The 63,189-nt window shown below is 50.1% G+C and overlaps 1 protein-coding gene and 1 non-coding gene across 4 annotated transcripts; one reads left to right on the forward strand and one right to left on the reverse strand.

The window, feature by feature from the left end:
- Positions 1-4,268: 4,268 nt before the first annotated feature.
- RAD54L2 (RAD54 like 2) lies at positions 4,269-59,972 on the reverse strand. Of its 3 annotated transcripts, none has more exons than XM_059664622.1 (22): positions 59,753-59,972; positions 37,959-38,151; positions 29,462-29,663; positions 28,397-28,536; positions 27,855-27,971; positions 27,377-27,603; positions 26,429-26,611; positions 26,162-26,295; positions 24,120-24,316; positions 22,774-23,116; positions 21,960-22,137; positions 20,532-20,783; positions 20,212-20,330; positions 18,728-18,846; positions 17,017-17,116; positions 16,156-16,361; positions 15,561-15,733; positions 14,872-15,068; positions 13,267-13,466; positions 12,755-12,844; positions 11,205-11,297; positions 4,269-9,878 (listed from the first exon to the last, which is right to left on the reverse strand). In XM_059664622.1, exons 2-22 carry the CDS (start codon positions 38,095-38,097, stop codon positions 8,884-8,886), a joined length of 4,404 nt encoding a protein of 1,467 aa, XP_059520605.1. In that variant the 5' UTR covers positions 38,098-38,151; positions 59,753-59,972; the 3' UTR covers positions 4,269-8,883. The 3 variants fall into 3 exon arrangements, with proteins under 3 accessions (XP_059520605.1, XP_059520606.1, XP_059520607.1); XM_059664623.1 differs by lacking the exon at positions 59,753-59,972 and adding an exon at positions 57,056-57,122; XM_059664624.1 differs by lacking the exon at positions 59,753-59,972 and adding an exon at positions 41,578-41,777.
- Positions 46,560-46,666, forward strand: LOC132215970 (U6 spliceosomal RNA). Its single transcript, XR_009448659.1, has one exon. It is a non-coding gene; the product is annotated as a U6 spliceosomal RNA (small nuclear RNA).
- Positions 59,973-63,189: the final 3,217 nt, after the last annotated feature.

The following is a 63,189-nucleotide window of genomic DNA, read 5'->3' on the forward strand; positions in this document are numbered from 1 at the left end:
CCTCTTTTTTCCTTTTTGTGTGTATGTCACTTATCTGACAATTCTCCCTCCTCCCCACTGGCCTTCCCCCATTCCTCCTATTCCTATAATACAAACAATAAAGACATTCATTTCACGGGGGTGGGGGGGGGTGGGAACACACAGGAAAAGCAAACTATCCAGGAACAGGCCCATGGGCACCACAGAAGCTGGTGTGTGAGCCCTTCAAGGCAGACGGCCCAGCCCGCCAGCCCTGGTGGGGGGGGGGGGGAGCATGTGACCCCAAATATTTAAAATTTAAAAGTTTTGGGCGTGCTGAACATCAACACTTGAACCCAATGGGAAACCTAGCTCTATGGAATAACTGGTTCCCTGTGGGTTCTGTCTGTCAAAACCTTTTGCTGAAATACTGTCTTTGGAGTCAACGTGCACACAGAACGTTGAAGCCCCTGGTGTCTTGACGCAGAGGTGTCTCCCACTGGGGTTCACACCCATGGGGTCCTGCCCCCACAGCCGCACCATCCTTTGGACGCAATTTCCTGTCCTGCTCAACTGGCCCCGGTCAGTTTTGCTCCTCCGTTTTCTTTGATGGTGCTGGTGATGATGATGGTGATGGATCGCCCACGAAGTACTTAACTAGATGCCAGGCATTGTCTACGTGTTAAAACGCGGCTGCTTCCTTAATCCTCGGAACAAGGCAGGGACGGCTTAGGACGTCAGTGGTTAGAGAGGAAGACACTTGCCCGAGGCCACACAGGTGCCAAACAGACCAGGACCACAATGCAGGCGGAGGGCGGGCGCCAGCAGCCTCATGCCTCCTTTCCCACTTTCCCTGTCCTCCCTGGTGACAGGCTTTCCAGAAAGGCCCACGCGTTTCACCCACACTGGGCATCTCGGAGGCCCAGGCTCTGGGCTGGGCGCTGTGTCCCCTCGCCCAGCTGCCTTGGGAGTGACCAGCCCCCTGTCCGACCTCCCCTCTGGGCTGCACACTCCCTGTCCCCTCCAGGAACGTAGTTCGCACCTTTCTCTTCCTCTCACGTCCTGAAGGCTCAGAAAAGGGGGGACATGAGCCTGAGGGCCCAGAGCTGCCATCAGCCCAGGAAGGGCAGGCGGGGGAGCAAGTGACCGAGGAGGGGGGGCGGGGGCGCGGCGGGGGGCTCACCGGGAAAGCCAGGCTCCCTTTCAGCGGCTCATGGCATTCAGCGCGGCTGGGACCCGGCGCTCCGTGCTGGGGGCAGAGAGGGGAGGCGCTGAGCCGGAAAGCCAAGCCCACGGGCGCCCCCAGCAGAACCGCGCCCCTCGTCACAGGGCTGCGGCCTCGCCACCACGTCCCCTTCGGGAAATCGGAAGCCAGGCTCGGCCTCACCAAGTCCACGGCCCCAGGGCCCAGCTCCGGCCCCGGAACAGCTCCTGCCTCGGGGTGCCAGGCGGCGGTGCCGCGCGGGCTTCCTGGAGCCGCTCCGTGCGGCGCGCTGGCCCGTGAAGGGCCCCGTCGTGGGCGCGGCGGGCCGGGCTGCGAGGGCCTCGGGCTCCTGGCGCCCCCTCTGCCCCGCCCCTTTCTCCTCGGCCTCGACCGCAGGGGACCCCAGGTACCCCTGCAACTTCAGGGGCGCCGAAGTTGGCAGCCCAGGCGGCGGGCTCGGGGGACGGGGCGGAGTTAAAGTGCGGCTCCTGCCTCCGTCCCCCACCCACCCCTCCGCTCCGCTGCCTCGGGACGGGCCCGCACCGGAGCCGAGACCGGGGCGTCCGGGGGCGCAGGGCTGGCCCAAGGTCGCGTCCGGGCCTTCGGACCCGACCGGGACCAGTGGTCAGGGAGTCGAGGTGCAAAGAGCGGCCTGGGCCGCGGGGGTCACGGAAGGGGCCGCGCCCGGGCAGACGGAGGTCCCAGGCCCCCGGCGCGCGGGAGGCGGCCCGGCGGGAACGCGCTCCCCCGGCCCGGCCTCACCTCAGCGGCCACCCGCCGCGGACGCCGACGCGCAGGCGGCTCCGGGTTCGGTCGCGGAGCCTGCGCGCGCCCGCCTCGCACGCTCGCTCCGCCCCTCTCGCGGCGGGACGTGGCCGTGGTCGTGGGCGCGTGCGCGCGGGGCCCGGAGGGCGGCGGCCTGCCCCTCCGCGTCTCCACGGCAACGAGCGTGCGTCTGTCCTCGAGAGCTGTCAGGGGGCGGGGCGCCCGGCACCTTCCGGCCTCCCGCACCCGGCGGGGCTGGCGAGGGCACCAAGACGGCGCGGCCCCAGGCGCGAAGGGAAGGCTGCCGGGTGGGCCGAGATGGGGAGCCAGGCTGGGGTCCGGGAAGCCGAGGTTTCCGGCATTTTTGCCACTTTCTCTCACTGAGGTTTCCCGACAGACCTGGGACCAGAGCAAGGCAGGGCCACTTGCTCCCGTCTTAGAGCGGAGTAAACTGAGGCCCGATCTGAGCTCAAGGAAGAAGCTGGAGCCACCCTCCGACAGCACACATATCAGCTTCCTGCCTCCAACTCCAGCGCACTCCACCCGCCACCCAAAGCACAGGGGGACCTGTTCCCCAGCCAACATGCCAGGACAGTCCTAGGGGTGAGGATACCGAGTAACAAAAAACCAAGGCTCCATCCCCCCGGGGAGCTCGCCGGGGCCACGCCCCCTCGCAGGCTCCCTCCTCCTGGCCCTGGATGCAGCTGGGGGAGGCTGGTCTGCCCTCAGCGGAGCGTGTACCAGGTAACTCCCGGGCCAAGTGTGAGCTCTTTGAAGACAAGTTCCATCTTCAGCTCCTATTTCTGAGGACCTACAAGCCTTTTAGGGCCCCAAAGGTAAAACCGTAAAAACCCTGCCCTCCTGAGAGGCCCAGTCTTGCAGTGGAAGCAAGTCTTGCTGGGCCACGAGTCACCTTGGTGCACCTGACACGGAAGTTTGATGCTTGGGAAGGCACTCGTCTTTTTGCAGAGCCCACTGCCCACTACTGCAGACTGAGCACACGGAGACTCTCATAATCCCGGCTTCCTTTCCCCCAGCTTCACACCGTTCCCTCCTCACCCACAGGGCCAGGCCTCTGGGCAGCCGGCCCCTTACAGGCACTCGGGGCTGGGCCCGCAGGGTCTTGGCAGTTATTTTGCTTGTGAACATCAGACACGTGATCAAACCTTTGGGTGCCCAAACGGCCTGTGCACTGGCCATGATAGCACTGGGTTCTGCTTCTCAGAAGCTTGGGGACTTCTCCCTCGAAACCCTTGTCTGGAGCTGCCCTTTCCTCATCTGGTCCTTTCTGCTCACTTCTTTTTTTTTAAAAAAATGTATTTTTATTTATTTCAGAGAGGAAGGGAGAGGGAGATAGAAACATCAATGAAAGAGAATCATTGACCGGCTGCCTCCTGCACACCCCTCACTGGGGATTGAGCCCCCAACCTGATATCGAACCTGGGACCCGTCAGTCCGCAGGCCAACACTCTGTCCACTGAACCACACCAGCTAGGGCACTGCTCACTTCCTTTAGCCTGGTCGGGGAACTCCAGGGCCCCACGTCAGAATTCAGGGTGTGCCTTAGTTGCTTCAGCGCCACTGTCGGAAAGGAGTCGGCCTGTGACTGGGACTGCAAGCCATCAGCCTTCAACACTTCCTCTCAGAGCAAGCCCCGCCCTTGGTTAGGATTCCTGCAAGGCCTCCGCTGGCCACCAGGAGGCTGAAGCCAGGGCACTTTCCTGGGGGACAGGCCGCAGCGTCTGAGCAGAGAGGCTCACCTAGCTATGCCTCCACCCATGCTCCACTCCAGTCCTAGTCCCCATAGCACATATTCTCCCTCATGAGCCCCGATTTGCCCTGTCTCCTGCTTTCCTCTGTCCAAGGAATCCCCACAGAGGATCTTTAATGCTCCCTCAGTAAATTTCCAGTGTTCCCAGGGCTCCTCCCCTTACACAGGGAAGAGTGGACACTCCCCTCCGTCCCCCAGCTCCTCAGGTTCCAAAGCCCTGGCTAGTTCTCTGGGAGGCAGTGGTTCAATCCTCTCACTCATGACAAATGGAGAAGGCTCATGTGGTGCTGCCAGGCCTCAGCCACTCAGCCTCTGCAGGCAGCCCCTGCAGGACTGAGGCCCAGTAGCCTCACGTCCCCTGAGGCAGCTTCACTGTCCTCTGGAGCCTGGAAAGGCAGTCCTGTCAGATGAGCAAAGGCAGGAGGCAGCTAGCGAGCTCACTGCCCCGATCACTGCAGGGTCTGTCTGCCCCGCCTCCCCCCCCCCCCCCCCATGCTATCCCTCTGTGCTGTTACATCCCTTTCACCACTTGCCAAACAGCTGTGCAGACAATTCCTTGATCAAACAAGATTGCCTTCTTGAGTTTAAATTTTATTTTACAAAAAGAGAAATAAAGAAAACTGATAGGCAGTTACACTGACTTACAATTGTTCTGTTTGCTTTTTTAAAAAAGTGACATGAAACACAAGTAAAAATAAATACGTCATAGAAACAGCCAGTTGCCCAGTCTCTGGGGCAGGAGCACCTGCCCTGCGAGAGGAGGGAAGCCCATGACTACACCGGCAGAGCACCAGCCACAGGTGCTCCTCAAAGCCAGGTGCAATCCCAGGCCTCAGGGGGCGTCCTGAGGAAAGAAGACGGGAAAACCAAAGCCAGGTGCCAGGTCCCTGGGGCCCCAACCCCCCCCCTTCCTGGCAGCAATGTGGCCTTAGTGGTTATCCACTGCGACCCCCTCAACCCACCTGGACCTCCTTCCCGACCCCTCTGGAGAGGGTACAGGAAAAAACCAGTCTTGAGCGGGCTAAGGGGATTCTTCTGCTGAGTCCCCAGCCCACCCTGAGTAACACAACCAGACAAGTCAGTTTACACTCATGTGCACATGAGCAGGTGTGTGCATATGCACACACACTCACAGGCACACACACACACACATACACACACCTGGGCTGAGCTCTCTTCCAGAGGAGGGTCCTGGATCAGGTCACAGTATGAGGTCCCCCCTCTTCTGAATATCACCCCAGTAGTGGTAACAGAAAGTACCCAAATCTCTCCCAGCCTCTGCCCCAGACTCTGCAGCCTGCCTGGCTACCTCTCCCGGACTCAGATGCACCTTTTCCTCAGTCACATAGGCCCGAGGGGGGAGGAGAGGCAGACACAGTCCCTGAGAGCAAAGAAGTTGGACATTGCCTGCTCAGGAAGTTCATTGTAAGACTTGGGTATTCATAAAAGGCCCAGGGCCAAGCTAGTGGCAGACAGACAGACATTTAGGGTAACAGTGGAATACACAGGGCAGAAGAGAAGCGCCAGTAGGAGGGGAATGGATGGGGAGGGCGACGGATGGAGAGTGAAGCACTCAGGCCTGGAGGGGCAGGTTCCTGGAACAGTGAGCAGAGGGCCAGAAAGTCTCCTGGGTCCACCAGGGAAAGGAGCTCCTCAGGAGTTCTGGTGGCAAAAGAGCCACTTAGCTGGGTGTACAGGAGGCCGGGGTTCGGAAGGGAGACTGGTCTTCTGAGGAATCACAGGGAACTGGGAAACAGGAGGAAGGGTCATGGCCAGGAACGCTAGGAACAAGGAATGTGAAGCCCCCAGACCTTCCACATGGGAGCATTCGGTTCCGGAGCAAGGCCAGGCTTGCACAGACTGAAGCGGACGACTTGCTCTGCTGACTTTGGGAGTGACGGTCCCCCCCAGACGCCTAAGGTTTGGTTGTCTGTTTCCACCTATCAGCAGAACTCCCCTAGCTTTGCTTCAGACCCTGGAGTGGGAAATATACTTAGTTGTGAATCACAAGCATATAAACTTCAGACACTAATTCCTCGGGAAGAGAGTGCCAAGGACCAGCATTATCCTGAAGTCGGGAGATGACAAAATAGATGCTGAGCACAACTCGAGAAGGTGAGGACTTTGCAGAATCCAATCTGATCCAACAGGGTTCACTTACTTTCTTAAGTGGCTACTCTGTCTCTGTTCAATTTTTATCCACAGATACTAAGAAAAGGAAATCACACATCACTACACATGGAATCCTGAAGCAAGTTGTACCATATTCCCTTGGTGAGAACTTAGGCTGAACCAGCCAGACGGGGCTTCTGTAGAAGATGAGGGAAAGTGCCCGGGCCGGTCTCCCACCTCCCTCTTCTCCCCATTCCTCCCTCACGCAGGCCTAGACGGCAGGTAGAAGCCACCAGCAAGTGTCTCTATCAAAGCAGCTGTAGAACATGGCCCATGGCCTCTGAGACAGTCCCTGCTTCCCTCACACACATGCTCACTGCCTACCAGCACACAGGAAGAGGCAGCAGGGAAGTCAGAAGGGTTTTCACGGTCATTAAAAAAACAAACATGGAACTGGTAGCACCCCAATTTCCCGTGACCCCACCCCCACCTGCTTACACAGTATAAGCTGCACATATCGAACAAAGCCTTCTCCAGCCAGGTCTGCCTCCTGAAGCTATGGCCTCTCCCCAGTTATAGCAAGACCCAGCCCCTGGAAGCACTGGGTCAACAGCAGGCACACACTGTCTCTCATAATACCCATTCACTTCCTGATACCTCCAAAGCCCATCCCTCCAGTGACTGGTCTCAATTCCTTGCTGGAATAGTTTGTGGATTCTTGGAGCCTGCTGCTACGATGTTTTAGAGGTGCACACAGAATGACCCCTCCTTAGACACACACACACACCTGCTCTGGGATCCCAGTGCTCTGGGGCCTTGGAGGTATCAACTGTGGCCCAGGGTGTGAGTGCGCTCTGCAAACCGGAGACCTGGGGAGGCTCACACCCTCAGCACCAGCCTCAACCTGAAAGCCCACACTGAGTCCACTCACCACCCGCTCCTGGTGCATCTGAGAGAGCACTGGTGAAATGCTAGTTTTAAATTACTAAAATAATTTGCATAGCTAAATTGTAGGTCTAAGGCTTCTATGAGTAGGAGAGTTAAGAGTCTGACAGGGTGCTTATGAAAAGAGAAAAAAAGCGCCTTAAGTCCCACTCTTGGTGTTAACTGGACAGCGCGCGCGCGCGCACACACACACACACACACACACACACACACACGCACTCACACTCGTACATGCACACCCCCATCAGCATTCTCCTCGTCTCTTCTCTGGGAACACCCCCCCCCGAGTGTGTAAGGCCCCCCAACAACGAAAACCAGCTGGTGGAAGAGTTACAGAAGCAGCTACTACTAGGGGTGACCTGACTAAACTGCCTCCAGGACAGGGGAGGCAGGGGCAGCAGCTGCCCAGTGAGGACCCCCCGGGGAGGGGGTGGAGCTCTGCAGACAGACGCGGTGTGTTCATCATAAAGACCTGCCTGGAGCGGCCTCAGCAGGCAGGGAAAGCCAAGCGGAAGACAGCCAGTGTTTGCGCCTAAAGACTAGATGCCCCGCCCCGGCACTGGCAACAAGAAAGGGTTGACCCAGAATGGCTGGTATGTTCTTTTAGGACAAAGCCAGGCTTCAGGCTGCTATAGAGGAAGGGCTCCTCCATGTTCCTTCAGAGGATGGAGGTAGCAGACAGCAGGCCCACACTGACCATCTGATAGGCTGGGGAAGTCAACATTTCCCAATAGGAAATCAAGTCTGTTCCCTCAACGCAGCCATCTATGCACAGCATAGCGAGCCTGCCTCTAAGTCTAAGGACGCAACTCCAAATTTGGGGTCATTTACTTTCCAATAGCAAACTCCATGACCCCAAGTTTCCAGCTCTGTGGAACAAGTCTCATCCCACCAATTCTCCAGACACAGGAGTCCCTGGTCTTCCTGCAAAACATGGCTATTTGGTGCACACCTTGGTCAAGCCTGGCTTTCTTTCCATGGCCAATTCACCACCCTCGGGGATGCCCTCGGGGATGTGCTCACCGGCAGCCATGGGGTCTGGGGTATTTTAAAACTGCCTTTCCCATCTCCTACCCTCTTCCCTACCCCAGCCTCCCCCTCCCACTACCAATAACAACAAAAAGACACATGAAAAGTCTAAATAATAAATAATTGCCCGTAAGAAATAAATTAACTGAGCTCTCTACCAGGGAAGGCAGGGGCAGGAAAGGCCACTGGGACAGGCTGTGGGGCTCAGGTCCATCCCTGTGAAGCATGTCCTTCCAGCCTCCCCCACAGCACAGGGTTCCCCTCCCTGGAAAGGGCTGCTCCGAGGCAGCCACTAGGGAGAGGCAGAGAGGGGCAATGCCCATTATCTCCCCCAAATTCCACAACCAATGTGGCTCTGAAAACCAGGGACTCAGGTTACCTGGGCTCCTCTTCACCCACGAGAAGGAAACTTGTGGTTTCCACGGCTCTCCTGGGCTCACCCTGACGTTCGTTCTAACTGCCATGAACCACCACACTCTGATTTCCATTTTTAAAAAGATAAATTCATTTCCCCCCCCCCATTCGTCCCTCCCTTCCTCCCCCCCACCTTCATCCCTGCTGTTACATACACATACGTACATACATAAACACACACACGCACAGCACACATACCTGGCCTGCTTCCTTCCCACCCCCTAAAAAGACTCCACTTCACGTGGAATCGCAGTCTGCTCTCCCTGCCCACACTCCTTCTCTACCCGCCCCCCCCTCACTCCCCTCCCCTCTCTAGGCCAAGCTAAGTCACCCAGTAAGGCAGGTCTCTTGGGAGAGAATGTTCCCAAAGACAGAGATGGGATGTGAGTGCCTACACTCAGAGGGGCAAGCAGGCAAGCTGACAGCTAAGCAAGGCAGCAGGAAGAGAGGCGGGCTTCCCGGCCCTCCAGTCCTGTTTGGGTCCCTGATTTCCCACGATTGCTGCTCTGCTGGAATTTTTTGCCTTTGTTGGGCTGCAGCAGAGCCCTGCCACTATGGTCACCCCCCTTCCTTGTCCTCTTCCTGCCCCTCCTGCCAAGTGCCCTACTCTCAGAAGCCCAGACAGCTGCCTTCCAGCTTGGTGGGCAATGCTGGGGCCCTGAGTGAGGTGGAGCGGGGCTCCCAGCTATTTCCCAGTGACCTCTATCACATCATCGTCCTTGTCCTCATCGTCATTGGAGCTGAACCCCACCTCAGCCACCTCGTGAGAGTCAAATGGAGGCACCTGGGACTGGAGGAGGCCGCCAGCTGGGTAGCCCGCGTGGGAGGACATGTAGCCTGGGTAGACCGACATGCCCCGGGAAAGGTTGGTGGGCAAGACAGGGGTGGGGAAAGGGGCAAACATCCTCGGCTCGGACAGGAGTGGCTGTGAGAACGGGAGTGAGTAGCTGGGCAGCATCCCTGGAACAGAGGGGTTCAGCATGAAGGAAGGGGTGCTGGCAGTGACTGAGGTAGCCGTGGAAGAGGAACTGACGGGGCCTGCTGGCACCAGAGGGTCAGTAGTCACTGGAAACACCAGGCGGGCATCTGCCAGCAAATTGGACAGCTGGTAGTAGGAGGGGGGACTGCCCATAAACAGGGAGTTCTCCCCAGCCTGGGAGGTGAAGGGGGTGGTGAGGTTATGGTTTAAGGAGACGGGTGGCATGGCAAACCCGCCTGCAACTGGATACCCGTGTTCATACGGCTGCACGGGGGCTGGTAGATGGCCCTTCCTGGACCGCCGGCGGGCTGACTCCTGGGCAGTAGATGGTGTGACCAACTTCCGCTTGTGGCCCCTTAAATCCAAGACTGGGTGCCTGTCACCACAGGGCTGGCCGGTCACCAAGAGGGAACTGTTGAGGCAGTGGCTCCCAAGTCGAGGCTCCGTCCCAAGAGCAGTCCCAGGCACAGCACTGCCGTCCACCAGTTGGGCAGGGGGGCCGGGCAGGCCGGCGGCGGAGCTGGGGGAGCTCTGGCGGGACTCGCGGGCAGCGGCCACGTCCGCGTACTGCTGCAGCTCGCTGAGGATCTCCGGGCTGTCGGGAGAGACAGGCCTGGCCAGCCCCTCAGGGTCGGGAGCTTTGGGTGATGAGGCACTGGGTCTGCCGTTGCTCGTAGACTCGAGAGAAGGCCCCTGGGAACCTGGGGACAGAACGTAGGTGACTGAGAACCAGAATGGCCAGGGAGAAAAGGAAAACATAGGGGAAAGTTCCATGAAAGAACAAAAACATCCCATCCTGTGTCCCCCAAAATTCAAATAGTCTGATGTATAAAGTCACCCAGTTAACTTTCCCCGAGGAAACAGGTCTCTCCTTTCCCTGACTGTAAAACTCCACAAGGTGAAGCCCACGAGGTCATGGACATGAAATGCTAAGTCATCAGTCTTAACCCCAGTCAGGCTTGCAGTGACCAGGATTGAAGAAAAGAGGAAAGTGCTTCTAACAAGTCATCCATCCTGGCTTAAAACCAAACAAAAGCCTTGGCTGTGGAAGATGATGGGGAGGCCTGATGGGGACGCCTGGAAAACCGGCTCTGGCCTGGACCTCGGGCACATGTGGAGCTGTTAACTCGTGTGATAATGCTGCTGGCTCAGAGGGGAATGCCCTTGGCCTTAGGATGTGTGTGTGAAAATGTTTAGGGGTAAAAGTGACATGATGTCCTCGATTTGCAAATAGTTCAGATAACAGGAAGGGAGAGACAAAAGCGAGCGCATGGCGAAAGGAACAGTCATTGGTGTTGGCGCGGCTCCGTGGGTGCTCATGGTGCTGCTCTATCAACTGGGCTGGCTGTGTGCACAAAAAAGCAGTCTAGCTCTCGGTGCTTCCCGGAGGAAGGATGGAGGAGAAGCTCTCCCACAGGGGAGCCTGGCCAGAGCACCTCACTGTGAATGAGCCCACACACTCTTTAACCTGGTGATCCGCCCACACCTGGGGATTATGCTACAGATACACCACGTGCCTGGGAGACAGTTCTGCATGTGGAGTACAGCAATCTGAGCACCCCAGGACAGGGGACTTGGGACGCACGGTGCTGTCCCACCCTGTCCCACCCAGCGGCATCCTGTGCACACCCTCCAGGAGGCACAGCTATAGCAGATAAGGCACCAGCCCTGGGCTATCTATTGAGTGAAGGACTAACCAGTGTATTATAGAAAGTGAACATTCATTTGAAAGATACGAAGGAAAGTTATACACACGTTTTTTATCCAAACAGGCACACATGCTTTTTATCCATAAAGACACACACATCCCTGTACTGCATTCAGAATATCTCTGAAAATGACAGATGAGAAATGACTGGCTAGAGGTATGGCAGGAGAAAAACTTACTTTTCACTTTACCCCTTTTTGTACCTTTTGAATTGCGAACCACGTACACATTATTTACTAAAAAATTAATTACAAGTGAAACTAAACCAAAACACAACGCATGTCCAGCGGTGAACGGGAGGCAGAGCCGCATGCGATACCTGAGGCAGCCATCCGGCCATCTTCAGGGGCTTTGGGTTTGCCCGTCGCTCGGACAGCAAAGATGCGCCCGTCGCTGGTGCGGATGTACGTCCCTAAGAAGCACGAGGAAGACTGTGAGCGGCAGACAATGCCCTCCTGCCAGCCGTGGGCTGGGAAACAGCTGTAAAACTAGGTCTCCCACCCTCTCTCAGACGTCTGCAATGATTGGTGAGGACGGAGCTGCGGCCCAATATTAGCCCTTTTCTCCACAAACACTGACTGCATCAGCACCGCCACAGGCCCTGCTCTAGAGCCTGGCCCGCTGGGGGAGATGGACAGGCACAGGAGCACCCATCAGGAAAGGCTCATGCAGTGGAGGAAAGAAACGGGGGCGAGGAGGAGCACAGGCACTCTGGCCCACGCCTTCCTGCTTCAATGCCCTCTCTGTTGGTGGGAGCAATTCTAGAGCTGCGTTCCATTCCCAAACACTAATCTACCATCCCGTGCTTTTTTTTTTTATTATTATCAATCTCCTGGAAAATCCGGGCTGCCTCCAGGCCAGAGATTGGCAAACTTTTCCTTAAAAGACCAATTAGTAAGTAATTCTGGCTTTGTGAGCCATCAGCTCTCTCTTGCAACTACTCAACTCTGTAGCATAACAGCTAGTGCCGCTATGGTCTAAAATACTTATTTATGGACACTAAAAGGCGGATCTGGCTGGTGCACAGCAGAGCCTGCCCTTTACCCACCCTGCTCTGGGCCCACAGGAGCATCTTTTCCTTGAGCCTAAAGGTCCTGTGACCCAACAGAGGCCGGGGCGAAGCCTCCTTACTGACACCGAGCCTCAGGAGCTCCCAGAGTGAAGGCTGGCGGGAATGACAGGCGTGGACACTGTCCCGACAGATTTCATCCCAGCAGTCTCACCTTCCTTGTAAGGAGGCAGAGGCAGTGGATTTTCCCAATGACCACACTTTGACCTACTTTCCCCTCCTGTTCTAAATCCCACTCTTCTCTTTTAAATTCGCCAACAAAGAGTGAACCCACAAAGCCTAGCACCCCACTCTTGGACCCTAATAAAGGCAGAGACCCAGGTCCATGTTCTTTCTCTTTCTCCCCCGTGACCTCCATGTGAAACCCTCGGGCATAATGTACCCTCCAGAACTTGTGAATAATGCTCTTGTATCTACAACGTTCCCTGATGGCTGCTGTGTGTTCCAGTCATAACAGCACACGGGCTGGTTCAGCCACAGCACTGGCTCTGGGGAAATGTCCACGGGGTCCCACAGGTGCGTGGGGCCAGGTGAGTCAGGCATTCCTAGCCAACAGCACCGCAATCGATAGGCTGGGACACAAAACACAGTGTCTATCCAAACCCACCCCAAATTCTCCATAAAAACCATGTCAAAATACAGGGATGCGGGGACCCTAACTCCCTTCTCTTAAGCCACTGCCAGATATCCTTGGGGCCCCGCCCACAATACTGAGCTCCTGGAAATGTCATTTCCTCATGCTTCCTGGATGTACGGATTCTGCTTCCCTGCCCGGACAGGGGGCGGGAGGGCAGTCTCACCTTTCGTCCCGCGGATGATGTGGATGCTCTCCCCAGCGTTAATTCTCGCCTGTACATCTGTGGAGCTGTTGAGTCCAGGAATAACAATATCTAGTGAAGACACAGACCTCAGATTTAGATTCCACAGGGCCTGACTAAAGCAGGGAAGGAAACCACAGTCCACATCCACCCCGTTTCTCAGCGGATTCTCTAACACCTCTCGGTGGGCAAAGATCAGAGCCAAGGACAGCAGGGCCCGCAGTCCTCTCGCAGCTGTCTAATAGAGAATACTCCGAGAACCAGAAACTTCTGAGAAATCTGATCATCTTTTGGGTCAATTTCCCTGATTTAACTAAAATTTCATAGAGTTTCTGGTTTAGAAAGTTGGTTCAAATGGTTATTTCTCTGTATTTTTTCTCCTCTTGGAGTTATTGGCAAGCGCCTGCTCCACATCACTTTAGGATGTTTGAGGTGTTAATAAATACTAAAATTCCTGCGTGAACAAAGTGATTTGAAAAGGGACAGCACCCAACCTGTGGTGGTGACCACCTTCTGCACAAGGACGCCCGCGCGCTGCAGGTAGTTGATGGGGAAGTTCATGGCTGGGTTTGTGCTGGAGGCACAGCTTACGCCGCCTCCCAGGGGGACATGCCGGGGCATCATGGGGATGGGGGTGGACTGCACAGGACGGACACTGGCCACAGGCTTCTCATCGCTCTTCAGCGTTGGCTGCCTGTGAGAGAAGGACAGCGCACTCAGAGAGGTCGGCAGAACAGCCACCCTTCCCTCCTGCGGAGCCCTTCAGACCCCCCCTCCCCCCTCCCCCACAGCCTCAGCTGCTGCTGAGGAGGGTCAGAGGACTGATAGAGCATGGTCAGCTCAAAAGACAAGACGCAGGGCTGAGGCAGTGGAGGCAGAAAGGCAGCGAGGGATGACGCTTCTCAGAGCCTAAGGATTCCGATGTCAGTGGGATGACGCCTTTATGGGGATTCGGACGGTTTATCTACACACACAGGCACTCGCCCTTGGAGGACAGTCAGGGGAAGGCAGGGATGCAACAGGGAGGAAAAGTTCTTCAGCCTCCAGTGCATGCAAGCTGCAGACAAACGGGGGTGGGGTGGGGGTGGGGGGACCTGACCACTCACCAAGGAGAAAGGCCACGTGACGCCACATGTGCAGGTCAATTTGAGAGACCACCTGTCCAACCTTAATGGTCTTTACTCTCTGAAACTTCAAGTATCAGTAAGCAATGCAGACACCCCTCTCCTCTGCATTACTTTCCATTGGGCTCCTCCTGGGGCCACTCCCCAGGATACCCCTCTAGTCACGACCACCACAAAAGCAGCAGCAGCCAAAACCCTGTGCCCAGCAGCCAGGCCTCTAACTGGCACGGGCCCATGGCCAGCCTCTCTTTCCATTCAGCAACAGGCTTCTCCCCACTCATATTCTAAACAATTCTAGAAGTTTGCTCACGGAAAAGGTTTCTCACTCAGGACTGGGGCACAGCCACAGAACGCAATCCCATGAGCAGCAGCAGAACGCACTGACAGCACTCCAAGGCCCGTAAAGACCTGGCCTTCACCCTTGCACTTCAGAGCTTAGCAAGGTCTAGGACAGTGATGGTGAACCTATGACACGCGTGTCAGAGGTGACACGCGAACTCATTTTTTTGGTTGATTTTTCTTTGGTAAATGGCATTTAAATATATAAAATTAATATCAAAAGTATAAGTCTTTGTTTTACTATGGTTGCAAATATCAAAAAATTTCTATGTGTGACACGGCACCAGAGTTAAGTTAGGGTTTTTCAAAATGCTGGCACGCCAAGCTCAAAAGGTTCGCCATCACTGGTCTAGGACCAAAGTGCTACGGATAGGACGGGCTGTACGGGAGGGCTGGGTCTCTGTGTTTTGGGAACCTGCACCTCCCAGAACACAAATGGACTCTCCTGAGTCCCAAGACCAGCAGCTCACTCCTCCTGCCAGAGCCACTTAAACCCCGGGGCTGTGGACTGCCTGACACCTCACCCAAGAGCAGGCCCGCCAGTTCTCAGCAGCCGAAGAGCAGTTTACACAATGCCGCAGCGGGAAGGTGTGGCCTGGCCTCACAGCAGACCTTCCTGCCCTTTCAGCGACTCACCAGTTTCTCTGACTGAAGGCAGGGATGCTGGTCAGGCTCTGGTCGCTGGCGGGGTAATACTGTGCGTACGACGGGCGGGTGTAGGGGACTGATGTGCGTTTGTCTTCCTCATAGCTTTTCTTTGCTGCTTTTTTCTCCGCCTTGGTCAGCTTGTGATCCCTTCGGTTAAGGAGCAATGACTCATGCTCAAAAGGCTCCTGGGGACACAGGAGGGTGTTGATTTAATTATCAGTCTTTGTGCAAAATGATGGTACACACTGAGCCTTGCTTTGACACCAAGGAAGGGCTAGCTGTCTCCAGCACTAGCGAGGAGCCTGCTCGCAGACACACGCAGGTTCACTGTCCTGCTGTCAAGAGTATGACTCACAAGTCTAACAGCACAGCTTCAGACCACCTACATCTGCCTTCCACAAAAGGAGGGCAGAGGTCAGAGAATTAACAGGCTACATTTTTAAAACGTGCCATCTCTCTTTCTGCTAGGAAAACACACTGGCCAAATTATTCCACATGGTTGAGCCCAGCACTTGTAGGACCAGACCAGGGGCGGGAACTGCATGGGACAAGGAAAAGAACCCATGGCGTTCAAGTTGCCTGCGTGAAACAAAAGTTTGCACAAAGACAAGCTTGCCAGACGAGCCTCCCCCGCTGGCCGCTGGCCCGCCAGGGGCTGTTGCACTCGGGGCTCTCACCTTGGTGATGAGGTGAGGGTACTTCCGGCAGGCAAGCTGCAGGACGGGCTCCTTGATGCCCTTTACGTCCAAAGATGCTTGGGGAGCCGGCTCCTTCTCAACGAAGTGCAGTAGGTTCTCCACTTCCTTCCGGGTAAAGTTCAACATTGGATTGAGATCATCCACCACGCGGTCTGGAAGGGAGAAGACAAGGAGGCGGTCAGTATGTGGCAAAGGAGACCGCAAAGGCACAGCTACGGAGATCAGCAGAGAGAGAGAGGCTGCGGGTGGCACAACTGGCACTATACCTGAGCCACCGAAGGCGGCCCCTCCGTATCTGAAAGTTAAAGACCAGGTGGGAGGCCCTGGTAAAATGGAAGTATTATAACAGAAACCTGCTAGTTTAGCTCTTATACCCTAAACCCACCTTCAACAAGTTGAGGTCACTCCCTTCTTAGGCAATTTATTTGAGTCAGAATGAGATGAGAGGACCTGCTGGCTTGCTATACTGGAAGCCTGCCTGTATTCCCACAATCTCCCTGTCCCCGAACACCTGGAAACAGGAGGATGGCAGCCTATATCAATGTGTCTCTTCTGAACCTGGAAGGCAGCCCACCTGACATGCCCTGCTTGGAAATCTGACGGTCATAGATCTTCTTTTCCAGGGTGAAATCAGCCACAAGGCGGTAGATGTGGCAGGGCTTTTTCTGGCCGTAGCGGTACACCCGACACACTGCCTGAGCATCATGGCAAGGGTTCCAGGAAGCGTCAAACACCACCACTCGGTTGGCACCGATCAGATTCACGCCCAAGCACCCAGCCCTTTAAAACACAAACCAACAATCACAGAGCCTTTCGTTTTAAAGGTAGTTTTCAAATCAGTTTTACCCACCGTGACTCCTACCCCAACACCCTCCTCTTTGTCCTAAGCCCAACATACTGAGGATCCTGCTGTCCTGCTATGGACAGTGTATGTCCTCACCCACTCTAAAGTATGCCTGGAACATGCGACACGCAAGTGCCCCCAGCACAGAAAGCAGTCCGCTCTCCTCCCTGCTGAGTGTGATGTCACTTGGCGAGGGAAACTGCTAACAGCTCAGGAGAACGGCTGGTTCATACCCTATCAAGGGCATTCTACTTGGCATGAGACAAACAGGCCAGCAGCCTTTTACAGTTCTATTGCACTTCCTACTTGTTAAAACACTCTCACATTCTCCACATCGTCTCAGCCTCAAAGCATTCCAAGGGAAAAGCTAATTAAACCGTTGTTAATGAAGGTGTCAAAGAACTTAATGACAGTGTCATGATCGCCCTTTAACACAACTTCCTTTTGGTGTCTCCTCTCTCACTTCAAAAACAAGTCACAGCCCTGAGCAGATCTCTTCTGATGGAAATTGGATGAGCCTTTGGGGTGCCTGCCCATGTGGCCAATTGCCCAGAACACACCCTCTGGCCTATCCTCCCAGGACCCACTCACCTTGTGGAGAGAAGGAACAGCCAGGTGGTGAGGTTGCTGGGATCATTGAACTGATTAATGAGCCGCTCCCTCTCAAAGGCAGGGGTGCTACCATCCAGCCCTAGGACAGAAGGAGAACCTCAGAAATGGCCAGATGAGGGCAGGGGACACAGCAAAATCCTGGGCAAATGTGTTTTAAAAACCAAGCGCACACACACTAGAGAGCTCTGGTCTACCTTGAGACCCAAGTTCCTATAACTTAAAAATACCCCCAGGTGGTTGTATGCACAACAAGGATTAGGAACTGCTTCTCCCTTTAGTATCTTGTGTCGATTCTAAGGCCAAGGTTCCTAGACTTAAGAGTGCCTAAGAATCACCCTAAGTATAGAGGCTTGGCAGACACTGGCTCAGGTGGCCGCCTGCCTCAGTCCTGCAAATCCTGACAGAGCACAGATGAACCAAGGGTTTGTTTTGATAGGGATGATGTTCCTCCACTGGGAACCGGCGCTGTTAACAAGCTCCCCAGGCTGAGAACTTGCTACAGGGAGACACAGAGGAACAGATACGGCGCGGTGGGTGGGACATTGGAGTGAAAGGGGGAAGCTCGGAAGGAGTCCCTTTCAGTTAGGAAGCATGAGTAAGGGCAGGGAGGCTTCTTTTGACACCGTGGGCAAAGCAGAGAAAAGGGCAAAGCTAGTTCTCATAAGTTCAAGCACAGCTCAGCACTGGCTAATTGGGCAAATCCAGAGACAATAAAAGCTCCAGGCCAGACCTTGTGCTGGGTCTCTTCGCACCCCTGAACCTCTGATGCTTCTCAACAAGCACCCTCCACCCCACAGGAGACACCTGGCAAGGCCTGGAGACACTATCGGTTGTTATAACTGAGTTGATGCTACTGCCATCTAGTGAATAGAGACCAAGGATGCTGCTAAACATCCTACAATGCACATGACTGCCCCTGACAACACAGAATTATCTGGCCTAAATGTCAGTTTCTGGTCAGTAAGGGCCTGAGGTCAATACTTTTCAGCCTTTTTTTAATTTTTATTTTTTTACCACCTTCTTAAGGAACCTTTTTATACATTTTTCCCCAGTCACCATGCCCCCCTTGTAACTTTAACACCACAGATCTATTGTATGTTTACTTACTATATGCGTATTTGTGCTTTATTCTTCAAAAAGTTAAGTTTTTTTGCCCCAAGAACCAGTTTTCACTGTTCTAGGGATGCTATCTCCCCCACAGAGAATGCATGATCTAGACTTGTGTTCACTCCACTCCTTCCCCCTAGAATGACCTCTGGGCCGCACAAGCTCTGTTATCTGTCAAACCCTCTCCATGTTTGCAAGTCTAGTGCAAGCTTTGCCTCCTCCAGGAAGTCTTCTTTGACCATCCTCACCAGGACAATTCTGCCTTCCTTAGAACCCAAGGATCTGTCCTCAAGTTGTCATGTCTCAGATGAAGATGAGGCCTATGCCTGCTACTTCTCTGCAACCCCCCACCCCCATCTCGCCTGAGCTCCTCAGCACCTAGGACAGCACCTCACGCCTAGAAGCTCCCTCTCAGTCTTTCTTTGCTCCTGGGCTAATCTGCTGCGCCTGGTCTCTAGGACTGTGGCTATAAATGAAATATTTCATGGAGAGAATGGAGTAGAAGAGAAACTGAGAGAGAAGGAAAGTAAACCCTTAAGTAGACCTCGCCAAGGCTCCAGGAACAAGGCAGCAATTAACTCACGGAAGTAGCTGACGTTTCGAACCCACTTCTGTACTCCTTGCCCCTCGGCACCAGGTAGGCAGGGCACGTCTCGTTTCCCTAGGAACTCCTCGATGAGAGCCAAGGTGGAAAGGCTCTGGCTGAAAGGAACAACACTTGGTTCAGAAGGCTCCCAGACCCACAGGCACCTTGCTCTCCAACAGGCCCACAACTGTATGCAGCCCTCTGGTGGTGGGAGCTCCCACAACCTACTCCCTGTAGGAGGTAACCCCACAAAGAACCACCATGGTATTCTTTCTAGCTCATAGTGGGAGCAGAGTCATCCATACAATTACTGCCGGCACCCGGCTAAAAACTCTCTACCCGATGACTTGCTCAGCTGGGAAATTCTGGGGTTTCACTCAGTGCCTAGTATCCAATAACATCAGCATTAAAAACCCACACTGTGGCCAGCCGATGTAGCTTAGTGGTTGAGCGACGACCCAGGAGCCAAGAGGTCATTGGTTTGATTCCTGGTCAGGGCACATGCAGCCAATCAATGAAATTTCTCTCTCATCAAGGTTTCTCTCTCTCTATCCTCCCTTCCTCTCTCTCTAAAATAAATAAAAACCTATTTTAAAAATGAAACAAAAACCCACACTACATTGAGTAGACATCAGAGCCAACTATAGGCCACAGGCAATATCAAGGGGAGACGAGCACTCAGCTGCTTCTGAGTGTGCAGAGCCAGTCTCCTCAGGATGATCCATAAAAGCAGTTGCCCCCCCCACCCCCCCAGCCCCGTTAGAACCACTGCTGTCCTTGCAAATGCGCCCCAAGTGGAAACCCTCATTCCGAGGCTGCCAAGCCAGGCCGCTGCCACTAAGCTCTCATTGGAGCACACTGGTCAGACGCAGGAGAAGCAATCTACTCCGTGTCGGTTCCCTGAGGAGTCAGGCCTAGATGGGACTCAAAGCTCTGGCTAGACTGAGAATGTGACTCTGGAACAAACTGCTTTGTTTATTTGGCCTTATATACAAAGCTTACTTATTTTAAAAAGGCCGAGAGAGAGAGAGAAGCAGACTAGACCACGGATCTGCAAGTGTTTTCTGTAAAAGGTCAGACAGTGAATATTTTTAGGCTTCGCAGACCACATACAGTCTCAGCTGTGTTTCCTTTTTCTTAAAACCCTTTTAAAATGTGAACTCTAGGTCTCAGCCTGTACGATAACAGGCCACAGGCCACATTTGGCCTGGCCACAAGTGGAAGGGTTAGACTATGATCTACAATGTTAGCTCATGGTCTCAAATTGTTCTCTGAAGAGAATAGCATTGGCCCAAAAAAACTCCAAGAAAAAGAAAATGCAAGACTCCCCCCCCCCCCCCCCCCCCCCCCGCAAAGAAGCACTGGCTTGCAGAGGCATGGAGAGTGGAAAGGGGGCTGGCATGACTCCAGGCATCTCACTCTGTAGGGATGTGTTGCTGTTACCAGAGCCACACAGTGTCATTCGGAAAGTTTTCTTCTACCTGAACACGAGGATCTTGTCACCAAGCTTCACGCTTTCCTCGATCAGGTGGAAAAGCAGTACCATCTTGGGAGAGTTCTCCAGGACTCCAGTCTGGTAATTAGTCAAAAGGTCCTTGGCCTGTGGAGAGAAATGAGGCAGCTTGAGCAGGTCCACAGAAATCTCTCCCTCCAAGACAGCAGCAGCTCACCGGCCACCTTCATAGGTCCCTGCACAGACCCGGGCAGCATGTGCACTGCGCACCCTGCCCCTCCCCACACGGGCTTCACACATCCCTTCTCAGCAGTGCCCTACGGCCACAGAAGCATCCGCCTGACTCACCCATTCATACGTGACAATGTTGTTGCCTCGCTCCTGGAAAGGGTTGAAGCCGACCCCTTGAAGGAACTTGCTGTTGGCTGCCTCTGCCATCGAGGCGGCCAAGGCACTGTCCTCCCCCTTGACTTTTGTTCCCTGTGACGGGCAGCGGGCACTAGTCCCCGCGGAGCCAAGCTCTTCCACGTCTAGGTCCTGCTCATTGGCCAGGTTCTCCTTCTGAAGGGCTTCATATAGCACGTCAGGGTGATTCCAGATCTGAGGGTCAAGTCAGAGAAAAGGTGGTGCAGGGCTGAGAAGAGTGTAAAGGTGTCCCAGAGTCTGGAACATGTCCTTGCTCAAACACACACCTCCCACAGCACACAATCACCAAAAAGTTAAACATCCCAACGACCTCGGGCCAAAGACCTGGACATTCGTTTCCACTTACCGACCAATCACATAACACACAAAGAGGAGAGGTCACACCAGGGGCAAGCCAGTATGTTTGGTACATAAGCCTTGCATTCTATTCTTGTTCACTAAGAACGCTCCTGTTTCACTGAGTGGCCAGTCAACCACAGTATGAAGCAAGACAAAGTCACCCTATGGACAAATGTATCTGCCTTCTAGCTGTCCAACCATAAGTCATTTGAGGGGCTACTCCTGGCAGGAGTTGAGAATCCCTGGGGAGGAGAAGGGGTGGGTAAGAGGGGCGTTGGCACTGCAGCATCCTCCAGACCACGTCTGCCCTGGTCTCTAGGACTGTGGCTACAAAAGAAATATTCTGAAACTCCATCTATCCCCAGCCACACCTCTTCAGCTCACATATTAAAGCAGCGGCCAATCAGAAACAATGCCCAGCAGGTCAGCTGAAAGCTGTCTAAGAAACAGGTCCCCCGTGAGATAACAGGGAGCACTTGTCCAGATCAAAGACAATTGAGTGTTCATCACCTTGCTCCCGAGGCTGAGTGCTAAAGATACATGGCCTTGCTGTCCCCAGCCATCTGAAGCACTGTTGGGATGAAAGACATCTCAACCCGATGAAATACAGAAGCCCATGGGAGGCGCCCCAATGACTAGTCTAAACCATAGAGTTCTTGAGTCCCAATCATGCGAGCAAAGACACTGTCCCACAATGTCCCACCGTCACCTGCTCTCCCAAGTGAAAAAAAATCAGTGAGAAAGGAAGTGGTTCCTCAAGTTTGGTGTAACAGGTTGTGCAGCCGAGTTGCACAGCACAAGGGCACCATATGCAGTGCAGTGTGAGCACCACTCCCGGGAGCTGTGTGCGTGCAGCCAACACCGCTCTCCCGAGAGCCCCCAGTCCTCCAATGCAGAGGAGGCCCCTCTGCTCTTATTCCTCCTTTATCAGGAGCCCCCAGCAGGAGTAACTCCCTGGGGGCCATGTGCATTCTTGGCCTGTGTCTCAGTATCCCTGAGGCCTCCACGCACCTTGCAGCACACACAGAAAGCCTTGAGGGGGTTCAGCCCCAGCCAGCCACTGCTGCCACAGTCCCGGAAGCGGTCCATGAACTGTGTGTACAGATCGCGCTGGATCTTGGAGAGCCGCACCAGGATCACATTCTCTTCCTTGGCAGGGAGATGAATCTTCAGCACAGTGTGGCCTCTCCTAGAACATAGACCAGAACTGACAAGGCGTTGTGGCCGGGGCGTCATTGTAGGACAGAACCAGACTCTGCTTCCTGTCACACCCACCTCTCGAGGCTCACAGCAGCCTCTCATGAGGACTGCTTCAGCAACCATCAAGACGAAACTCAATAAAAAAAACACACAACTCAAAATTTTAAGGATGAAAACAAAAGCAAGAGGCAGTGGCCTGCCCCAGGTCACGGATGGGGTGACACAGACCAGGAATTCCAGGTTCTTACCCCGATTGGGGGCTGTTCCTCTACGCTTTCTCCACACATGCCATGTTAACCAGGAAAAACAAGGGACTGCTGGGGACCAGAGTTGCTATACGCACCAAGAGGCTGGCCCAGGCAAGACCCACCCTTAGAACCACCCATCCCCCTTTCACACGAGTCAGCAAGTTGCCAGCTCTCTCTCTGCTCCTCAGCAAGTAAGGCAAGCATCCATGGTAACCACAGATCAACTTTTGAAAGAAGCACTCCTAGGCCAAACTTCCAGCGGATTCAAACAGTGGTACCCAGCCTCTGCCAGCTACTCAGGACATGCTGTTGAGTAAAAGGAAGTTGGACTCATGGCCCTCCCGGAGTGCCGCCCACTCCTTTGGAGGACGGCTCACCTCTGCACGAAGCCCTCCAGGAGGCTGTGCAGGACGTGGCTCCGGTACCGCATGAGGCGGACGTCCTGGGGCGTGCTGTCGATACACTGCCCGTTCAGGATGGGGCGCTCGAACATGTTGCTGAACTCCTGTCGGGTGCCCAGGAAGTCTGGGCGCACAAAGTCCACCATGCACCAGTACTCGATGAGGTTGTTCTGCAGGGGGTACCCGGTCAGCACCACCCGGCGGCGGGAGCGAATGTTCTTCAGGGCCTGCGAGGTGCTGGCCTGGCAGTTTTTGATACGGTGGCCCTCGTCGCAGATCACCACATCAGGGCCAGGGCGGCTCAAGGCCTTCTCAAACTCTAAGGAGGGAAGAGGATCCGGAGTCAGAGGGTGGGAGGGCCTGTTCTTAGTCAACAGTATGAGAAGTAGGGGTGCACCCTGGAGGAGACAGAAGAAATGAAGGAAGCAGGAAAGCAAGAGTCAGCCCCCGTCACTGAAAGGGAGCCAGCCATCCAAGCTCCTATGTGGCGTGTGACACGTGAGCCTGGCCTGTTGACTCTGAGTAAATCTCTCTCCCTCCTTTTTCCCCTTTATGCTCAGAGTAAAACCAACTTGCATTCCTAGGGCTTAGACCAACTGCGCAGCAGAGCGCATGGCTTTACAGAGCACCCGCCGAGGACTAAAAGCGAGTCTGGGTCAAAGTGACAGGAATGGTCCGGACACTTCAGCTGGCTCTCCCCACTGTCAGCATCTTGGTGGCGGAGGGCTGGCTGGGGGGAGCCAGGTAAGGGCAAGTCTTCCTGGACTCACTCCCCAGTCCTTGCTAAAAGGCAAACTCATCCCCACTGTGTAACAGAAGCAACCCTACAACAACATACCCTCAGGGTAAAGAGACCTACAAGACGAAAGGGCCTCTGAACCCTCAGGAAACTTTCTTCCCCAAAGGGACACAGGCCCCTTGGAAGAGGGAGTAGAACTATGAAATGGCTTTCCCTAGAAAACCGGGATAAATTTTGTTTTATAAATTCACAAGCAGTAATACTATTACTCTAACTGTGACTTAGGACTTTATAAATGTGTTTTTAATGCTGTCTCAGAACACCTCTAGGAAGTGGTACAGGCAGTGGTTACTCTCCCAGCTGCTCTGAGAGAGAAACGGGCCGGACAGGCCGTGGGCTCCTCTGAGCCAGTCTGGGTGGGGCCTGGTCTAACCACTCATCCACGGCCTCCGAGAGCCAGGATTTCTGGTTCAAGGCAACACAACTCACATCAACAAAGCTTCACGCTTGACGAGGCGCTATTGCAGACACTATTTCTTTTTCCTGAAAAACCCCTAAGACCCCCGCAGGAGAGGCTGCCCACCTCTCCGGAACTCCTGCTGGCGATCTTCCTCGTCCAGATCAATGATGACCGGGTGAGACCGCTTCTTGCTCCTCTTCGGTCTGCCTGTGGCAAAGGACTTCTTCAGGGTGAGGAGCCTGTACATTTCGTACCCCATCAGGAGCACCCCACCCTCTGACACCCAATCAGCCATCACTTTAGCTCGAGCTGCCATTGTCCTGTAAGAGTGAACAGAGAGAAAATATTACTGCTCCCACTGCTCCCCAGGAAGAAGTCCTCACAAGCAAAGCTGTGCTGATGTACACTCAGGATCCTGATTGCCAAAGGCCAGTGGAGCCGCATAGGGCTGGCCGCTGCCCAAGTACTTTCCCAGCATCCTAGAGATTGTAGCGAGGATGGACGGGATCACTGATGATGGTTAAATAGCAAAAAACAGAGATTCAAGGGCACAAGGCAAGCAAAGGCGACAACCTCCTTGGATGTACGTGCATGATTACAATATCGGAGGGAGAGTTATTCCTAGAGTCAATAGAAGTACTAAATGCAAGGGCTGCCTCCTGCACTTCGGCTGCCCAGGTCCTGGTACCTGAAGAGCCAGGACAAGCAGGAGAGGAAGGGCAGCCAAGACCAAGGACACTCAGCACAGTCCCTCCTTCCTGAGCAGCTGAGCCCTGCTGCATGTGGACTCAGCCCTGAAAGCTGAGCAGGAAGAGCAGGTGAGAAGCACCTGTGGGCCACCAGTCTCCTCAGTTGGATGTGCATGACCAAGCCTTGCAGGAGGCAGCCTCGACAGAAGACAAAGCCTGCTTCTCAATACCCATGCCGAGAGGCAAGGGCAGCATGGAGGCGGGCCCGGACCAAGAAGTACCTTTAGATGTTTGGGAATCAGGTTGATATATGGAGAGAAAATATAAATAATTTTATTCAAATCTGAAACAGCCGTAACTGGTTTGGCTCAGTGGATAGAGCGTCGGCCTGCGGACTGAAAGGTCCCAGGTTCGATTCCGGTCAGGGGCATGTGCCTTGGTTGCGGGCACATCCCCAGTGGGGGGGGGGGGGGGGGTGTGCAGGAGGCAGCTGATCTATGTTTCTCTCTCATCGATGCTTCTGACTCTCTATCCCTCTCCCTTCCTCTCTGTAAAAAATCAATAAAATATATTTTAAAAAAAATCTGAAACAAAGAAAGGTTTGCACTTTTCAAAGCCTGGAAGTTTTACCATTAAAGGTCAACTGTAGCCCTGATGGGGTGGCTCAGTTGGTTGGAGCGTCGTCCCACACACCAAAAGGTTGCAGATTCAATCCCTGGTCAGGGCATGCACAGGAGGCAAACGATTGATGTTTCTCCTTCACATGATGTTTCTCTCTCTCTCTCTCTCTCTCTCTCTCTCTCTCTCTCTCTCTCTCTCTCAAAAATAAATAAATAAATATCCACCGGTGAGGGTTAAAAAAAAAAAGGTCAACTATAGATCAATGGTGCGCCACTTAAAAGAAGAGACTGCCCTAGCCGGTTTGGCTCGATGGATAGAGCGTCGGCCTGCGGACTGAAGGGTCCCAGGTTCGATTCCGGTCAAGGGCACATGTCCGGGTTGTGAGCTCGATACCCAGTGGGGGGCATGCAGGAGGCAGCCAATCAGTGATTCTCTCTCATCATTGATGTTTCTAACTCTCCCTCTTCCTTCCTCTCTAAAATCAATAAAAATATATTTTTTTAAAAAAAAGAGAGACTGATGAGCTGCTAGGAAAAGAGAAAAGTGAAAGGTAAACGGTTAGATGGAAAGCTGTGTTTTATCGTGCTGAATGGTATCCTGGTACACCTGGGAAATGCGACCCTGCCTGCCGAGTGTTCAGGTGTCATAGCAACCCAAAGCAGGACACAAGAAGTTTCCCAGGCCACATAACGCCGACTTTACTGAAAAGCCAGGTAGAGAAAAAATGAGTGGCAAGAAGAAAGAGGGACACATCAAAACCCAAAGGAATCTGGGAGGACAGGGCACAGTCCCCGGGCATCCAGGCCCCGGGAAACAGTCTAAAAGGAAAGGGCAGAGGGAGGGCAGGCCACCTACTTGTGCTCATCATTCAGGATGTGAACTTTAAAGAAGCGAGGCTGGACCTCCTCAGGCTTGCTGTCCGCTGGCAGGGCTTCAGGAGCTGGGAGCCACATGTTGAACTCCGCCAGCCAGTTCTGAAGAGTATTAACCTGTTGGAGAGCCAGGCCCAGAAAGAGCGCTTTGAGGAGCCAGCTCCCAGCTGAGCTCCTCCAGCTTTTCAGGGCCAGGAAGGGTTCCCCAAGCTCTTCAGAGGGTGCTAGGCGGTGCCTCCTGAATTCTTACCGGCACAATGGCAAGGACAGTTTTGGCTGGCGTGTGGCGGAAGAGGACGTCGACGAAGGAGATCACTTGCAAAGTTTTCCCCAGACCCATGCTGTGGGCCAGGATACAGCCAAAGCCACTACTGGTCTTAAACCTCTCCAGGGACTCAACCAGGTTATCATACAGGAACCGGATCCCGCCAATCTGGCAAGGAACACACACAAATGTCAGAAGGGCTGGCAAAGACCAGGGCTCTGGGTTCCTCACCTTGAATTAGTCAGAAGTGAGTGAGCAGACATGACACCAGGCAGCTGGTATGGACGCCTAAAGAAGTCTCCCTGTACCCTGCCCAGTCTGGCAACAGACTTATTGGAGGAAACAGAAAAACCTTCACCTGGCACCTTGGCCAATCCCAGGCAAGTAGCTGCAGTTCCTAGCTCCTGGCAGGGCCCCTCACTCAGCCGTGGCCTGGCTGCTCACCTCCAGGCAGCCCACTCCATGAGGAGCCGTCCTTACTGTTGGAGCTCTCATATTGGGCCAATCTCTGTCCCTATGGAACTTTCGCTCACTAGTCCCGTTCCAGGCTCTGGGTCAGCACAACCCCTCTGCTCCCTCCCATGAGAAAGGCCCTCAGACTTCTGCCTCTCACGTCTCTTCTAAAACCTCAGCTTCCTAATCAAAGCTCTGCTCTCCAGACAGCAGCATCTCAACCAGTTTCACAGTCTCAGAGGGCGGCTCCAGATCCTTAAGCCAGGAGATCCAGCATGTTCTCCATGGCAGGGCAAACCCGGGGCTTTCCCTTCCCATTCATCGGAAATCCTGAGGCATCAACTGCTAGGAAGAAGGACCAGGCCTGTCCAACAGCTGCTCACGGTGCCAACAGTACCTCACAGGCTGTGATGCCAACAAGCAGGCAATGTCCACAGCGAGGAAGCTGAAGGAAACGAAGACAGTCAAGAGGTGCTGTACCTGATGGGGTTTCACTGCCCGAGCCAACTGTGGGGCCAGGAAGACATTCTCCTCCTCCGGAGGGTGGTTCAGGTTGACGAGGACACGCCCCAGAGCATCGCGCTGGTTTAAGACGTCATTCACGTGGGTGCCACCCTTCTCCTCTTCCTCATCCTCCTCGCTGACAGACTCGCTGCTGTCCACAATGTGCAGAGTGTCCTCCTCGCCAGAGCTCAGTTCAATCACCTCTGAGACAGCCGACAAGACAAAATAAAGACAAACCCAGGGAGCAGAGTGACTTGCTGCCACTGTTAGAGCGACAGCATGGAAAGAAGGCAGAGCTTGCTATCACCTATGACGACTTCTCTCTCCAGCTTCAAGTTAAGGCAAGGGAAGACTTTACATTTACCGGGACGACTCAGGGAATCTGTCTGAGGCAGACCTCAATGTGAATGAGGAAGGACGGAACTCTTCTATGAAAGTTCTGGCTTGATCTTACCATCTCGGCTGCTTTTTTCATCCTCGCTGCCACTGCTACTGTCCAAACAAATGACTTCCTGGGCCAAGACCCGAGGAGGCAGTTGGGGACCTTCACTTGCTCTTAAGACAATTTCCTCTAAGAAAAGAAAGATGGAAGGGAACGTCAACCCACATGTGGCACAAGCATTCTTTTCTTTTGTTGCTCTCACCAGCACTACCCCCAGGAGAGAAGCAGAAGGCATCTCGAAAACCTCAGCCCTCTTTCCAAATCCCCTTTTCTCTGCTGGTTCTTACTTGCTGATTCCACCCAAGAACTAAAACAAGTCCCAGTCCTTGGGCATGTTAACATCCCAAGTTAAAGGGGGAGGGGGCAGAAATCCGAGTAAGAGCGGTTTGAGGAGCACACGTTCATCCATCCGAACTTTGTAAATGAGATCCCTCTGCTCTAGTGCTCCCAAGAAGCTGAATGACTCGAAAGGATTCCTGAGAGATCAGACCTTACTCCAGATCTGGCCTGGATCACCGTGGGCTCTCAGGCCTTTCCTGCACCTCACTGCTTACCGGGAAGAAACTCCAAGGGAACAGTGGGAATGGGAGCTGCGTAGTCCTTCCTCTGCTGCTCCAGGCGTTTCCTTCTTTCCAACTCTTCCTGTTGTGCTGCTTTGGTAACTGGCTCCAACTGATCCTCCCGGAGCAGCTTTCTAAGCATTACAGTGAGAGGGCAGTTGGGTTCACTTGAGATCTGAGCGATGCAATGTCAAGCTACAGGGGACTTAGCGTTGCTGAGCTCAGAGCGTGGAGTTGAGAAGAGAAACATCAGTCCCATCAAACCCACGCAATGAGCAAGGTGTAAAAAAAAAGGGACTTCAAGACTCAGGTGTCCCTGGCCTTATATTTTATATATATGCATATTGGTCTCATATATTTTTTATATTATTTAACTTCCTGACAGATGCCCCTGCCGACTCATCTCTGCACATAACAGAACAAGAGTAAAATAGAGTAATATGTGATTCATAGAGCTGAAAAGCCGATAAAAATAGAGTTGGCATATGGAAAGTAGGATTATGGATAATTCTATAACCTTATTTCCCAAACTTAGAGTAATATTTTTGAGTTGTCATTATGTTAAAAAAGAGGGTAGGAGGAGAAAAAGAGCATTTATCTCTTTGGTAGACGGAGGGCTGTTGGGATCGGGGAGTTAAGGAAGTGCACGCTTGCTGATTTCTTAGCTCAAGGAAGAAGCCCTGCTCGACCAGACGTCCCCTCCCATTGAAGCCGAGTTCTAAGAAGATGAGAGCTCAACTGTGTTTATCTCCTCTTGTTTTGAGACATAAGGAAAAAATAATGGCAGAACCGGGGTCCAAGTAGAGCACCTGTCATGCCTGGGCCTCCAGAGCGGGGCACTGCCCGGCAGAGCTCGAGTGCCATCGTCTGCCCGCATCTGGCCTGAGCGGCACCCTCACTATTCATCTGGGCACACGGCTCACACGTTTGTCCTTTGGAAAGAGGACTCTCCCGCTCAGACCAGTCCTCCTGCTACTGACAGCCTTCAAGTGAAGGTACCACCTCCCCCCACCCCCACCGGCCCCCCCGCCTTCTCCTCTTACCCGGAGCACAGCTCACCGTATGTTCCTCCTCATGTGGGAGGGCTTCTGAGCTCTCTTCTTTTTGGGGTCGTCAGAGGCCAGGCTCTTGCCTTGGTGGCGCCTAAGCTGCTCTGAAGGCTCAGACTGAGATGAGGTAGTTGAAGTGCACCGCGGTGGCCGCTGCCCATCTTCCCCCAGCTGGGCACACTCAGTGCCGTACATGTCCTCCAGGGATGGGTCTGCAAAGATAAGGGGAAAGAGGTGCCAGGGACCAACTTTTACTGGGGAAAACGAGTTCTGATGCCTGACACACCTGGGCTCAAACTTCAACTCAGCAACTTATTAGCTGGTGATCTTAGGCAAGTTACTTACATCTCTGGGGACCTCAACGGACTTGTCTACCCAACGAGGACAACGATGCCCACACTTCAGAGCTACGGTGAGGACTAACCAGTGCCCATGCCTAGCACCAAGCCTGGCCCAGGGCAGCCTCACACAAAAAAGACAGCCATCATTCTCGCTATAATTTTGCGCTGTGGTCTGTGTAAGGAAGCTTCGTGGCCTCAGACAGCTCAGAAAGGAACGGCTGGGTTCCAAACACAGCTCACACTCCCCGGTGTGACTCTAAGCAAGTCTCATCTGCCAACAGGGAGAACAAGTGTCTTCAAGTGCTCACTCGTTCAATTCACCACCTACTTATGAGGGCATTCAACATGCAGGCACTATCCTAGGTGTTTTAAGGCTATGATAACACTCCTTTCCTTCAAAAAGTGTTTTCTAGAAAATCTGATTAAAAAATGGGCAGAGGACCTGAATAGACACTTCTCCCTCCATAGGAGATACAGATTGCCAGTAGACATATGAAAAGATGCTCAACAGCACTAATTATCAGAGATGCAAATTAAAAACTATAATGAGATATCCCTCATACCCCTCAGAGTGCTTATCATCAATAAATCAACACGCAAGTGCAGGCGAGGATGTGGAGAAAAGGGAGGCCTTGTGCACTATTGGTGGAAATGCAGATTAGTGCAGCCACTATGAAAAACAGTATGGCGTTAACTCAAATAATTAAAAATTATTTCCAATCCCATTTCTGGGTATTTATCCAAACAAATCCAAAACACTAATTCAAAAAGATATCTGCACCCCTATATTCACTGCAGCATTATTTACAATAACCAAGTGTCTGCTAATAGACAACTGGATAAAGATGTGGTACACATATACAGTGGAATATTATTCAGCTATAAAAAAGAACGACCAGCCTGGCTGGTTGCTCAATGGTTAGAGCATTGGCCCACAGACCAAGGGGATTGTTGGTTCGATTCCTGATCAAGGGCACGTACAGGTCAAGGACACGTAACTCTGTTGTGGGCTCAATCCCCAGCCCTAGTCGGGTGCATGCGGGAGGCAACCAGCCAATGTGTCTCTCATATTGATGTTTCTCGCTCTCTCTCCCCCTCTCTCCTCCTCCTCTCTCCCTGCCACTCTCTCTAAAAATCAATGGGAAAATATCCTCAGGTAAGGATTAAAAAAGAAAGAAAGAAAGAATGACCATTTGCCACAACATGGATGGATAGAGAGGATATTATGCTAAGTAAAATAAGTCTGACAGAGAAAAACAAATACATATGATTTCACTTATGTGTGGAATCTGAAAAACAAAATAAATGAACAAACAAAACAGAAACAAACTAATAGATACAGAGAACAAACAGTTGCCAGATGGGAAGAGGTTTAGGGGGCTGGGTGAAAAAGGTGGAGGGATGAAGTACAAATTGGCAGTTACAAAACAGTCATGCGGATGTACAGCAGGGCTAAGGGGATACAGTCAATAATATCGTAATAACTATGTATGGTGTCAGTACTAGTCTTACTGGGGGAATTCCTGCCTACGTATATAAACATCTGTCCAGCCACTATGCTGTACACCTGAAACTAATGTAATGTTGAATGTCAAATGTAATTTTAAAAGTTTTTCAAAATATGTTAAAATAAAAAAGGGAATTATTTTTAAAGAGAATGACATGTACAAACTGCATTTTGTTATTCCAAACACACACCAACACCCCCCATGAGACTGCAGACCACCTCTGTATTCTAAACTTGTCATAAAGACTGCCACCAAACGGCCACCGTGGCCTCTCTGCACCTGTGTAGAGTTCAGCCTTACACACACTTGAGCATCTGCCATGTACAGGCCCTGTGCCAGGGCACAATGGAATGGCTCACCCAGGAAAGCACACACGATGAGGTGAGTGCCAAGAGCCACACTTGGGGAAAGGACCCTTAACCAGGCTTGCTTAGGTCTGGGAGTGAGGATGCTTCCTTGGGAGAAATGTGGCCTGGGCTTCATGTCATAGGGTCGGTAGGCACCAGCTGGTAAGGGAGGAGGAAAGAACATTCTGAGCAGATACCGGAGCATAAGCAAAAGGAATAGACTTTAAACAAGGAGGAGAGATTAAGAAAATGAAGGCAGTCCAATATGGGCTCATTAAAAACAAGTGAGCAAAGCAGCAGGAGGGCCTTCCAACACAGCCACTTTCCTCTCTCCTCCCAGCATCCCCTCTCCCAAGGATGACTTAGGTGTAGAGCCAAGATCCTTCCTGGAGTCAGCACAGAAGTCAGCCCCTGTCACAGGGAGGACCACCCAAGGCCTCTTCTTCCTACCACTAGGATATTTCACTTCCTACTAGTATATTTCACTGCCTAGTGTTTGGGTGGGGAAGGGATGCTAACGTGGCCTCTGCAAGAGTGGAGGGTGGCAGGGGATAGGTGGGGTGGAGCTGTGTGCATGCATGCTCACACGCTAACGAGTGCACAGCCCGGGTGATTCACTCCTGTGCAGCATCTTCCCTGGATGCATCTTCCTTGGCCTTCACACTGAGAGGCCACTGGAGGTTTCAGGTAGACAACCTGTGCTTTTGAAGAGCAAAGGGGAAATGGCGGAGGGAGGCACCAGACAAGGACTGTGCATGATGGGCCACCGCAATTGCCATTAACATCGCAGTCTCCTCTCTATTACGACCGAGTCTGCAGCTGGCCTTTCACAAAAGGCCTCCCAGAGATGGCAGAGTCTGGGTGGCAAGAAGCGCCGGGAATGCAACGCAGGCCTAGACTCAGGGGCAGGCCCTGCCTGCTGAGGAAGCAAGGGGCCGTGCTCCTGCGCCCAGCCAGCCAGGCGGACAGGAAGAGAAGCTCCAAAGTGCGGCTGCCAATCGACTAACTGCCGCCAGATTCACGACCCTCCTACACAGTCCTCTCCTGTTTCCACTGGAAGCACCACAGGAGGAAAGCTCAGCAAACTGTTTTCCTTAAGAACTATCCTTCCTTCAGGCCCCTCATGCCTCCAGAGAGCCAATACCCCCATGGTATTGTCACATGACAGTATTGTCACCTTCCTCCTCACAGCCCTGCGTTCTTCCCTCCTAAAAAGCAAGGCCATCAAATCCCTCCTACCCAAGAACCAGGTGTGTGGACAGCAGACTCCCTAAGAGGAATAGCTACTGCTAAACGGCCACTTTCACCAACACTGCACCTTGGCCTACACACCAATTACACTTGGGGCTGGGTTGGCACACTTCAACTTGGTGTTTTGCTGGGTCCTCTGAACTGGTTTGGACAATGACCTCTGATGTCCTCCTGGCCTTAAGGCTTTTTGTTTTGTTTCTATTTCACAAGCAAATTTATTAAGTAACCACTCAGAGGAATAGCTGGAGGCTAGGTGGTTAGGGAGAAGGCAGATAAGACAGAGTCCAAGTACAGAGGGCAGGCCTTGAATAAGGCCAAGGGTCTGAACTTGATCTGCAGGGCAGTGGGAACTTGTTGCCAACTGTTGTATTTCTTCCTTCTGGTTTTAGCCTTGCAGAGTGAACTGTTCCTGGGAGGAGGAAGAACAGAACCTGACAGTCTTTCAATATCACAGACAAATTCACTGTCAAACATTACAACTTGTGAGGCCTGGCTGTGAATTCCTGTCTGGCAGGGGGTGGATGTGGACATGTGCAGTAGGAATTTTAAAATGATTAGACACAGCATATAAAATTCTCATGCAAGCTTGGTACAGACTCAGATTTCTCCTTTTCTTTATAGAGGGGAGACAGGTCTAGAACAGCTCTTACCACCCAGCATTCTTTGAACAAACCCTCAGCCTCTGGGTTCAACAACCACTGCTGGCTTGTTAGAGGCTTCAGTTTATGGATGTGCCGATATTTCGTTTGTCACATAAGTCAGTGTTTTACAGTGCTTCATGGCTGCCTCATGCTTATTATGAAATGTCTGGTTTCTACATAACATTACACCACATCTTAAACTGTTCTTGCCCTGGCCCGGTGGATCCGTTGGTGGAGTGTCATCCTGTACACCGAAAGGTTGTGAGTTCGATCCCCGACTTGGGGCGCATGCAGGAAGAACAGATTGATGTTTTTCCCCATTCCCTTTCTCTCTCTCTAAAATCAATGAAAACATATCCTCGGATGAAGATTAAAAAAAAACAAAACAAAGATCAGCAAATTCCACGTCTTACCATGTGCCTCTTGGCATGATACAGGAGGATGCACACGCCACAACCTAGGACTTATGTGCCAAAAAACTGAGCCTGAATCTGAACTACCTTGTTATCTCACTCCCAGTTTGCAAAACTACAGGGGACTAAGGACAATGTTAAACTTGGCAAACGATACCACAGGGGTGCATGCGTGTTATTTTACAGATGAGGAAACTTGTCTCAAAGCTGTAAGTAGTAAAGATAAGATTCAAACAGTGTCAACCAGGTGGTTGATCTGGCTCCAGTTCATGCTCTTAGCCACCACATTGCACAGTCACTCCTCTACCCCATTTCCCAGAAGGTCACGTGGAAAAAAAAATAGTTCAGAGACAGAGCTACATATGTTCTCCGTCTTGGTTTACAACAAAGGTATAGCAAAAATGCAATAACAGTGCTGGAGCCATTAGAAAATCATATTGGGGGAAAGAGGGCATGAACTTGACCCCTACCTCACACCACACAAAAATCAACTCCAGATGGATCATAGAATTAAGTGCAGATAAAACATTAAAGCTTCTAGAAGATAATAGAATAGCTTTATGACCTTGGGGGGGAGACAAAAATTTCTTAAATAGGCATAAAGAGCGCTAAATATAAAGGGGGAGATGATAAATTTGATTTCATTAAAATCTATTCATCAAAAATACAATTTAAAAAAGAGCATAAAACTGCAAAAAAACAAAAACACAAACCCCTAAATTAAGAGGGTGAAAATCAATATAGAAGGGAAAGATGTGTGTTTGTGTATTTAACTAAAGACTCATATTCAGATATAATGACTATAAATCAATAAGAGATGGATGGAAAAAAGAAAAGAGGTTAAAAAAGTATGTTCAGCCCTAGCTGGTTTGGCTCAATGGATAGAGCATTGGCCTGCGGACTGAAGGGTCCCAAGTTTGATTCCAGTCAAGGGCACATGCCCAGCTTGCAGGCTCAGATCCCAGGAGGCTCAGATCCTCCCTCTCCCTTTCTTTCTGAAATCAATCAATAAAAAAATAAAAAAAAAATTTTCTTGCAGGCTCAGATCTCCCCTCTCCCTTTCTTTCTGAAATCAATCAATAAAAAAATTTTTTTCTTAAGAAAGAATGTGTTCAGGAACTTTACGAAAGTGCAAATGGTCATACAAGCATATGGAAAAAGGCTCAACGCCTTACGTAATCAGGGAAATACAAATTAAACCCACAGCCAGAAGCTCCCACTCCATGGATTACTGGGAAGAAGTGTTAAAGGTCCTACAAAGTCACTCTGAATAACTGAGTCAATACATGACATGCTTTTCTGAGGCAGATTTACAAAACAATCTTCTGTCCCCAGCCGATTTCTGTCCTTTGTGTCTCTAAGCCTGTCACACAGAAAGGAGGAAAGAAACTGGTATCAAAATTGGCACCACTTAATTTCCAACAAGAGATCACCCTACACTCTAACTCAGGCTGTTCTAAAAAATCAGTTGAGTACTCACAGTGAGAGTGTGAAATAGCACCTGTTAGAACCCAAGTAAGTAAACCCCGGGTTCCAGGTATATCTCACACCACCACCATGTAGGCCCCGCCTACCTCCGCCCCTTGCTCTCTGTGCTCCAGCTGTCCCGGCTTCTACCTTTCTAGTTCTTAAACAAGCAGATTCGTTTCCACCCCAGGGCCTTTGCCCTGGCCCTCTGCCTAGAACATTTTACTCCTGATTTCTGTACACTGCAAGCAAAGGGGACAAGTAGAATGGGGTCAGAGAAAAAGCAAAAAGCAAACTTCCTGTAGGAGAGTCGGAGACCCAGGGACTGAGAAAGAGACCAGCTTCCCTTATCCAGTGGTCCAAGGTGGACAGGGTCAGCCTGAAGCCTAAGTTGACATCAAGGAGGCTTGCTGTCAACAAGATGGCTGTGAAACAGGTTACAGAAGGGCCCAAGCATGCTGTTAGTTATCTACCTGCAGTTCCAGGCTCCTACTATCCTGATACGCCATATAAAATAGACAAGAGTAAAGTGAAATAAAGAAGGCCTATATGTTCTAAAACGATGTGCCCATCAAGCCAGTCTGTGTCCAGACCTCGATTAGCTAACGTAAACCAGGGCTTCTCGGAGTTCTGCACTGAGGGGTCCTACACATCCAGCAAGAGATTAAATCTAAAGCTGAACTGGAAGAAAATACTGAGCCAGAAAAACCACTGCATAAGGAAAGTTCATTCCAGAGGCACCAGGTTTTGAACCTCTGCCTCTAACAACAGACCTCAAAGATGCTGACACCCAACTGTGCCCATTTCAAAAGAATGGAGAAAGCCCAGTATAGACATCAAGATAAAAAAGCCAAAACCGAACCAAAACAAAAAACCCAGGGGAATGAAAAACCAAAGCCGAAAGTTCTCACACCATGCCATGGGCCCTAACATGTTATAAAAAGAGAGCACATCTTCATCCCACTCTTCTTAAAGGCACCGCCCTGGTGCTGTTCCCCAGTAGCCAAAGTCTCCCTGCTCTGGTATAGCCAGCTCTCAGACTAACGTCCTACCAGGCAACATTCAAAGGGCAAGGAGGAAACGACACCCAGTTTAATGTAGCAAAGCTAAAACTATCCTGAACTCCCCATCCACTCCCTCTTATTCCTCCCACCTTGACAAAGGTTTCATCCTCCTCCCAGGCTTTACCTATTCCGTCTTCAACCTGCCCCACACATCTAATATGTCACCAAGTCTATAAAGATAATCAAGTAGGAGAAAGTGTGACAAAGTGCTTGTGAAAGGACAGAGCTAGCACTTAGGGGGAAATTTATAGTTTTAAACTAGAGGCCTGGTGCACGAATCTGTGCACCAGTGGGGTCCCTGGGCCTGGCCTGCGGATCAGGCCAAAACCAGCTCTCCAACATCCCCCAAGGGATCCTTGATTGCGAGAGGGTACAGGCCAGGCCAAGGGACCCCACCGGTACACAATTGGGGCCAGGGAGGGACACGGGAGGTTGGCCAGTCAGGGAGGGACCACAGGCAGACCCCAGCAGCAAGCTAACCTTCCAGGTGGAGTGTCTGCCTCCTGGTGGTCAGTGCACGTCACAGCGAGCAGTTGAGCAGCCTTAGCATATATCATTAGCATATTACGCTTCGATAGGTTGCATATTAGGCTTTTATTATATAGGATGCTTATATTAGGGGTGGGTAGAGCCTAAAATGAGCTAAGCATTTTCTTACGAAGTTTGAAAGTAATGCAAAATAAACCCAAAAGAAGCAGAAAGAGGAATACTGTAAAGTAGACATTACAAAGAAAACACACACAATAGAGGGGTCACCAAAGCCAAAGGACAATTGTTTGAGAAAATCAGTAAGATGTTCAGATATTTCTGTACACTATGAGGAAGCAATATAAAAGGGAGCTGTTGTTATCCAATAGAGGAAAATTCAAATAAAAAGTGCTAAATTAATAGTTTCCTTTTTGAAAGGGTTTCTCAAGCTCAGCGCTATTGACATTTTGGGCTGGATAACTGCATATAGGAAGGGTTTTCCTATGTAACGTAGGATGTTTAGCAGCATCCCTTCTCTCTCCCCAAAGGAGCATCAACCCTCACTGCTCATGTCCACACAGGCAGAACTGTGAGTATACTTTCAGGAAACTCTCAGACCACTCACTGTGACCCCCATGCCTACCTATGGCCACCTCATGGGTCCATGTCACCGGACTACAAAGCGTGGTCACAAGGACTCTGCCACTGACTCCTCCATGACTTGGGCAAGCATGCTCCACTCCCAAATCCTCAGACCTGAGTCTGCATGCCTGTCCAAGGCGAGCGGAATTAACGCTAACGGTCCTTCCAGCACTAAAGCGAGGCTTATGTAGAACAGCCCACTTCCTGGGAAGAAGCATGTGAGTTCATGGTTGTTGTGTTTCCAGTCTCTGTCTTTTCATGATGGATGACCTAAGAAACCCAACTAGAAACACCACGCTCAGCCAGCAAAGATTCCATTAGAAGAAAAGATAAGGCCACCTCCGGCACTCACTAGAGCCACTCACCATCCAGCAGGTCTTCCTCATCATCCCTGCTGTGCTCCTCCACTGCCACCTCCTCCTCCTCCTCCTCCTCTTCCGCATCCTCCAGCTCCACGTCCGGGTCCAGGTCTGGATCGCTCCCTGAGGTGGATTCGTCTGACATGGCTCCCAGAGGTCCTCAGTGGGCATTACCGACTCATGGTGCACTGCAGGGGTCCTGGGAAGAGGACAAGAGGCAGTAGCATCACCATGGGCTTCACTTAGAGCATGATTCCTTCAAAGAGAAAACGCCATGAATTCCCTGGAGCTTTTCCAAGCAGGGCAAGGTAACATACCCAAACTCAACTTTGCCCACAAGTGCACTGGCCCCGCACGATGTGTTGGTGACTCTCTGCCCACCTCAGAATTCCCATTTGTTCATTTCTTCATGCATAAACTGTTCCCTAAGCACCAACTCTATATCTATACATACATATACACACATATGGCTATATACTCACAGGCACTATGCTAGGCTTTGGGGACACAGCACAAAGCATGCTGGGGAGGACTGCAGGAGGGTGTGTGCCAGAAGGAGCTGCTACTTTAGGGGGAGGGGGCAGGGAAGTTTCTATTGAACAGAGGTCAGAAGGAAGAGGGAGCCACTCAGGCATCTAGAGGGAGAGTATTCTAGGCAAAGTGTGCCGTAAGGGCAGAGCCCTGGAGTGGGAGTAACTGGGAGTGGGTCCTGCCTACAACAGGCCAAGGACCTGCCTTGAAGCGTGAAGAAGGCAGTCCACTCACCAATCACCCGAACGAAGGGCTTGCAGTGGGCAGCTGGCTATCCACCACAGTCACCCCTCCGGAACACGTGGCAGCCTCAGGCTGCCCATGGCATGGAATGCCCCTGTGCCCATCTAAGCTCTCAGGCTCTGTTCTACCTCTTGGCCCCGTCCCAGCTCCATTTCTTCCAAAAAGCCTTTGTCAACTGTCCCAAACTTCTGGGATCATCTTCCCTCTTCTGAACTCCATTAGCCATACTGACCAGGTGGACCTTCACTGAAGGCTTCATACAGGCTACCTGCAAAGTGGTTTCTTACCTCCTGGCCCAACAGTAACCTCGGCAGGGACTTAGCTGGGAACTGTTCCTTTGTGTCCTGGAGCTGGAAGCATGTGCTATTCAGATCACTCATTCATTCATTCACATTCACTCGCTCATTTGCCAACCTGCTCTACTATGTCTAGTATGTGCAGGCACTGAGCATGTCTAACTGTCTGCTTCTCTCCCCACTTTACTATTAGCTGTAAAACAGGGGAGGGGGGAGTAAAAAACAAGATAAAAAGAAAGCTTTACCTTGCTTTGTGATAAAGCAAATATGTTAACATAAAGATTCACTGAGTTCTTTCAAGTTTTCCGCATATTTCCAATTTTTAATAATAAAATGTGGGGGAGGAACACAGAGAAATAATCTTTTACAATATAAACAATATAAATGTGCTGCAGACAACCACATCAACAATCAGGTTATCCTAAAATTCCTCCATCTCCCAAAATAAAAACTGAAACACAAGTCTCTAATTATTCAACACAAAATATTATTTCAAAGCTGATTATCTCATGTTAAGGTGCAGGCACAACTTGAAACAGAACTTCTATGTTCTCCTGAAGAGAAAGAGAAACAAAATGAAGCAGGCTGGACCCTTTAGAGCTTTGAGAAACTACAACTTCAGTTTAAGGCTGCTCGGTTTAAGGCCCCAGGAATTATGAATGTGTATGTCCCGATGGGTGAGATACTTAGCCGCTCAAAACAATCAAAGCAAAGAACAGCTGTGAAATGACTCAGTAACAAAATGTAAATGTTAGCATTAATAACACACTTCCAAAAACACCTACAAAGGGCACTAAGCTACAGGGAAAAGAAGTGATCCACAAGTACAAATCAATATAACTAACGCTGAGATACCATCCACTAAGTGACCAAGAAGATTGCAAATCTCTGAAGGAATGACTGCTTATGTCTAAAATCATTAGGTCTTAGAGAGGAAGTAGTACATCAGCTGCTTTGAAAATGAAATTTATTTCTGAACATTAGTATGATGATAACTCATCAGTAACCACACTGTGTTTGGTCAGTGTTTGTAATCAGCATAACCCCTGTTCATCCTAGATGGTTTGAGGTAAGTGTTCTGCTTACAGTGTGCTTGGCTGATTATGGAGTGGCTTTTAGAGAACAGATTTTAATTAGCAAGTACGTTTAGGTAATCTGAATGCCTGTCATTTTAGAGAAGAAACGGTGTGCTGGTGGAGAATGTCACTACAGAGAGAAAAAAGGAAATCTTAATGTTTGCAATAGCATGGATGGACCTGAAGATTTAAGGCTAACTGAAAGAAGCCAGTTAGAGAAAGACAAGTACCACATAATGTCACTTATATGTGGAATCTAATGAACAAAATAAACTAACAAAATAGAGACTAATAGATACAGAGAACAGACTGACAGCTGTCAGAGGGAAGGGGGGTGGGTGGCTGGGTGAAAAAGCAAAAAAAACCCCCAACAACTCATAGACACAGACACAGAGGGAAAGAGGGCTAGGGGCAGTAGAAGAGAGTAAAGGAGTAAAGGGAAGATAATGGTGAGGGAAGGAGACTTGATGTGGGTGGTGAACACACAATTCAGTATACAGATGATGTATTATGGAATTGTACACTTGAAACCTATTTAAAATTTTATTAATCAATGTCATCCCAATAAATTCAATAATAATGAAAAAAAGCTATAAGTACAAATTTACTGAAACTGGGACAAAGTCTTACACTGCAGTATGTGTAAAAGGTGTTCAATAAACATACTGGATGATGGGAAGAAAAAAAGGAGACAAGAAATGAGCTCTTGGTAGAACTTGTTCCATGTGAACCCTGCTGCACCCCAGTGAGGAGGGGCTCTGCCTCCAGCTCAGGGAACCAGGAGAGTGATGATGGCAGTGCTGCGCCTTAATGAGGACCTTTATTCCTACAAAACAAATTCTAGGAATCAAATTCTATTTTAATGAAACTGGAGAACTAGCTATTTAAAGGAACTCTAAAGAGAACCACTTTAAAAAGCAAACATTTAATCCCCAAGTAATATGTTAATATCTACAGCTTAATATAGTGGGTCCCTAAAAGGAGACTATAATTATGAAGAACTCACAGCCAATCCCAGTCCAGCCCCTCACAGCAATCTTGAGAGTGAAGGAAACGGCTCTTCTGCCCTAGATAAGTTCAAAGACAAGGACGTCTATAGCAGCCGTTTGAAATGAATAAAACTAAAAAAAAAAAGACCGTACCCTTTTATGTAATGATGTTTACTTTGAATTTATATTAGTTCACACAAACACTCCATCCATGCTTTTGTTCCAGCCCTCCGGTCCAGTTTAAGAACCCATTGTGGCCCTCGAGTCAAAAAGTTTGCCCACCCCTGGTCTATAGAGTGGTGCCTGTCCAGGAATCAGGGAGTTAATCATGAGGGCATAGTCCTTAGACATACCCTATGGGGGGTGGGATACACAGGAGAAACACACACACACACACACACACACACACACACACACACACACAGCCTGTGCTCACAAAGCAGACCATGCTTGGAGAGTCCCTACTGAAATCATAAAACTGCAGGTGCACCGGCCTCTCCGCAGCAGGGCAGCCCTTGCAATTTCAGAGATGTCTTTGTGGTCCTTGGCAGCATCCCGATCCTGCCTTTGATATAAAACAATCCATTCCAAACTGCCATGTCCTCCTTGATTTTTGTGACCTTCAGTAGTATATTCAGTTTCTTCAAACGATCTCAAAGCAATTTCCACGGCAAGTGCCACTCACACTTTTTTTTCCATTAAGAATATAAACAGCCCAGCTGGTGTGGCTCAGTGGTTGAGTGTCAACCTAGAAACCAGGAGGGCAAATTTCAATTTCCAGTCAGGGCACATGCCCAGGTTGCAAGCTCGATCCCCAGTAGGGTCGTGCAGGAGGCAGCCCACCAACAATTCTCGCTCATCATTGATATTTCTATCTCCCTTCCTCTCTGAAATCAATTATATATATATACACACACACACACACACACACACACACACAAAACCATGCATTTATGCTAATTTACAAGGGGGGAAAAGTCTTTTAAGAGCATGAAAACATTCAGTCCAAAACTTTAGGCAACACCCCTTTACAAAAAATCCTTTAGTCAAAGACGAGGGCAGGGGGGATTTCAGTCCATATATAGTACTCTCTGGGTACCCACAAGATCCTTCCAGTCTGTGAGATATCCACTGGGGTGGATCTCTCCTGTGCAAGACAAAGCCCTGATGTGTAGCCCAAATGCCTTTTGATTATCAGTTACTTAAAAACACATTTTATACACACAAAGCAGCCACAGAGCTCAACTCCCACAGCTCAAAATATTTGACTTGGAAATCTAATGAGACTTTTGGCAATTTGGAACTTAAGTCAAAATAAAGAGGGAAAGGTAAACAAACGCATTCAGGACTCTAAGGAGCCGAGCCACAGGAGACAACGCTCTCCAATCTCCAGGTACCACAAAGAAAGAAAAAGTGGCATTTTAAAATGTAACAGAGAACCATGTTACATGAACTTAAAAAAAATATTAGAATAGTCCATGCCATACTCCAATAAAAAACTACAAGATCAATTTGATAAAAAAACAGTAGACACATGTTATTTTACAAATGTAATTAACCATCAAGGGCGAACTTTCTCGATGACTTAATACTACATTTGCAAAGTCAAATTTTTACTTTTACCACTGTGTCTCTGCTAGCCACACCCCCTTTAAAATGGCCATGGGCTGAGGTTCCTTGCGTTCCCCCTCAAAGATCCCTGGCTCAGGTCACTGGCCAGACATCCCACAGGGTCAGTCCCAGAGGGTTGAGTACGTAGGAGTAAAGCTCTAGAAGGCCACTGTGAAGGGGAGCAAATGAAAGACTCACTTCATTCTCCATGGAATAAGCTGGAAAAAGGAGGGGGGCAGTGTATGGGGAGAGGAACCGGGAGGAGAGAACGGACCATTAAGTTGGGAAGATGTGAGCTAAAGCAGGGATGGCAGCTTTGGCTATGAGAAGCCTATGACATAGCCACTACTCCCTAGAAAAATCAGGGCTCTGAAAAATTCTCTCTCTACACACACACTTGTTTGTGAAAACATCAGCTCAGTGTAATCTGAGTGAGGGCAGTAAAAAAAGAAAGTTAAGGTTCCCAGATCTCTGAATACAGGGACTGAAACAAGAGTAAAAGCAATTGGGCAAGTACGTTACCTTTCAGCTTGGGAGCCCTGTGTCTCTTTCCACAGAGCTCCCGCCTCGTACCGAGATAAGGACCCACACGGCAGGGGCACGGATGGCCACTTTCCTAGGCTTCCTGGAGCCTAAGCCAGCCCTGAGTGCAGAGCCGCCTAAAAGCAGGTCAGGTTTATCTACTAGATGGTAAGACTGAGGCTTGGAGAAAAGCCCAATCATGCTCCAGTCCCACCCCGCCGATGCCGTCCCCTCCACCACTTCAGCTCCCGGCCCTCACAGCCTCTTCCCAAAGCCCAAGCCTGTGAGGCACCTCCCTCCTAAGTGCTCTTGTGGGCACAGAGCCACGGAGCTCAGTCTGGGTGCCTTCAAACCCAGACAAACACAAGCTGTGCGCAGAGGGGATGGTGCCCTAATAACTCTGCAGTTAGCATGAACTTGGGTAAAGACTTCTCTGTATCTAGTCAACCTACTCCCGAGACACAATCCTGAAAAGTTCTACGCAAACAGCATTTCAACAAAGCAAAGCCTTTGTAGCAGGGGCCCCACGTGATGCTTCTATAATACAGCTCGTAACCACTAATTTTCTGAGTTGATGAGGATCACTTTAGATTTTCAATTTTTTTCTTTTAAAATAGCTATACCTAGAAGGTTGTATATGAGTGTGGTCCTTCCTAAATTGGATGACTACTACTTTTGTGATATATACTGTTATACTGTCAAATGTTTTACAGGGGAAATGTAATCTACTAATGTAATTTTATTTCTATGGTTACTCAAGTTTTTCACTTTGGCTTTGCCAGTGACTTGGACACTCTCTACACATTTAGCTCCTTAAAGACATAGGTAAGCACTGGCTCCACTTCCCCCAGTTCTAAAACGAAAGGCAATGCTAGTCAGGTGCAGCCTCCTTAAGATACCCAGGGTACAAGACACAAAAACCAACACCACAATAACCTAGGATTAAAAAGGCTAATTAGCCTCCCAGCATGCACCCCTCCCTCACCCCCCCCCCCCCCTGCAGACAGGATGGCCTATTGCTAGGGGGCAGGCCTCTCTCCCTCATCCCCTGGGCCCAGGAACTGGAACCACCTGAGGCAAGTCTCATGGGTTCTCTGTGGAAGGCTGTAGGTCTGATCAATGTCATAAACAAATAGCACCCCACAGGCAGGTGGAAATTAGACTCACCAGCTTGCCCTCCCTTCTTTGTGTAGATGTGGCCCAGTTCTGAACAGTCTTCTAAGGAGACTTACATAATCGATCCTAGATTACACATTTCACTGGTACTTTATGGCCAAGGTTATCCAACCTGTGCCGCGTTCGTAGGCTCTCACACACACTGCAGGAAGGAGCTGAAGACTCAGACCACTGAACCAATCAGATTACTCAGGTAAGCTTGCCCTGTAAGTCTCTCTGTAGTCTAAGACTGGACCTAAATACTGAAGAAAACAGTGCCATCTGAATATTAGCGAAGATAGGTGGGAAAGAAAGTGTGCCCCTGACCTAAAGCCAATGCGGTGAAGTAGAAAAGGTGCTGCTTTCAAACTGACACTACTACACCTTCTCTGGGGGAGCCGAGACAAAACTCAGGCTATAGATTTTGCAAGTAAAAGGGGGACCTGCAGGAAAACAGAAAATTTTGGATTTTCAAAATTTTCATTTCTGTAAACAGAAAATAATGGATCTAACTCTTGGGAAGAAGGGCTATCTGTCAAAGACTGGAACATGGCCCGTGTGCGTGCCACAGATAAATAAAGATGCTATTACATGGAGACAAGGCCCAATTTCATTACACCAAATGGGAGGCCTAGAGAACATAAGAATTCACACAGGGACCCTATGGCCAGGAGACGGTAGAGGGGATGAAGGGCAATGGCCTGAAGAAATATTTGAAAGAAGAGTCTCTCATAGTTATTTTGGTGCTCAAGGATCCTCATTCACCCTCGTCCAGGGAGGGGTACAGTCTGGGGCTGCACAGTTTCTCTCTGACCGGATGAGGCTGCACCCTGGAATTAAACTCCCAACCTCTGCCTCATCAGCACTCACTATGTCAATTTACAACCGTTGGCGACCACCATCCAAAACAGTCTAGTTGACTGAGAGTGAAGAATAAAGCGAGGCACCTAGAGACTACTGCAAACCCCAGTGACTGCTGCGCAGGCCAGCTCTTAAGCAAGAGGTTAACGAAGTTCCCATCTTCTGGCCTTTCAGTCACAAGTAGTAGTAACCATCTTAGGGCCTATTCTCAAGTGGACAAGGTCGCAGCCCTGCAGCCAACATAAAAGTGCCCCCACGAGAGAAGCGCCCCTGCAGCAGCTCCGCGCACTTCAGAAGGCTCCGATCTATACCACACAGTACCACCAGGACAGAGATGCCACTCAAAGCCCTGAAAAGCCAGGCCATCAGCAACGAAGCCCATGATGTAATTTTGCTTTCCAAAAGTTGTCTTACTCTGGCCTGCCTCTAACCTGGACAGGAAGTAACCAACTTTTAAGTAAGATCTGAAAATAGCCACAGCATGTGCAGGGAATTATCTGAGAGGAACTTCAGTGAAAGGAAGGAGATCTGATCTGCGGAGGACAAGCTGATACTCTGGGTTCTCTACCAGCTGGTAACTACCCCCCCCCTCCCACATCTGGGCCTTTCCCAGGGTGGGGGGAGTCAACACTTTCATTACCTGCAAACTTAGCAATCAGTTAAACGATCACAAAAAGTACTACCAAATGCTTCAGCCCAGAAAAGAGTTAAGAAATAACCCTTCTCTGCAAAATGATAAAGCAGATGCTATGGTATCACTGCTCCATTCTGATGACTTTTGATAAACACACTGGGCGCAGAGTGGAATGGGGGGACAGGGGCGGGGGACATGGAGAACACGACTTACAACAACTCAAGAGGTTCTTTTACTGACGTGCACACTCTCTGTGTCCCGGCATAAAGAGGCTCTGAGATCTTGGATCAGGCTGTTCTTGAAGCTTCAGAGAAGAACAGAAGTGATGACTGAGAACCAATACTTGGAAAGCTCTTACATTGTGTGAAACCAGAACCATTACTTAAGGCTGCAGCCTCCTAGGGAACTAGTCAACAAAGAACACTGAACGGCAGTAGAGGTCAATTTTTAAAAGGAGGGAAAAGATGGTTCAGCACAGAGAGCTCCAACATTTCAAGTGCCAAAATCAGAAAAAAAAATTCAAGCTGTTTTTAACAAGTTACATCCCTCATGTCAGAAGTTGACTCATACCTACGAGTTATTAAAATTGGCAAAACAGCTCATCACTGTGGAAGAGTTGGTGGTCTTTGGAATGTCTCCATCTAGAATCACAGCTCTAAATATTCAGCTCTACAAAAACTTATTAAACAGTGCTCGCTTCGGCAGCACATATACTAAAATTGGAACGATACAGAGAAGATTAGCATGGCCCCTGCGCAAGGATGACACGCAAATTCGTGAAGCGTTCCATATTTTTGAAACAGCGATCAGGCTATCAATCCCCAGAAGGAAAGTAGGGGAGGGCGGGGGGTAAGGGGAAGAGATCAACAGAAGGACTTGTATACATGTATATAAGCCAAACCAATGGACATGGATAACGGGGGGATGGGAGCATGAGTTTGTGTGTGTGGGGGGGGAGGTTGGGGGTTAATGGGGGGGATGAGGACACATTTGTAATACCTTAACTAATAAAAAAAAATAATTATTATTATTACCTTAGGCTATTGCAACGACAAAGAGAAAAAAAAAACTTATTAAACAACTACCTTCTACTGGGAACACAAAGGTAAAGAGCCAACAGGTCAGGTCAAGCATTAAGAGGAGTTCAGCTCTAGCTGGTTTGGCTCAGTGGCTAGAGTGCCAGCCTGTGGACTGAAAGAAAGGTCCTGGGTTCGATTCCTGTCAAGGGCACATGTGCCTCTTGCAGGCTCGATCCCCAGCAGGAGGCATGCAGGAGACAGCCGATCAATGATTCTCTCTCATCATTGATGTTTCTCTCTCTCTCTCCCTTCCACTCTGAAATCAATAAAAATAAAGAGGAATGCAGTCCAAAGTGAGTTTTGAAGAAAGAGTTGAACAGAGGTAATTGGCAGGGAGGATGATGACAGGAGACCAGCTGTGTGGACTGGGGAAGAGGCAGGAAGAGTTCGAAGATAGGGAACTCGATGAACAATGTTTCAGAGACAAGAGAGAGCAGAATGTGTCCAAGGAAACCCATGAAGGCTGTATTACTGTGGCCTAAAGGACAAGTGTAGTGGAAGAGTAGAAGAGCAGCTGGAGAAGTCACAGGCCAAGGTCAGGGAGCACGCTAAATACAAGCCGGGGAGGCCGGCTTTTATGCTATGAGCAGCATCAGAATGACACGGTCAGACCTGTCTTTTATAAAGATCACTGCACCACAGCTATATGCTGTTTCACACCGTAAACAGATTCCAGCTCATCTTTCAGTGTCTCATGGGCAAGTCACTTAACCTCTCCCAGCCAGTGTCCTCACCTGTAAAATGGAGGTCCCCTACCTTCTTTTATGAAGAGGATCAGGTGCTAAGTGAATAGAAGTGTAAACTGTACTATGACGATACACAGCTGTGTTCAGCACACTGTATGTATTGAAAAAATAGTCTGGGAGGAAAATGTGCTATAAGGCATGAAGCAGATGGAATAAGAGAAGAAAACAGTAGCCAGTTTCCAAGCCAGAGGAAAGGCCAGGTTTGAGAACTGAGGAGGTAAAATATCAGGGCTAGTGAAGTGCTGCTCTCCTCGTGGCCATGAGAGTAAAAGACCGTGGTTTCTCTTCCAGGTCCCCCTGCAGGGCCTTGGGAGCTGCTGTCACCTCCTGCCGCACTGCTGAGAGCGGGTACGTCATGAGTGGGAGCTCTTTGACATCAGAGGGACCCAGGTTAAGGGCTCCACTTACTAGAGCAAACTGCTTACCTTCTCCTCATCTGGGTACTGACACCTGCACTTCAGGGGTTGTGAGGGTTCACGAAACATATGACCCGGCAACATAATAAGCATCAATAACGTAGCACAACGCCAGCAAGTCCCACATGGATGTGAAACGTATTTACAATGTCTCTCATGAAAGCACTAAGCCTTCTCACAGCTCCAGCCCGTCTGGAACCTGGGAGCCGACACCCAGTACATCAGCATGCTGGCTCTCAGAGAGACAACTGAGGATCCGCTTAGGGAGAACTTGTTTTTATTTCCAGTATGTGTGTAACAACTTTCCCCATATTATGCGCTATCTGGTTTCTAAACAAATAAAACCGGTTTTGGGGAGCTCATCTCTGGAGACAGCAATTGGGATACTGTACAGTTTTACCCAAAAGTTAAGTAAAAACTTGGCCCCAAGCCCAGAAAACAGGCATTCCTCCCAGACAAAACTGGATAAACCCAGCCTACAAACAAAGAGTGGAGAAAACAGTCCAGAGGGAAGAACCCACAGCCAGCCCGCGCTGAAGGGCCCTCCAGGAGTCCGGAAGGAACCAAGTAGGGCTCTGGAACGGATCGGTTCAGATCTGAAGCAGTCGGGTGGGGCAGAAGTTAAGTGACTGTAAGACACCAAAGTTACTAAATGGAAAGTGTCTGGGACATAGATATTCTCCTGTTCAGCCAGACATAGGTTTATGGAAGCATTAAGAACCAAATGCTCTACCCACATTAAGATCCAGACTCATTATGAGTAAGGCAGCTGGGGACATAACCCGGGGAAGGAAGAATATCCGCAGAGACAAAATTTAAACACATTAAATGTGGAAGAGTAACAGTTCCCACTTCAACAGGCTACTGTGTTGATGCTGCTGTTTCAGATTTGATTTCTCCTAAGGAATGTATCATTTGGATACTTCACAAGGCATTATCTACTACTTTTACTTATGAAATAGCAAGAGAAGTGAATCTTCAAGGGACAAAAACTTGCTAAAATGCCCTTGAAATGGAATTGTTCTGTAAGATGCTGCCATAGCACATGGTTTTGATTAAAAAAAAAAAAAAAATCAAGCTTTTAAAAAACAAACCAAAAAATAAATGAAATCAAGCTTTTTAATACACAATCTGAAATAGCCACTGCAGAGTCAGTAGATGAAAAGCAAGTGCACAGGGGCCATCGCACAGACGAGACAAGGTCAGTCTCTCATGAAGGAATCTGGGCTGAGAGCACCGTTTGGGTCAATTGGTGAATTCAAATTTGCCCTACTCAGACAGAGCATGCCAAACAAACCCGGTGAAGTTCATGAACAAAGCTCCCAACATGGGAAGCAGATGACTCTGCCAAGGAGGCTTCTGACCTACTAGAGAAGGAAGAGCCTTTCTGAGAACACAGATACAGCAGAGCAAATTTCAGGAGATTTTTTTTTTTTTAAGAATTGAACACTTCAAAATGGTGAAATGTATGGTAAATTATATTTCATAAGGAAGGAAAGAGAAAGTTAAACTAAAGGCTCTACAAGACAGGGAAAATGATTTTGCCTGAAGAGGTTGGTGAAGGCTTCCCAGAGGAGGCGGCAGACCTGACTGTTACAGGACAGACAGAGCTTTCCTTCAGGAGAATGATGACATCATCGGGGAGAGGGAGGATTCATGCCGAAGTCAGTTCTGTGGGACCAGAGGCTGGGGGAGTAAATGGGAAACAGACTGCAAGAGATGGGAAGTAGACAGGCCAGATCTTGATCCAGCAGTGCCCCAAGGACCTTGCTAAGGAGTCTGAACTTTGTTCTACACAAGGATTGGCAAATATGTGGCAGTTGGCACCACTTTTCCTGCTTGCCCGGCAGACATAACTGTTATGTCACTGAGCCCTTCTCTCCTGAGCTCAAGAGTTGACTCAATATCATGTCCATGCAATCCTCCCACAGTCCACGTGCCCTCAACAGGAGGAATCCCTAAAGTACTGCAAGCAGAGATGTAGCATCAGAAACTTGTTTGGGGAGCAGAACGGTGCTGTGGTTCCACATGTGCTGAGTAGGGCATTTCTGAAACCATCTTCTCACAGCTGACAGGCATTTCAACCTGGCCAGGTGGCTCAGTTGGCTGGAGTGCTGTTCCATACACTAAAGGGTTTCGGGTTCAATTCCCCATCAGGGGAGAGGTTGTAGAAAGACGCATTTAGGAGGCAGGCTGAGTGAGAACCAGGATAATGCAGAATCCTAGAAGTGAAGGTCAGTGTCTCCTTAGTTTTTTGTTTGTTTGTTAATCCTCACCCGAGGACATTTTTCCATTGACTTTTTTTTTTTTTAAATATATTTTATTGATTTTTTACAGAGAGGAAGGGAGAGAGATAGAGAGTTAGAAACATCGATGAGAGAGAAACATCGATCAGCCGCCTCCTGCACATCTCCTACTGGGGATGTGCCCGCAACCCAGGTACATGCCCTTGACCGGAATCGAACCTGGGACCTTTCAGTCCGCAGGCCGATGCTCTATCCACTGAGCCAAACCGGTTTTGGCTCCACTGACTTTTTAAAAAAAAGATATTAGAGGCCTGTTGCACGAAAAGATTCATGCAATAGGCCTTCCCTTCCCCTGGCTGCCAGCACCGGTTTTCCTCTGACACCCGGGACCCAGGCCTTCACTACGGCCGGAGCCACCTTCAAGCCTTTGCTGCTCCAGCTGGAGCCGCCTTCAGCCTTTGCTGCTCCAGCTGGAGCCGCCTTCAGCCTTTGCTCCACCGCTTCGCACCTACGTATGCAAATTAACCGCCATCTTTGTTGGCGGTTAATTTGCATATCTCACTGATTAGCCGATGGGAGGCATAGCAAAGGTACGGTCAATTACCATGTTTGTCTATTATTAGATAGGATAGACACATCGATAAGAGAGAATCACTGATCAGCTGCCTCCTGCACACCCCACACTTTGGATCAAGCCCGCACTCGGGCATGTGCCCTGACCATGAATCGACCCATGACCTCCTGGTTCATAGGTCATCACTCAATCACTGAACCACACCAGCTGGGCTATTTTCTTTCTTTCTTTTTTTTTTTTTTTTTTTTAGAAAGAGTGGAAGGGAAGGGGAAAGACAGAGAGAGAGAAACATTTATGTGAGAGAGACACATTGATTAGTTGCCCCCACACGCACCTCACCCAGGGCTAGGGATTAAGCCCAAAACCAAGGCTGTCTTGATTGCCTCCTCTTTGAACACATACATGTTCAATAAATATCTGCTGGGTGGGTGGATGGATGGAGACAAAGACCCCCAAAAAATGTTTGAGCCCCTTTTAGGTGAACTACTTCACTAAGCACTTTAAGTGAGAGTAAATAAGGTAGACTCACAACACTATGAGTTAGCATTACCATCACTCTCCTCCCTACATTTCAAGATGAGAAAACAAGCTTCTGAACTGCCCAAGTTAAAGAGCAGTATCAGGGAAACAACCTAAGTGCCCATCAGTAGATGAGTGGATTAAAAAACTGTGATACATCTACACAATGGAATACTATGCTGCGGTAAAAAAGGAGTTCTTACCATTTGCAACAGCATGGATAGAACTGGAGAGCCTTATGCTAAGTGAAATAAGCCAATCAGAGAAAGATAAATATCACATGATCTCACTCATTTATGGAAAAAATGAACAACATAAACTGATAAACAAAAACAGATCCAGAGACAGAGAAGCATCGATCAGACCCTCAAACCTCAGAGGGAAGGTAGGGGAGGGTGGGGGTAAGGGGGAAGAGATCAACCAAAGGACTTATATGCAAGCATATAGGCCTAACCAATGGACAGACAACAGGGGGGTGAGGGCATGATTGGGGGTTGGGGGGTAATGTGGGGATAAGGGCACATATGTAATAACTTAATAAAGAAATTTTTAAAAAATAAAATAGCCCTAACCGGTTTGGCTCAGTGGATAGAGCATCGGACTGCAGACTGAGGGGTCCCAGGTTCGATTCCAGTCAAGGGCATGTGCCTTGGTTGTGGGCACATTCCCAGTGGGGGGTGTGCAGGAGGCAGCTGGGCAATGTTTCTAACTCTCTATCCCTCTCCCTGCCTCCCTGTAAAAAATCAATAAAATATATTTAAAAAAAAATAAATAAAATAAATGAAGTCATAGATAAAAAAAAAAAAAGAGCATTATCAGAGCTAGGATTACAAACCAAGTCCTCACTATTAAGGAAACATTGTTAATTTTTATTAGGGTAGAAAATAGCAAGGTAAATGTTTAAAAAGAAAATGTTTTTTTTAGAGTCATACACTAAGTGACAATGTCTGAGGTTTAGCCAATAACAAATTTTTTTAAAAAGTGGGGAGGATAGCCTGGCCAGTGTGGCTCAGTGGTTGAGCGTCTACCTATGAACCTTGAGGTCAACAGTTCGATTCCTGATCAGGGCATATGCCAGGGTTGCGGGCTCGATCCCCAGTAGGGGGCATGCAGGAGGCAGCCGATCAATGATTCTCTCTCATCATTGATGTTTCTATCTCTCTCTCCCTCTCCCTTCCTCTCTGAAATCAATAAAAATATTTTTAAAAAAGTGGAATGAAAAAAATTGGGGCAATGTTGATAATTGTGGAAATTGGGTACATGGGGTTCATAATACTGTACTACCTACTGTTGTGTGTGTTTGAAATTTTCCATAATAATAAGTCTACTCATGTGCAGCTTCCCTCGCTGCAGAGATGGTAGGCAGTGGGGTGTTGGGCAAACCAAGGGAGAAAAAACATCAAGGAAAACAATCTTTGTCCAGGCAACAAGGAATTCACCTCAGAGATGGTGTGCAGGAGAAAAACAGGACCAAAAACCAGACCAAAGAATCAAGAGACATAGATAAAGCAGGTGGTAAGAAAATGGCAGTAAAAGTGCATTTTGGATAAAAGAGACGGGGAGAGGAAGGAGGGGCTAGAGCAGCACAGGAGGCCCAGAGCCAGCAAAGTCACTATGGTTCCCCCTCGGATATCAGTAAAAACAAAAAGGGGAGAGGAGGAGGGTAGAAAGAAGCTAGAAGAAGAAACTGATTAATAAATCAATTGATCAATCAATTAATACTAGTTTATATGAAATAAACACATGACAAATGCTCATCCTCCTCAACGAGGAAATGTAAATTATTAGTTATCTATGCTTCAAATTGGCAAAGATTAAAAATATTGATAGTGTTTCAGTGCTAGAGGAGAAATATAAATTGATACAATATTTACTGGGTAATATCTAGCAAAATTTTAAACCTGCTGTAGGAAATGGGAACCTGAGGGGCGGAGAGAGCTCAACTCAAGTGAGACGGTGCAAACTGCTGGCAACCAAGACATCCCACTGTCCACAGCAGAATCCTTGACACAGAAATTCCAGTTGCAGGATTTTATTTAAGTATGTATACAAACTGTAAAAATAGGTACACATGTATACAAAGAGGTATACAAAGCAAAGATACATATCTTCAAGGATGCTTTAACTACAAATAAAACAAATGTCTATCACTAGGGACTAAAAAAATTGATGCAAGTATACAATGTAATACTATATATTATTAAAAGATATGACTTTTAAAAAAAGATATGATTGATATGTGTCCTAAACTTGGGAAAATAAAAAGCATTAAATGGGGGGGAAGCAAGTTACATTAGAGTAGATACATGGTGATTCCCATTTCTGCAAGGAGGATTTCTCTCTCTCCGTCTCTCTCTCTCTCTCTCTCTCTCTCTCTCTCTCTCTCGCTCTCTCTCACACACACACGCACGCACGCGCGCACACACACACACACACACACACACATTAGCATACACAGTGGGGGGGAAATGTGGATAAATGCAGACCAAATTCTTAATAGTAGTTAACGAGACACTGAAGTACGGATTATTTTCTTTATATATATTTCTGCTTAGGTATAACTCTCATCGATGGTGCTCTAAAACCTTAGCTGGTGCTAATACCTCCAATGTGCCTAAGCTGGCTAAAATTGCCCATGTTTTTATTGCTTCTAATTTATATTGTAACAACTTCCTTCTCAACATCTCAACACGGCTTGCAAAAAGACTTGTTAGCAGTTGCTTGCCACATTGAAAGTGCCTTATGCTTTGTCTCAGTGTCCTTTATCTCATATCAATGTTTGTCTTTAACCGAACTACAGTTACTTTCATGCTTTCCTTTCCTGCAGCCTGTTACCTTTGTCATCTATGTAGCTTTGTTAAGGTTCCTCACATCTGGCCTTCAGTGGAATTTCTATGTGGTCTGATCAACCATGACAATGAAATCAAAGTAATTTAGATAGTATACTCTCAAGTTATTTTACCACTAAGAAGAACTGGCATAATTCTAGAACTACTAAGTTAATAACTCAGAACACACAGCCTCCTAACAGAGAATATATCAGTTTCAGTGTTAGCACAATATTAGGCAAAGCAAAAAAACTAGTAATAAGTTCAAATTCCTAAATAAAGTTGGGGCCAATAATCTTATAGTATCCTAAATATGATGACAGTGACCTCAGCTGAGCCTCCAAAAGGCCCATCAGCCGACAAAAGTCGCAACATCCTAGTGTTGAATCCACTACCCACTCCAGGGCTGGCCAGTATTTGTCTGGAGACCTTGTGGCCCAAACTGACTTAGTCCCTCTTCTTCCCACGAGGACGAAGTGCTCAGATTAGTAAGTGATGGAGATCTAGATAATGCCAGTGAGGAACTGTTACATTCTCTTCCAAAGGAAACTTCCGCAAGACCCAAAGAGGGCAAGAAACAGTCCCTGCCCTCAAAACCATGGACATATGAAATGAGCAACACATTTTCATAGCAAAATTAAACATTGCCTTTAGCAACCTGGCAGAGGAATGTTGTCTTTGGAAATACAAAGATCAGACTTGGCCATGAAGTCAGAACTGTCATTAGACCACTAACTCCACAGGGATGACTTCCTGTCATTTCATGTGCTGCGGTCATTCATTTGTTCACTCAACCAACATTCACTGAGCAGCTACTCTGTGTCAGAGCACTGGATATAAAAATAAATAAGACAAGTCCTGCCCTCAAGTAGGTCACAACCTAGGCATGGAAAACACAAAGATACTACAAGTTAAGAGTACAGTGTGATTATGAAAAAAAGCTGACCGACCACAAAGGCCATACAAAGGAGAGGTTTTCAGTTGAGTCTGAAAAGAAGCAAGGGAGGCTTTGAGGAGATGGTAGTGCCTGAAGTTCCGGTCAATTCAAGCCTGAGTCAGACGAGCATGCTGGATCTTCCAGGGGTTTACTATGGAGCCTTGAGGGCCAGAGGAATTGTGGCTGAGGAGGGACCAGACCAGAAGACACCAAAGAGGCTGGGTCATAAAGGTCCTTGTGAGATGCTGACATAGAGACACGCAAGGAGCTACATGTTCATAGTATTTCAAGGCCAGAGGAATATTATTTACTTTTAACTAGAGTTAAAGACCACCTAGCACAGAGGTGGATTTGACTAAGGAAGATTAGAAGAGATTTAGAGCCAGTTATTTTGAATCCCTTACTTATTTTTCTCTTGCCTTTTTTTCCCCCTCACAGGGAAAAAATAAAACGAAACAAGTCTGTTAACAAAACCTGTGAACCTTCTGTTCATCAAAAATATTTCTGAACAAAGTACTAGATTCTATCAAAGTAGCTCAAATTAGAGAAAGACATCTGGAGACTTTCCAACATCTGGAGCCTTCCAGGCAAAAAGACTAAAGTCAGGTCTCTGAAGGCAATAGAAGCTAAAGAAACATCCAAAATTGGGGCCACAGAACACAATGCTGCTTGGCATACCCTAGCACTCTGCCAATGGGAATGCCCACTGGTCCCCAAACAAGGACATGCCCAACAGTTATGTCTGGCTTTTCCATAGGAACTTCCAGGAAAAAAACCTAACCGTACCAGGAATAACCCTGGACTTTATAGCGTGGACTCTTGCCCACCATGTACCTTGACAATTCTCTCACCTGCCCAGAGTGCCAATGGGTGAACACAGTAGGCTGCCTCCCTCACCAGACAAGGAAACTGAGCCCCTCATCCATGCACAGGACTCAGCTACACTCCTACTGCTAGTACCACTGAGAACAGTGCCCGTCTCACTCACTAACTACATTAACTCCTAGCAGCAAGCCCTGATCCCCAGAAGCCCTAGGCCCTAATCTCCAGTCCTCACCACAACACGCAGAGAAGGTTGTATGAGCCCCATTTTACAGATGGGGAAAAATGAATAAAACAAAAAACAAGGCTGAGAGAGGTTACCAGCTTATCCAGGTCAAAAAGCAAGCAAGAGTTAGAGGTGGATGACTCCAAAGACCATACTCTCTTCCCATTGTACTAAGCACCTTAGAAGTTTCCTAATAAAATAAAAACTCTAAGCCTTCTTTCAAAGTTTCTCAAGTTCATCCGTTTGAGCTAGAGGTAGACAAATCATTTCCTTGAGCAATCACTTTGCCTTCAAAGCAATAAATAAACCAGTTTTCATTTTCTTAGAGCTATTTCAAAGAATGTATTTATTGCCCTGGCCAGTGTGGTTCAATTGGTTGAAAGTTGTCCCATGCACCAAGGGGGCGCCAGTTCAATTCCTGGTCAGGGCACATGTCAAGGTTGCAGGCTCAATCCCCAGTAGGGGGCCTGTAGGAGGTAACCCAATTCATGTTTCTCTCTCATATCCATGTTTCTATCTCTCCTTCCCCCCTCCCTTCCTCTCCCTGTAAAATCAATAAAATCATATATATTTTTTAAAAGAATGTATTTATTTAATTGCTTTCATTTTAAAAGTCTTCATTTATTTTTGGCCAAATATAGAAGAGAGAGATAGAGGAGAGAGCAAAGAACAAAATTCCATTTTACTAGATCAGAATGGAGATTACAATTAAAGCAAAAAAAATTCAAATAGAGTTCACATTATATTTTGTGCAGTACAAACTAAGAGGCGATTTCAAACGGACTGTCTTACCTCAACCTACTCTTCCTGTTCTAGGGGCCAGCACGCCAGGTGATCAGCACAAACTCCCAGCCTACACAGTGAACCAGACAATGGGGTGAGCAACGCCTTCGTGCTCCCAACACCCCAGGGGGGAGGGAAGTGGGCCGGCTTCTTGGGGAACCTGAGCACACACACAGTATCTGTAAATCATGCTCATCCAGACACACAGAACCAAAATGTTTACCTTGTGGTCTATCTACAGGAGCACTAAGTTCACAGGTGGATTTAAATAAACAATGCAAAAACAATCCCATACCAATGTGAACACATTCTAGCTCATCTTTTTCTATGGAAACATATGAAGATAATCAAAGTCACTCATCAAAATCAATACTTTATAAAAACCTTATTCAATGGCTTTACTGATCAGAAGCTTGATACACCTGAATTGCGTCTTCCTTCTTAGACCTACAGCCACTTGTGAACTAAGAACTACTACTATTAAAATGTCAAAAATATCACCATTGTGAAGGTGCCCAACCCAGTGCCCGGCATAACTCAACAGATACTGTTTATGAAAGAATGAATTTCTTTCTTAAGACAGAAAATTTTAGAGAGACAAAGAGAAAGAATACAATTTAAGGAACATGCATATATTGTTTTTAATTAAGGGGAAAAACAATCCCCAGAACTATCAATGTAACTACAAATAGTCACAATTACCTCACATCTCCCCTGAGAATGTACTAGACTCCAGCTAGGCAGTACCTCCTGCACTAAGCTCCCAGTGCTATGATTCTGATCCTGTTTTGTCCACATAGGGGTTGCCATCTCACCCATGGACAAGACGCCAACTTCTGCATGAATACTGCATCCAGAGCTCTGTGCACAGCTGCTGGCCTGCGAACTGGAGTTTGCGCACTCCATGATGAAGAAGAGACACCGTTTACAGACTAAATTCACTGAAGACAGGTAACTCTTCCAGTGGCCATGATGTCCTGTGAGAGCGGACAGTCATTAAGACTCAACAGATGTGCCCGGCTGGGGTGGCTCAGTGGCTGAGTGCTGTCCCATGAACCAGGAGGTCACAGTTCCAATCCCAGTCAGGACCCAGGCCCGGGTTCCCACATCGATCCCCAGTAGGGGGCGTGCAGGAGGCAGCGGATGAATGATTCTCATCATGGATGTTTCTATCCCTCTCTTCTCCCTTCCTCTCTCTAAAAACAATTTTAAAAAAAAGATCTGACAGATTCAACATAATGGCTTCATAACAGTAGGAGAAAGTAAAGTTCCATGAGTGTAGGGATATAAAGAATTAAAATTTTTATTAAATGAATTGGGTGATATCGGTGAATAAGATTATCTAGGTTTCCGGTGTCCAGTTCTATAACGACATGTCTGTCTGTTGCCTGGTGTGATCACCACCCACCCAGTCAAGTCTCCTTCCGCCACCGCAGAGGGGACCTGTAACAGAACTTTTAACAACGTCAACTGTTTGAGTGTCCACATCCCTCTCCAGAGCTGCCCACAGGAAGCCATGGCACTGAAGTGAGTGAAAACAAGCCTAGATTGAGATTTCTAAAAACTGAACTAAAAAAAAACAACCACACACACACACACTCCCCAGCGTGTACCTATACCGGGGTCTCCGTTTGCCCATCGCTACAGGCAGCAGCCACAGGGCTGCAAAGCGAGTATGAGTCAGATTCATGCACAAAGGACGAGACGGGCGTGCAGGGGAGCTCTGCATCCACCCGCCACGAAGACGCGCTGGGCTCGGGGTCCGGGCGCGATCGCTCCCAGCCCGACCTGCGAGGGAGAAGGGGCGCCGCGCGGTCCTCTACGCGGGAGCAAACTCACTCACACCCCCGACGCCCCTCGCAGCCCCGTACCCGGCACCGCCCGCCCCGTCCGCCGGCCGCGCGGGGACGGAGGCTCGCAGGCCTGAGTCACCGGCGCCCCCGCAGCCGGAGGTCAGCCTCGTCCGAAGCCCCTCGGCGCGGCCCGCCTCCCTCGTGCCCCGTCCGGCGGCGCCGCCAGGCCCGCCCGGAGCCCAGGCTCCCATCGCAGCAGCCCGCCGCCCCGCCGCCCCGCCGCCCCCAGCCTCCCCCTGACGCCCCGGGAGCCCACGCGCCGGCGACCCTCCAGCGGCCACCCCGCGCCCGACGGGCTGCACCCGGCCGCGGGGGGGGAATCCAGCTCTTGGCTCAACCCCCGGGGACCAGCGGGGCCCGGCCTTTCCAGGAACTAACCGCCGGTAACCTCGGGGAAGTCGAACTCCCCGCGCCTCTCCTGCCCGCACACCCGCTCGGCCAAGTTTCCCGACCGCGGGGGGCGGGGGAGACGGACGCGCCGCGCCTCGGGGTCCGCGCCCCCAGAGGTCCCCGGAATTCCGAACGCGAACCCCGCGTTCGCCCCACAATGGCCGGCCTCCAGGGCGCCTGCCCCGGGCGCTGGGAGCGAGCGCCGCCGGGGCGAAGCCCCCGTGCCTCCCTCCCCCGCTACCAACCCCCGAACCTCAGCCGCCGGGCCCGGGGCAAAGCGAAGGTCCCCCCAAGCCTCCGGCCCCTGAGTTTCCCGGGTCGGACCCAGCGCCCCAAGCCGCCGGGACCGGCTGGCTGGCTGTCCCAGGCCGCCGGGCGCCGGGCCCAGGCCGGGTCCCCTCCGGGCCCCATTGTTGCGGGTCCCGGCGGCCGAGCGGGGAGCGGGACCGGCAGCGGCACTTACCTCCGGCGCCGCGGCTCCGGGCCGCGCCGGTCCGGGCAGGGCTTCGCGCCTCACGTTCCGCGGCGCCCGCCTCGGTGGGGTCCGGGCGGCAGGGGCGGGGGTGGTGGCCGAGGCGGGAAGCAGCCGGCCAGGCCCGGGCGCCGCGCACTGGCTCCGGCCGAGCGCCTGGCTTCTCAGGTGGCGGCGGCGCTCGCAGCCTCCGCTCGCGGTCCGCGCCTAAAAGCGTTCCTCCCGCGGCCCGCGAGCCCGGGCCGTCCGGCCGGGAACACGCAGCCGAGAGGAACGTTCCGCCGTCCTACCCTCGCGCATGAAATGGTACGAATTAGGTGATGAAAATAGCAGTGTGTGTTCCCAAACTCTCTGTAAGACCAGATCTGCAGAGTGGACAAGAGAAATCGAGCAAGAAAAAGAAAGAATAGATCCAAATTGAAAAGGAAGAAGTAAAATTATTTCTGTTCCCAGGTGACACCATCTCTTACATGTAGAAAACTCTAAAGCAGTGGTTCTCAACCTTGGCTGCACATTAGAATCACCTGGGAATCTTTTTAAAATCCTGATTTCTAGGCCTCGTCCTCCGGAAATTCTGTTCCTCTGTTACTAATGTTGTGGCCCCACCCCATCACAAAGAAACAGAATTTCCGGAGGATGAGGCCCAGAAATCAGGATTTTAAAAAGCTTCCCAGGTGATTCTAATGTGCAGCCAAGGTTGAGAACCACTGCCCTAAAGAGTCCACGCACGAAAACAAGGAGAGCTAATCAGTTGATTCAGCCAAGTTGCAGGATGCACAACCAACACACTTGGCTGCATTTCTACGCACCGACACTTGCGTGGAGCCGCGATCCCAACCCGCACAGCGCTGTCTACACCACAGATGCCCGTGTCCGGAGGGCCGGAGGGCGGCGCACAATACCCACCCCCTCCACCCTCCGGGATGCTCCAGGGCCGGGTCCGACCGAAAGGGTTTGCACCCCGCCCGCCACTCGGTGCTTCCGCGGAGCCTCCCTGGGGGGTAACCTTGAGGGCTCCTTGGGATTGAATGAGCTGATGGACGTGCCTGGCGCGGAGAAATGGGGCTCCACGTCGGGCAAGGCCGTTGCTGATGCTGCCGATGGTTACTGCTACCATCGCCTCCTGCAGAGGCCAGCACAGCCCTCGGGACCCCTGAAATGGGTGCGCACCACGCAACTCGGGTTCCCACCCCCTGTCCCGTTTCCTGTTGACCGAAGCTGCCTTCGGAATTTCCTGGGAAAGAAGCCAGCACAAGAAAAGCTTTCTTGATCACTGCCATGAAGGGTGCAGGTGCTGCTTCCTCCATGGCAATTGCTGCCACGTGGGCTCCAGTGAAGGAGAAGAGCTTACTGTCTGCCAGGTTCTCCTCCTGTGAAGACTGGCGAGATGAAGAAAATTATGACAGCGGATTTTTTAAAAAAGGTTTTGCTTTCCTCATAAAACCAGTGGCTTAAAAAAAAAATTCCTTTCTACCCTGGCCTGTTTGGCTCAGTGGATAGAGCGTGGGCCTGCGGACTGATCCCCAGGGTGGATCCAAAAAGTTCCCCCTTCTCGCCTTACAATCAGTGCCTTGTTTTGCTTAAAGAATCTTTGTGGGAGGAGTTGAATATTATCACAGTGGCACTAAGACAGGGGGGAAGGCAGGGGAGGGCAGGCAGGAGCAGGAAGGGGATGGGGAAAGATGGAGAAGAGGGTTATGAGCAGGGGGAGCAGCAGAGGCCAAGGCAGGAGGCGGGGACTGCGCTAGGAAGATGAAAAGAAACGAGGCTGGAGATGTGACCAGGGCCCTGGGAAACCACACTGACCATCTGAAACAACTTGCATTTCAAGTGCTCCCGGGAGTGGAGGCTGGAGACCAGCCCTGGGGTTGGGGGAGTCTCCAGTGGTCCAAGCAGGAGAAGCTGGTGGACTCCATGGAAGGGGGCACAGATGGAGTCAGAGCTGTTTAGGGAATGGCTGTCAGGTCCTGGCAAATGGAAGTGGGGTGAAGGGAGGAATCAGGGTGACCCTTGCCTACTGGGGATGCTGTTTTAAAAATACATTTTTATTGATTTCAGAGAGACAGAGAGAAACATCAATGATGAGAGAATCATTGATCGGCTGCCTCCTGCACACCCCCTACTGGGGTTCGAGCCCGCAACCCAGGCATGTGCCCTAGAGGTTCCACAGAATTGGTCGGGACCTGGCCACACCATGTCCTGCAACTCCCCACATGGTTCCCTTTAGCTACTTGATGAAAAGCTGCACAGACTTCACTGGGGGAAAGGATTCCATGGTAAAATAACACGGATGCAATTTGGAAGCCATACACTTAGTAAACTAATGAGCGATCGATCCGTGGGGAAACTTGCCGCAGGCCAGGTCTGTGCCCAAGCACACTGCTGGCCTAGACGGATGCCAGGAGGCCCTGGGTGGAGGCGGGGCTTGAGTGAATGACTCCAAGGCCCAACCTGCAAACCTGGAGAGGCATGTGCAGCTCAAGGATCAAAAGCCCTCAAGACTCTGGTCTGTTCTTCCCAGGAGAGAAATGGAGGGCCCAGGCCTGGGATGTGGGGCTCCTGGGTTGCCAGCTGCCCCACTGCTGCCTGAGCACAATCACTCAGTCCCTAGTCTCTGGACCCTTGAGGGCGGGACCTGTCATCTCCACCAGGGACACCGGGTGCAGGGCCAGGCACGGAGCTGGCTCAGGAATCCTTGACTTTACTGAAAACGATGTTGTTCAATTTTTTTGTTTTGTTAATCCTCACCCGAGGATATTTTTTCCCATTGATTTTTAGAAAGAGTGAAAGTGGGGGGAGGAGAGAGAAACATTGATGTGAGACACATCAATTGGTTGCCTCCTGCAGGTGTCCCCAACTGGGGTCCGGGATTGAGGTACATGTCCTTGACTGGACTCAAACCCAGGACCCTTCAGTCCGTGGGCTGATGCTCTGTCCACTGAGCCAAACCAGCCAGGCTTGTTCATTTGTTTTTATTTTTAATATTTATGTATTATAAAAATTATATATATATTAAATTGATTTCAGAGAGGAAGGGAGAGAGAGATAGAAACATCAATGATGAGAGAACATAATTGATTGGCTGCCTCCTGCACACCCCATACTGTGGATTGAGCCCGAAACCTGGGCATGTGCCCTTGACCAGAATCAAAGCTGGGACCCTTCAGCCCACAGGCCCACTGAGCCAAACCAGCTAGGGCTCATTTGTTTTGAAAACAAGGCTTCCATTGAGTGGCCGGCTCCCCAGCCCCATACCAAGGACACCCTTTCACAACAGTGGCTGACTCTATGGTAGGCGGTGAAGCCCCTTCTCCCAGCTGCTCCCCACCCTCCTCTGGCAGCAATGGGGAAGCCAGCACTCCCATTTCTCACATGCCCCTTCCTACAAGCAGGCCATCAGGGCTGCATGTCAGTGCAGTGGGATTTGC

Source organism: Myotis daubentonii, chromosome 14, assembly GCF_963259705.1.
Source record: "Myotis daubentonii chromosome 14, mMyoDau2.1, whole genome shotgun sequence".
Lineage (NCBI taxonomy): Eukaryota > Metazoa > Chordata > Mammalia > Chiroptera > Vespertilionidae > Myotis > Myotis daubentonii.

Bases quoted from the DNA above. Each gene is read 5' to 3' on its own strand.
- RAD54L2 (XM_059664622.1), bottom strand. From the start codon at position 38,097: ATGTCAGACGAATCCACCTCAGGGAGCGATCCAGACCTGGACCCGGAC. The intron at 27,972-28,396 runs GTAAGCAGTGAG...TTCTTTTCTTAG, and splicing joins TCCCTTGGAGTTTCTTCCCG to AGGAAATTGTCTTAAGAGCA. The intron at 20,331-20,531 runs GTGAGTCAGGCG...TTCTCTCCACAG, and splicing joins ACATTGTCACGTATGAATGG to GCCAAGGACCTTTTGACTAA.